This window comes from Thalia democratica, chromosome 3 (assembly GCF_965202585.1).
Source record: "Thalia democratica chromosome 3, ktThaDemo2.hap1.1, whole genome shotgun sequence".
NCBI lineage: Eukaryota > Metazoa > Chordata > Thaliacea > Salpida > Salpidae > Thalia > Thalia democratica.
Genome location: NC_139167.1, coordinates 45741964 through 45800856, shown reverse-complemented (window position 1 = coordinate 45800856; position 58893 = coordinate 45741964). Strand labels below are relative to the sequence as shown.

At 25.5% G+C, this 58893-nt stretch overlaps 1 protein-coding gene across 3 annotated transcripts; it reads left to right on the top strand.

The window, feature by feature from the left end:
* Positions 1–6824: 6824 nt before the first annotated feature.
* On the top strand, positions 6825–50961 carry LOC145831352 (uncharacterized). Of its 3 annotated transcripts, none has more exons than XM_082938581.1 (17): positions 6825–6838; positions 11849–11974; positions 15613–15737; positions 19693–19819; positions 24683–24724; positions 25018–25112; positions 25175–25221; positions 28560–28687; positions 30013–30092; positions 33358–33418; positions 38712–38769; positions 41068–41117; positions 46497–46642; positions 46831–46935; positions 49418–49463; positions 49548–49609; positions 49697–50961. In XM_082938581.1, the coding sequence occupies exons 2-17, from the start codon at positions 11861–11863 to the stop codon at positions 49962–49964; spliced, it is 1554 nt and encodes a 517-aa protein (XP_082794707.1). In that variant the 5' UTR covers positions 6825–6838; positions 11849–11860; the 3' UTR covers positions 49965–50961. The 3 variants fall into 3 exon arrangements, with proteins under 3 accessions (XP_082794707.1, XP_082794706.1, XP_082794709.1); XM_082938580.1 differs by lacking the exon at positions 6825–6838 and adding an exon at positions 7091–7503; XM_082938583.1 differs by lacking the exon at positions 6825–6838 and adding an exon at positions 7091–7503 and having other exon boundaries at positions 49552–49609; positions 49697–49833.
* Positions 50962–58893: the final 7932 nt, after the last annotated feature.

Sequence of the window (58893 nt, the reverse complement as noted above, 5' to 3'; positions counted from 1 at the left end):
GTTTGAACTCAGTGTGTTTTTAGCCGAATATCAAGCTGAAAATTATGTCCAGTCGGATTTTGTCCAGCGAAAAAACGACCACATTTATTATACATATTTAGTTTTGAAATTAAAATTAAGTTGTTTGTTTATTTATTCTAAAAAAAAAGGTCTGTATAAAAGACTTAAAAAGTTATTATAATTTTTTCAAGTTTGATAAATGTTAGAGTTTCATTTTAATTGACATAGTTGCATTCTTACTTCTCTATCTACTGATAAATATAAATGTTTTTTTATTCAAAACAGTTCTTATACAAGTTTAATTACACTTTTGTTTAACTAAACTTACTTTAAATATAATAATAATTTTTGTTTTAGTTATTTTTTTCAGAAAATAAAAATTATTTATCTGACAATAAAGTTTTGACTTGATATAGTAAAAATTTAGTTGAAATGTCATTAGATTTCTATCTTTGCTTCATTTGATAACACCTGTAAAAAGTTTATAAATATTTAATTATAAATAAAAAGATGGTGCGTACTCTACGTGGGAGTGTACCTCTCAAAGTGCGTACCTTACCTATGTCTTTACTTTTTAAAAAGCACTCTGAAGAAATTTGGACTTGTTAGTAAATATATATTAGGTATCATTAAAAATGGTAAAAGTTACGGCAAATAATTTTGAATATTGTGTGCCCGATTTGTGCCTACAACCCTCATCCTAAAAAGAATGTTTAAAAAACTTTTGAAAAAAAAATATTTTTTGATAAAAGCTTGTATAAATAAAATATAAGAAAAAAACACAAAAACAAACATTTAAATGGGCCTCACTCAAAAAGTCAAACCCCAATTCAATGGATTTTTTTTTTATTAAAGACAAAGGACCATTCTTTAGAAAAAAAAGTTTTGGTTATAAGTTTTAATTAGCTATTATGATAAGGAAAACAATTGGGTTTTAAATTTAAACATTTTTACAAAATTCCTAAAAAACGCTCTCAAGCTAAGTTCACACTCATAAAAAAGTACGTTGCAGCATATAGTGTAGTATTCGCCAAGTATTCGCAAAGTATTCAAAGTTTTTTTAAAAAGATAATTTATCATATAAAAGCTAAGTATATACCAAAAAAAAAGTACCTTGATGTTTTAGAAGGTCTGAAGTTTCAGAAAACAGTTTTTTTTTGTTTAAAGTATACAAGTTTTAAATTACCTTAAATTACGTCACAATAGTAGTTTTTTTTTCTATATTTGACATCCTAAAAAAACTTTGTTTCGGAGAATTCTTCTATAAAGAGTAAAAGTTAATCTTTAAAAGAGGTATTGGCGTCTTCCTTAAGGTCTGTAGTTTTGCTATTCAGTCTTAGATTTTTAATTTTTGACGTATTTTTTTTCAAAAATGACGTCACAAAGAAAAAAAAAACAATTGCTATAGTCTAAAAGTTTCGGAGAATTCTCATATAAAGTGACAAAAGTGGTCTTTAAAAATGGTATAGGCGTCTTTCCTAAGGTATGTAGTTTTGCAATTCAGTCTTTGATTTTTAATTTTTGACGTATTTTGTTCAAAAATGACGTCACAAAAAAAAGTTATTTTTCGTCGATAAAAAATGGTTTCGAAGAGTTCCCCTTTAAAAAGTCAAAAATGGTCTTTAAAAATGGTATTGGCGTCTTCACCAAGGTCTGTAGTTTTGCAACTCTGTCTTTGATTTTTAATTTTTGACGTATTTTTATCGAAAATGACGTCACAAAAAGTCATTTTTCGTCATAAAAAATAGTTTGGGAGAATTCTCATATAAAAAGTAAAAGTTGGTCTTTGAAAGAGGTATTGGCGTCTTCCTTAAGGTCTGTAGTTTTGCAATTCAGTTTTTGATATTTAATTTTTGACGTATTTTTTTTCAAAAATGAAGTCACAAAAAAAAAGTCATTTTTCGCCCTAAACAACTTGTTTCGGAAATACTCTTTTAAATAGGCAATATTGTTAATTTATTATAGTATGGGGAATTTGCATCTATTTAAAATTTTTATTTTTGAATTTTTTTTTGACTTTCTTTTTTTTAAATTAATTCAAGTAAAAGTAATCGTTTTGAAAACACTTCTTAAAAGTATTTCCTAATAATGAAGATAAAGTAATAAAAAAACTTAAGAATCTTTTTCAAGTTTTGTAGTTTTGCAAATCAGTTTCTGATTGTTTTAAAAACGTTTCAAAAATGACGTCACAAAAAAAAGTCATTTTTTGCTTTAAAAAACTTGTTTCGAAGATTTCTCCTAAAAATATTAAAATTAATTATTCACAATAGAATAGGCTCCTTCTTTAAGATTTTTTATTTTGAAATTTCACTTTTGTTTATCGATTCTATTAAAATTAATTCATAGAAGAATAATCGTTTTTAATTATTTCTTAAGTGTATTTTAATTCCTCATAACGAATATTAAGTGATAGGAAAAGATTAAGAGTCTTTATCAAGTTTTGTAATTTTGAAAATCAGTTTTTCATTGTTTTAATGACGTTTTAGATTTAAAAACTTTAAATTTATTTCTTAAAAAAAGTATTTCCGTCCTCTTTTAGCTCTTTAGTTTTTCAAACTAATTTTAAAGTTTTAAATTAGTTTGTCTAACCTAAATTGATTATAAATATAACTAAATATTATAAATATCACTTATAAAGTTTTTTAAATTAAATAATTTTTAATGCTTAAATAACAATTTCCAAAAAGATTGTTAAAGTTTTAATTCTCTAAATAATTTATAACAATATTAATTTAATCTATTCAATAAAATATAGTTTAATTACAAAAATTTTCAAAAAAAAAGTAGAAAACTAGTTAAAAAAACAATCAACAATAAACATCGGCGAAAGTCTGCAGAACAGAAGTCCGGACTTTCGTTTGCCGTGAGACAAGCTCAAATTTAACCTAATCATTGCCAGCAAATGGTTGCTTCATGTGAAAGCATGATAAACCGTTTGTAGATTGACGACTACGAGTTTTTCGGTTGTGACTGATTAATGAGTCCTAATAAGGACGAAACTGGTCTCAGTCTACCGAAACTTGTGGTCTGATGATCGAATTTCATGATCAACCCTTTTGTTATAAAAACAAGTTAATAAAATATGTATTTATCAAAGTTAAAATAGTTTTTAAAACACTAGTACAATATGTAGTAAAATTAAAAATTGATTTTAAAAATAAAAGTATAGTTAATAGAGTAACTGACTAATTTAATCAATTTAGATTAAAGTTAACTAAAACAAGTTACTTGGTTTTTGTAAATAGCTATTAACTGATAGCCGTTTGAAATGATATTTATAGTTTGTAAAACAAACTAGATAAATTGTGGTTTAGTTTGTATTAAAGCTTTCAGTAATCAAATTTTTTTTAAAACAAATTTTTGATTATCATGTTTTTTTTTATGCAACATTAAAATAAGAAGTATAGTTTTCCTTTTTTTGTTGTTCTTTAAAAACGACAAAAATAAAAACTATAATGTCAGAGGAGTTTTTACTAACGACGCTATATTTATATGTTAACTTTTTTTGATAATTTATTCATAAATAACTTTTCTAATTAATCAGCGATAAGTTATTAAAGCTTTTTTAAATGTTATATCACTATAACCTTCTTATACTATCAAAACTTTTACATTTCTGCTTTGAATACAAAAACATATTTTTTAAAGTCCATAGTTTTACGGTTCTTGGTTGCCACAGCAAAACAAACTCTAACTAAACTTTGTGTAAACATTTTTTGTAAACAATCTAACCTTTCTTTATTAAATTGAATTTATAAGTATTTTTAAATTCTAAAAGTATATTTTTCAAGTATTTTTCATGGGACTTGTCAGTTGCAGAAATATCATCACTTTTTGATTGGAATCAGAAAACAGTACTATTAGGGTACACAAACCTGATAGTAAAAACTACTTTTCAAAAATTAACCCATACTGTGTACTGAAGTTTGATAGCAAATGGTTTAAAAAATTTAATTCAAGGAAAAGAAACTCTGCTAACTTTGTTTCAAAAGCTCATTGCACACATTCTTTGTGTAATACAAAGCATTGTTTTAAAATCTATTTAGTGTAAGTTATTTTTATATAACTATTTTGTAACTTTTCTTGTTAAAACTAAAAATTTAGATTTGAGAGTTTAGAAACTAATCCAGTTGGTGGAGTTTCAAAATATAGTCGTGAAGGAAACATCATACATAAAGAACTTGAACGAAAGAAAAGACGTCTTGCATTTGGTCACAGAGACAAGATGTTTTCAGCCATTTACCTATCATACAAACAAGAAATAAATTACTACAAAACACTATTACAAAATCTATATTTTAAAAAATTAAATAACTTTTAAAACTTTTATAAATCATTTAGCAGAAAAAAAGCTAAATTATAAACCAAGCTTAGTGCAGTAAACTATAACACAATTTAAAAACTAATAACTATTTAAATCTATTTTAAAAGACTTAAAACAAGTTAATAAAAATTAAAGAAAAACTTTTAGTGAACACATATAACGCTTAATAAACTGTTCAACATTTAAATTAAATTCGAATAATTTAAAGCAATTAAAGTGAATTTAAAAATGTTAACTCTGTATTTAAACAATAACTACAATTAAAAAATACAAACAAGTTCAAGATAAGTTCAGTAGATTCTGCTAACAGCTACACAACAATAACACTGTCTGATACATAAATCTATTTTTTTAATTTTGATCAGATGTTACATCAGTGATTTTAACTGCATTGATGAAATGTTGCATCAATTATTTGAAGCCTAATTACTCGTAATTACAGCAAGCTCTAAATTTTCTCTTAAGTTTAGAGAGTTCAAAAATGATTAATTTAAATAACTACAGCTGTTCATTACAGCTTTAATTAAACATTTTTTTTTCTCTAGCTAACAGGATTTCCGAAAAGTACACAAAAATAAGATGAATTAAAAAATCAGCTTAATAAACAAATATGTAAATTCCTCCAATCTTGGACATATATTTCTCACTTTAAATGATACACTATCTATAAATTCTAATTGTACGCTGAAATTTTTTTTTTCTACATTTCCGTGGTAAATAAGCAAGATTGTTATATTCACCAAAATTGGTTCACTAGCAAAAATAAAAAACTGTAGTGATAAACTAAAAGTATGATAAAAAAGTCAGAGCGGTTATGCAAAAAGCTGAGATTAATTGATTACTTAAATTTAGTTACGGTGTAAGTTTATATTAGTTTCTATATTGTGTACAAAACTCTGTTTTTGGAAGGCGTTTACGGACTTATAAAATTAGAATTATCAGCATTGCCAAAAAGAACTAAGAAAATCATGAACTAGTCTTTTCCCGCAAAAATGTACCGGTAATTTAAGAAATTAAAAAAAAAAAATTTTAAGCATAAATTACGGAAAAACCTTAAAAAAAATTTAGTTTTAAACAACTTTTACGTATAAAATGCCGATTCGAAACTAAATTCTATTGTAGAAATGAAGTTTTTTTTTTTTCCAATTTTTTTTTTGTTATAAACTTAGTTAAAGAAACTATCTGATATCTTTTAAATATTGTTAATTTTTTTACTTTCGTTTTTTACCTTTAATTTTAATTTTAAACAAAAATAGACCCTAAAACGTGTAAATTGAGAAAAACCTGTAAGAAATTGTTAAAACATGGAAAAAAATATGCTAAAACCATTTAGAAACCCTGCAATAAGCTAAAACGGGGTAAATAAATACGATTAATTAGTGTTTATACGAGTATTTGGTTTGTAAAACCGATTATGACGTCAATATGTTCTCAATCGTAAAAAGGAGGTGTTTAAATTGTATGTACAAAATATTAAAAGGATTTTTAAGGAGTAAAAGTAATAATGGAAGGGTCTTTCCATTAATTCGGTGTTTTTACGAGTATTTGGTTTATACAGTCGATTATGACGTCAATAATCGTCATTTTTTCTCGATATGTTCTAATTCCTAAAGAAAAGATGTTTTAAATTGTATGTACGAAATATTAAAAGGATATTTATGGAGTAAAAGTAATAATGTAAGGGTCTTTCCAATAATTCATTGGTTTTACGAGTATTTGGTTTATACAGTCGATTATGACGTTAATAATCGTCATTTTTTCTCGATATGTTCTATTTCCTAAAGAAGAGATGTTCTAAATTGTATTCACGAAATATTAAAAGGATGTTTATGGAGTAAACGGAGTAATGGGAGGGTTTTTCCGATAATTCGGTGTTTTTACGAGAATTTGGTTTATACAGTCGATTATGACGTCAATAATCGTCATTTTTTCTCGATATGTTCTATTTCCTAAAGAGGAGATGTTGTAAATTGTATGTACGAAATATTAAAAGGATATTTATGGAGTAAACGGAGTAATGGGAGGGTTTTTCCGATAATTCGGTGTTTTTACGAGTATTTGGTTTGTACAGTCGATTATGACGTCAACAATCGTCATTTCTTATCGATATGTTCTATTTCCTAAATAAAAGATTTTCTAAATTGTATGTACGAAATATTAAAAGGATATTTAAGGATTAAACGGAGTAATGGGAGGGTTTTTCCGATAATTCGGTGTTTTTACGAGTATTTGGTTTATACAGTCGATTATGACGTCAATAATCGTCATTTTTTTTCGATATGTTCTAGTTCCTTAAGAAAAGATGTTTTAAGTTGTATGTACAAAATATTAAAAGGATATTTAAAGATTAAAGTGAGTAATTGAGGGGAAAGTCGAATATAGAACTTGTATTCGAATGTGTGTCTAACTTGAGTAACTTCTCAAGCTCAGGCAATTTTTTCTATTTATATTTCAAGATAGTTTTTCTGACTGAAACATTGTATTTTTTATTCTAAAAATTCGTGTATTATTTAGGTAGTATTATTTATATTATTTATATTTTTTATTTGTTTATTTATTATGTTTAGTGTGAAACAAAATTTGCCCTTTTGATTTTAAATTAAATTTTAGTTTGTGGCCATTTTTTTAATTTGTTGGCTGGTTAATGTTTTTATTGTTAAAAAAGTAGTTGATCTAAGCAGTTTTACAAGTGTTAGTTAATAGACAATTTGGTTATGGTCAACTTTAGGTGAGCACCAATATCAATCTGAAAATATAATACATTCGATGTCTTTTTAACCATAATTTTAGGTTAAAAAAAAACAATACTTTATTTTAAACAAGCTATATAAATACATAGAAAAAACTAAATTAATATACTATAAATTAAAAAATTTAATCAATTTTTTTTACAATATCATAATCAATATAAATTATTGTAGTGATATAGTCACTTTTGTATCGTAAATTAGAATCAATTAAGTATATAAGTTTATTAGTTATGATATATAAGTCTAATTTTATTTATGTATTTATAAAAAATAAATTTTTAGCCTAAAGTTATGATTAAATAAGACATCAAATGTATAATAATTTCAGCTTGATATTGGTGCTCACCTAAAGTTAACCATAACCGACAATTTTTTTAAAGTTTTAATCTTATTACTTTTTTTTCAATTTTCTGATGAATGCAGTTTCATGTAAGTCAAGCAAGTTTTTTTGGCTTTTTTTATGATTTTCAAATGGTGAAAACTTTGTTTTTTTTTTCAATTTAAGGCCATAGGGTGGGGGGGTAGGCCATGTTTTTTACAAGTTGACTTATTTTATAGAGTTTTTACCAAGCTTCAAGTTGCTTTTTACCGTTTTTAAAAATTCGAATTAGTTTTTGAGATATGACCGGCGGCCAAAGTCGGGCCGCATAACAGGTTCCTTATGGGGAAGGAAAAACTAAAACGGCGAAAAAAGACTAATGCATTCAAAATCTATCTCCTCCTTCATTTTTTAAGCAATCTTCTTCAAACTTTAAAGTCTATTCTTTATACAATAACAAAAAAACGTTATTTGTGACTTTAAAAAATTTCAAGTAAAAATACCTTTTTTTAAAAAAAAAAAATTTTTTTTGATAAAAAATCACTTTTTTTTATTTATTTTTGTGATTAAATTTTTATTTTTTAAAATTATTAAAATTCACAAATAATGTTTTTTTTCTCATAATGTAAGGAACATTTCCTGAAAATTTGAAGAAGATTGCATGAAAAAAGAAGGAGAAGATAGATTTTAAAGCCTGTTTTTAAAAACTTGAGAAAAACGGCTTTAAAGTTTTGTTAAATTTTTTTATGATTTTTTTTTGTAAAATTTTGGCATAAGTTTATGTAATCAACATCAATATATTTAAATGTTTTTTATTCAAATTTTTTTAATGTTAAAATTTTATTAAAATTTTATTAGAGTTTTATTTAAATAAAGTAGAATAATTAGATGTTATGTTTTAAAAAAAAAAAAAACTGATTTTCTCTGCTTCGGTTGCTTCCAAAAAGATGTTCCGACAAATCATAACCGGTCATAAAAAAAAAGTTACTTAATCAGGGTTGCCACTCGGTCAGGAAAAGTCAGGAAATCAGGAAAAGTCAGGAAAAATTTAAAAAAATGACAAAAGTCAGGAAAAGTCAGGAAAAAATGGGGGGTTTTGAAAAAATGTCAGGAAAAGTCAGGAAATTTGATAAAAAAAAAAAAATCAGTTTAAATTTACAAAATTCCTTGTTTTCCAAAGCCTTCAAATGGTTAAAATTAATCAAAAGTCCTTTAAAGTCAGAAAAAAATTCCAAAATTTTCCTATAAATTTACAAAAATATTTATTTTTATTTCCAATGCCTTCACCTGGTATAAACTAGTAAAATATCCTTTATAAAACTGCAAAAATTTTCTATTAATTTATTGAACAAGTACCCTACTTCAACAAGCAGATTTTGTAAGCTTTTTAGTATTGATGATCTGTAGCAAGGACACTTCCATAGTGAAACAGTGATATATACACAAAAGTTTATCAAGCATAATTTTAGAATCAAAGTGTTTTTTGTTTAAATAATTGAGTTCTTTATAACTAATCAGTTAGTTTAGTATTTTATGTGACAAGTTAATGTGTATACTTTACCTCTTTATAATTTTTTCAAAGTTATCTAAATTTATAAATTTAGTTATAAGAGAGGTATATGCCAAGATTAAATTTACTTATTATGTGTATTTTTGTAGAGTAACTTAAGTTTTTAAAGTAAATAAGAGTATATTTATTTGTTACAAATTTTATACTAAATGATAAGAGGAAATATTTTATACAACAGAAAAATAGTTTATAGCTAAAGGTGTTTACATGATTTTATCTACCAATTAATTGCTATTAACAGTTTTTTTTCATTTAAACGGTTTATTGAGCAATTCTTTCAAAAATTAAGTAATTTCCTTGTCAAAACATAATAAATACTCACAAAAATTAATTAATCAAACAAAATACGAGTAAACTAAAGAAGCAATCAATATAAAACTAATCAGATTAATCATAAAATCTAAAATAGATAATTAGAACAAAAATGGACTATTTAAAAATGTTAAGTGTAATTCTAGATCCTTTATCAGGACCTAGTTATTGGTTAAGTTTAGGTTTAAATTTTTTAATCATAATAGCCTTTACTGCAAGTAAAACATTTCTATTTTTACAAAATTAAATTACCTCAAAACAATTAAAAATATCATTATGATTCTGACAGATTCTACATTGTTCTATATGTGAAAAAACTGCACTATTTGTACGTTTTGTATGTTCTTTAATTCTGACGAACAGCTGTTGCTCCGTTTCTCCAATATATTGGGTATCCAGGTCACCAGGACATTGAAACTTATAAACGATGCAATTTCTGTAGAGTTTGTTGATCTTTTATTTCAATGAAAAATAGTTTCCAACTTTAGATGTTCTGAAAGCTACTTTGATATTAATTCCAATTGTTTCCAAATTTTTTCTTATATTTCTGCTGAATTTTTTTGAAATCTTTTTTATATAAGGAACTGTTAAATTCTGTTGTTTAGGAATTTGTGGCTTATCTTCTAATTTTTGAAGTTTTTCTATTTCATTGTTTATGAAATTAATCGGATAACCGTTTCTCAAAAGAAGATTCTTTATTCTATTTGTTTCTAGGTTCTGTAGTTCTTCTGACACTAATCTTTTGTGTCTGATGAACAATTGTCTAATCAAGTTTTTCTTCCATGATTGCGGGGTACAAGAGTAAAAATTTAATAGAACATCTGTGTTTGATGGTTTCTTGTAAATCGAGGTAGTAAATCTGTTCTCTTCCAGCTTAACACTTATGTTAAGAAAAGGAAGTTTATTTGATGTACTTGTTTCCGTTGTGAAAACAAGATCATGATGTAGAGTACTTAATTTTTGATTGAATTCATTTGCCATTTCTTCATTTGAGAAGATAGTAAAAATGTCGTCCACATATCTCGTGTACATTTTAGGTTGAATTTCATTTAGAAGACCTGTTTCTAATTTGCTAACGAACCAATTGGCCAAAAAGGGGGGCCAATGGCAATCCAATAGATAGTCCATCTATTTGTTTGAATACTTGATTATTAAAACAGAAGATGCTCTGAGAGCAAGTTTTCAATATATTCTTGAATACCTTTTTTTGTTATTTTGATTTTGTGAATACTGAAAGATTTTCTTTTGAGTATACATCGTTTGCTACCATGTTTATCGTTTCCTCTAATGGAACACATGTGTATAGACTTTTTATTTCAAAGTAAAATCAACTTTTCTAAATCAGTAAATTCTAAATCAGTATTTTCTAAATCAGTTTTCTAAATCATCTTTACAAAGTAAAACTTTTTTAAATCAGTTTTACTTATATAAATTGTTCACTTAGTTTGATAAAATACTACCCAAAATATATAGTTTACTTTTTATGTCTTTTTTTACAGTTACTTAATTATATTCTTTTTTAATTGATTTTTAATTTAAGGATTTTATATTAAATAGTTGAGGTAGTATTTTATTAAACTAAGTAAACAATTTAAATAAGTAAAACTGATTTAGAAAAGTCAGGAAAAATTTGGTAAAAAGTCAGGAAAAAGTCAGGAAATTTTTCTCAGCTTGATGAGTGGCAACCATGCTTAATATTTTTAAAATCTAAAAAAAGCATCTAAAAGATTATGAAATTTACTATAATATAAGTCTATATGTTATTTTTGGTCAAAAAATGGCTTCTACTCCCCCCTATGGCCTTAATATAAATATTCATATTTTAAACTTTTTTGGTGTTTTAATATCATGTATTTAAAGTAAATGTATAGTTTTAACTGGTAGCAATGCGTTATGATGTCCAAGGGTTGCAAATCAATTTAAATTGCCTTATATACAGTTGAATCTTTAATTAAATGATCAATTTTATTTTTATATTATAGTTTGTTTAACTACAAAAAAAAAGCTCAATATACTTGATCCTGTGACTTGGTGCATACAAAACGGTTACATGACAATTCAAATTTGGACAATTCAAGTTCTAACAATTCAAATTCCAACAATTCAAATTCTTAAAAAAATATTTAAAATACTATTTCTCAAAAAGTAATAAAAATTTGAAAAATATAAAAAATATATATGTTGATCTTATAATGTATTTGACAAATATACATTACTTCTTTATTTGTGGCCCTTTCAAATTTTTAAAGAATTTGAATTGTTTGAATTTGAATAGTCATGCACCCACAAAGAACCTTTTGGTTATTCAGTTGCACATCATAGACATCTTTTAAGGTCTGTTCTTATGGCTGAATATTTTAATATAAATTCAATAGCATTCATTCAAATATATAATGCAACTCAATTGATGTCATTATGTTTTGCTCTTGGTAAAAACCAAATTTTTATTAGTTACTATAAAAGTACTTTTTTCTTTAAAATACATAATTGAAGTACAATATATTTTTTACTCTTCTAAATACTAAATTAATGCAAATATATACTAATTTACAAAACTATAATAATATTTTCAGCCATTTAGAAAGATGTCTAATTTGATGCTAAGTGAATCTTTAATCACTGGAACAGCAGCAAAAATTAAAAAGATTGGCAAGTTTGATGAAATGAGAAAAATAGGAATGCTTAATATTGATAAAAATGTGAGTTGAAACTTTTCAAACTGTTTTGTCAAAACATAAAAAGGTAATTTTTATATAATTAATTACCTAGGATGATGTCACACTAATATCAAGCTAAAACTATCTTAAATTCAATGTTGTTTTTAACCATATTTATAGGCTTTGAAAATATATTTTGTAAATACATAAATAAAACTTATTTATCATAAACCAATTAAACTTATTGTTTAAATGCTTTTTTTTTTAAATAAAGCAAATAATACAATAACTTATATACATTCCTATACTGTAAAATAAAATAAATTAAGGCCATAGGGGGGTAAGACATGTTTTTTACAAGTTGATCTTATATTAAAGAGTTTTTTCTAAGCTTGATAATGCTTTTTATTGTTTAAAAAAATTCAAATTATTTTATGAGATATGACTAGTCAATGTCGGGCCACATAATAGGTTCCCTATGGAAAGGGAAAACTAAAACAGCAAAAAAAGACTTTTTTATTTAAAATCTATCTCCTCCTACATTTTTCAATCAATCTTTTTCAAACTTTCACAGTCTAATCTTTATACAATAACAAAAAAACGTTACTTTGGAATTAAAAAAAAAAATTTTAAAAATATTCTTTTTTTGGAACAAAAACCCTTTTTTTTTTTAATTTTTGTGATAAAATTTTTATTTCTTTACACTATAAAAATTCTAAAGTAAAGTTTTTTCCTTTTAATATAAGAAACATTTCTTGAAAATTTGAAGAAGATTGCTTGAAAAATAAAGGAGGAGTAAGATTTTTAGTGAATTTTAAAATTTCCGAGAAAATTGACTTAAAAAATATGCGGTCCATACGTTTGTATCAGAAACCTTTTACAAAAGATAAAATATCTCAAAAGTTAAATGATATTTTTAAATTCTTTTTAAATTCTAAAAAACAGGCTTGTAGTTTGTATTTAAAGCTTTCATATAAAAGCCAAAGTCAATTTTTGTAAAAAAAAATGTCGGACCCCCTATGGCCTTAAGTGTTTTAGTTTATAACAAATGAATTTAATTCTAACTATGTATTTGTATAGCTTGTTTAAAACAAAGAATATTTTTAGATCAATCATATAAGGCTTAAAATCAATATTCAAAAGTTCAAAAAAAGATATTAAACACAATATAATTTTAGCTTGATATTGATGCAACATCATCCTAGATAATTACCCATAAAAAATTATATTGCATTAGTCTATCTACTTATTTGGGAAACTGAAGTTTTTATTAAGTTGAGGTTTTATTACTTATTGTTAACTTTAAAGATTTATAGTATTAATGGTCCTGCTATTTTTGTATTAAGGGCATAGGGGGGGGGGGGGGGGTAAACACCCTTTTTTGGTTTTTGATCTTATTTTATATAGTTTTTGCTAAGCTACAAAATGCTTTTTAAAAATTTAAAAAAATCAAAATAATTTTTGAGATATAGCTGGTCAAAGTCGGAGGTAACAATAGGTTCCCTTATGGGAGGCGCTAACTAAAACGGCAAAAAACTAGAAATCACTAAAAATCTATCTTCTCCTACGTTTTTTGAGATAACTACCTCAAATTTTCAGGACATGTTCCTTGATATATTTAAAAAAATCTGTCTGAAGGAATTTAAAAAAAAAAATAAATAAAAATTTTATATAATAATTAATAAAAAAAAATTGTGAATTCTCCTACAAATATTACAAGTCTATTACAAATATTTCTATGTAATTCTACTAAAGGAAACTTTCCAATTGAATGAAATTAAAAACTACCATATTTTAAACTTTTTTAATCCTAAGCATAATCTTTCATAAACTCATTAAGATTTTTTTTCCAAAAAAAAGAGATGTCATGCTGTTGCATTAGAAAATGTTACTTTTTTATTGAATTAAAAAGTTTCTAGAAATTCGGTAATGAAAAGAAAAATTAGTCATTTGTATTGTGTTTTTAAAAGTTTAAATAACTAACTTAGTTTCAAAAAATTTTTCAAATTTTTAGAGTTTATAAGAACTGAGATATAAAGATGAATTGAAACAATAGCTTCGTAGATTTTTAATGTTTATTTTTAAATATATTTTCTAAATGAGAAATGCATTAAATCACAAAGAACGATTTAAAAACCAGAAAAGTTTAAGAAACTTAAATAGTAAAAATGTTATAATATTGTTACTAGGATAAGATATCGTAGATCTTCTGAGTGATTTTATAAGACTAGTTTTTAAGTCAATAGAAAATTTATAAAAATATCATCATAAACAATTGTCTAATTAAACTTAGCCAAGCAGTGTAAAAAAAGTAAAATCTAGGGAAAATTATAAACAAACTGCTAGTATCAAAAAATACAAGCAAAATAGTTTAACTGCTTTACAGATAATTGTATAAGGAAAATTTCCATTTTTTTTAATGTTTTTCAAAAATTTTGGTTATACTTGAAAGATTATAGTAATGCGTTCAAGTTAAAGTTTGACAACATCAGTTTTTTTATTTTTGTGACTTTATTTTTAGGTTCAAACTAAAAGCCAACAATAAGCTTAACAATTTTTAATGATTTCTTAAGTTTTTTCTTTTTAATACATTGCTGGAACTTATCTTCTACATTAAAACATAGCTTTTTCTGATGTTGAAAAAAAGAGACCGCTGATACAGTACAAGAGTTCTCTTCTGCATATCTTCCAATTTCCTTGCTTTTGGTTAACAAAATTGTATCAAACAATGACCTAACAAGATATCTTAAGTGTTAAGCATCACATCTTTTATTGCTATTTCCGTATAACTTGTCACAATCCTTTCCACATTCACTTTCAATTACTGTTGTGAAATTACAAGTTTCTGCTTTGCTGCAAGTGTTCTAAATGACTAATTGTTGTCTTGATGCAAGCTCATAACTACTGTTCTTTTGATACTTTAATGACTGCTACTGACTCGATTAATTTAGCCACATAATACCATTCTGACTATATTTTATCATATCTTTGGATCATTTGCTAATGTTATAAAATCGCTAAGTCTGTCATGTGCGCATTGAAATTGTTGTATACTCACATTTTGGTTGCTTGTGTTTGACCTAGTTTAGAATTATTCCCTCCTGCAAATGCTGATCCTGGTCAACTCTTGGCCGAATCAGTTGAGTGGCATTTGGTGACCAATAATTTTTCCGATGTTCCACTTTGTGCAGGTCAAAAACCCTGCAAACTTAACCACATGGTTGACTTGGTGTCTGGTAGTTGCATCCATGAATTGCGAACTTTATTACAACCATTCTCATATGAATTTTTTTTCTCTGTAAAGTTAACTCCTTTTTTGTTTAAATATTTTAATATCAATGAAAAATCCAAAACAAAAACAAGTATAAATATAAACACAATAAATTGAGCTACAGGTAAACAATTCTACAACATAATACTGTTTTCTTTTATAATTTGCTTTATTCTGCAGAGAAAAAGAGAACAACAAGTAATACTAAATAGTATTTTAAAGATTATATATGCGCTTAAAGTTACTTGGTAAACTGTTAGATAAAATGTATCATTAAACTATGTATGCATTCAAAATTTTAGCTTGTTATGTTGTGTAAACTGTTAGATAAAATGTATCATTAAACTATGTATGCATTCAAAATTTTAGCTTGTTATGTTGTGTAAACTTGAAATGTGTAAATTTTCAGCCAGCCTACCTTAATTTGGAACAAATAGTCAACACTCATGTTTCAAACTATTTAGAAGAAATCGATTGGTGCAAAGACTTAAACAAAAACAATCTTCGTTCTCAAATTAAATCATCAATTATTAGGTAGCTAAATAGTATATTTTGTACACTAGGTAGTTAATTATTGACTAAGTATTAAATTTACAGTTTTTGTTTTTACAACAAATAGTTAAATAACTGATATACACGAAAAACTAACAAAACCTAGTGATTAAAAAGTATGTGTCATCTTGTTAGGGGATGCAGCAGGTTGATGAGTAACTGTAATTTAATTGAGTGTACAACTATTCAAATTTGACAATTAGAATTATAACAGTTAAAATTTTAACAGCTCTTTTAGTATTGTTAATTATCTTTTTTAATAAATTTTAAAAATATAACAATATTAATCATCATAATCTTATTAATGATCTACTTGAGCATTTTTTTGATGGTATAAAATTTAAAACAATTTTTTGAGATATGGCTAATATAAGTTTTAAAACTTACTAAAATATAGTAATTTTTGGTATTTATTTATTTTCTGCTTTTCTAATTTTATAACTTTCAGAATCTTATTATTTACATACTCATATACATTAAAAAAGGTTATTACTTTTTGAGATGTTGCCTCAATCATTTTTTTAAGAATTTGAATAGTCAGAATTTGAATTGACTGCAACAAACTGAATTCCCCTGATTTAACAGAATCAACTATTAAAGGCATATAGGGCGTAAAGAAATTAATAAAGTATTGGAACCCAAATATAAGCTCGAAGTATAAATAATTAGTCAGTTTTAAAGATTATAAAAATCTTTATTAATTTTAGAAATTCATTTTTTTAATAAATATCTTATACAAAGGTATAGCTTGTAACTTTTCATTACCAGTTTTATATTAATTTTAAATTTTGTTTTAAGTCAGAATACTCTATACTTTTTAAACTTAAGTTTTGAAAAAAAAATAAAAAAAAGGTTTTAAAGAAATGACAAATTGGAATAAAAAAATATCAGGAAATTCAAGTTTTAGTTAAAAAAAGAAAAAGGTGGTTTTCAATAAAAAGTATTTAGGGTCAGTTTTTTATTATTAGTAATGGATTAACTGTGATAATTTGTAGAAGATTGGTTAAGAGTGTAAAAGAAAAAAAAAAAAAATTAGTGAGATAGTTTTTTGTGGTTTGGTTTGAGCTTTCCTTTAGGAACCCGTTGAATTCATTCACTTGGACTGCTTATAACTCTAAGTTTACTATGATTTTGGTATAGTTGTAAAATAAAGTCTGCTGGTTAATTTAAAATAGACTACGAAATAAGATAAATTTGTAAAAGACAAGGCGAAAATTCTACGAAATAAGATAAACTTGTTTATATTACATACAAAACTTTTAAAAAAATTAAAAAATCATTGCTTATTTTCTAGGAATTTTTATAAATTCACTAAAAATAAATCTCTTCCTTCATTGTTAAAGTAATTTACTTTAGGTTTTAGGAAATAATCTTTTCAAAATTGAGAAAAAATTATAAAAAGCAAATTTTTGATGAAAAAAAAACAACTTTAAAAAATAGAAAATAAAATATCAAAAATTATGTTTTCTTTAACTTGTTAAGAAGTTTATTAAAAATTACTTTGAAAAAATTAAAACGGTAGCTTAGAAATAAAGGAGGAGATGAATTTCTAATGGGTTGCCACAAGGTCAGGAAAAACTAAAAACATGACAAAAGGCAGGAAAAGTCGGGTAGAAATGGGAGTTTTTGAAAAAAATTCCGGAAGTTTGACAAAATTTAAAAAATGTCAGATATTTTTCGTTTGAATAAAAAAAAATCCTTGAGATGGTAAAAAATTAATAAAAAACCCATTAATGTCAGGCTAAAATTGCAAAATTTTCCTAGAAATTTTTAAAATTGCTTATTTTCTAATGCCTTCATGTGGTAAATTTTGTAAAATATCCTTTATAAAACTGCAAAGATTTTCTATTAATGTATTGACAGATACCCTAATTGAACAAGCAGTTTTTGTATTCATTTCAGTATTGATGATCTGTGGCAAGGACACTTTCACAGTGAAATTGTGATATATACCTTGCAAAAGTTTATTAAATTTTCTAGTGTTTACTCCTTGGTTTTATTTTAAACATTATTACAACATTAATTATAGGAACTAAGTGCTTAATATTATTAATTTACTACTCCATAATTTCTAACTCTGTAATGGTTTTGTCTTTTAAAATCCATTAGATATCAATACCCCACTGTATACCATGGTTTAATTGTATTTGTTTATGGACTATAATTTAATAGTTGTTAAATTAAAGGTTTTTTAGTATCAATATAATTTTTAATTTATTTATTTACTTTTTTATATTTTTTTTTTGTAAAAAAACTTAGTTCAAACCAATTTTTAATTATTTGTCATTTTTACAATTATTATTTTACTACAGATTTACATTTTGAAATCCGCTCTGCAGTGAAACTTGGTAATTATTTTATCAAAAGTAATAAATTATTAATATTTAATTATACTAAGCCTTAAGTCTTTAAGATGAAATTTAAACTCCAAGGTCTTTAGTCTAATATTATCCCAATACCAAATTTTTTCACAATTATATTTTATGGCTTGTTGAATATAATTGCTTTGAGTGTCGTGTGGGGTATTCTTATTAATGTTGTGTTTGTATTTTCATTCAAAATAGTTGTAGTTTAGAATCTACATGAGTGGTGTATAGCCTATTATCATTACTAATGGTATGTAGCTTACTTTTATCTATTTTTGTTTAATTTAACATTTTTTTTTTAAATTGGATGTTCTCACTTTTAAAGACGCCATTTTAAGCAAGTGGAGATTGATGGTTAGTTAATATATAAAAACTACTAGTCATAATTAATAACTAACTTATTTAATTACTGGGTGCTAATATAATTTACTTTATACAAACCAGACAAACAGTTTGACCAAATGTTAATTATAAAAAATAACCACAAAACACTATTAAAACAACTCAAAAAATATAAGTTACTTCTAAAAGCAACATTTTACTTTTAAAAGTAACTTGGAATATATAAAACTTTATCAAACTTTAAGCTATAGTTAAAAATACTTTAAAACTTAAACTAACATGAACTATAAAATGTTGAAAGAATTCTAAGTAAATTGAATTTTGTTTAAATTATTATTTTTATATTTGGGCCTGAAAATACATTAATAAATTTACATGCAGTTTTTAATATATAGTATAGGTCTTATTCGCAGTCTCTAGGTCTCATCAACAAGAACTACAATAATAAATGTAACTAAAAGCGGTTATTCAATATTGTGCTTGACTGCACAAATCCATATATGGTTATTTTGTTTACTAAAACTACAATTTCAGTATTCAAAATAATGAAATGCGAGTAAACGCAGCAGGTTTATTACAAAGTAAGACCCTCCTCTGCCCTTGAACTCTATTTTTAGTCAGATATATAATTATTTAATGCATATATATAATTTCTAAAAATATTTTTTTTAACTTACAATTGTTATTAAGACTGTTATTTTATTCTAACGAAGTATCTAGCAATTATTACTAGCGATGCTTTCACAGTTAAACTTAAGTTATCAATACTTTTGTCTAAATGGTTAGTTACATCAGGTTAGTTTACATTTTCTTGTTGTAGGGGAATGTATGAATATTTATATGAAATTTTACGGTTCAATGTGTATAAGTTTTAAATAAATGTTGATAGGAAATGTGTTAATATTCATATGACAATGTGATTTACATGAGTAATAAGTTTTATTCATGTTTTTTTTTTCTGAAAATCTATTGCACCTGCAATGCTTTTGGTAGCACTCAGTGAAAAAAAATTGAAATAAAAAGGAAATTAAGTAGGGAAATTTAAAACCTAAATGAAAAAGCTGGAATTTCATATAAACATTTTTGTTTCTTATTTAAATAAATCAATTTCTTTAGTGCTCCATCCCATGATTCGCCTCTAGTACAAATTATTAAAAATTCGCACTTCTTAAAACTAGTCATTTTTATATTTAATGCTTACATTAATAGCATTATTTTATACCATTTAGATCAAGTTTGCTTGAAACTGGAATTGAAACTATTATACACCAAATTCTAAACAGTAATTCAGAAGAAAATTCCCCATCTTATATTGTAAAAAATTTTGTAAATAAATCTTATCTTGACCTAAAAAAGGTTAGTAATTTGTTTCTAGTAAAAAAATCGATACTGTTTATCTTTTCTATTTCAAAGTTTACTTGCAAAACCATTATAACTACAGATAAATATTATTTTAAATAAGTTTAAAAAATATATTTATCTTCATATTAAATTTATTTTATTGTAAATCTGTTTTATTCAAGTATTTAAGCAACTAGTTGCTATAAACTAAGATTTTCTAATACTAGCGATTTCGTATGCTGATGAGTTTTTTTGAAGTTCCATATTCATGTGTCTTGGTGCACTACTATTCAAATTCCAACAATTCAAGTATTTAATTTTTTTTGAAGGCCTACATCTCAATAAGTAATGTACATAAAAAATAATTTGTTGGTCTAATACTAATTGATACTTACAAACACTTTTTTTTTATCTTTGGAAGTTTTTAATATTTTTTTGATATGGGTAAAATAATTTTTTAAATATAGTAATTTTTAGTAATTTTTGTGTTTCTTTTTTAATAAATACCTTTTTCTAAAAACAAAAAAATCATTGTAGGTATCACTTAGACGTACATACGCTTTTTTTTTTTGTTTTTTCAAATATATTTAACTTTTTGGTCCTCTGAATTTTTTAAAAATAATTTAAATTGTCCGAATTTGAATTGCCATGTAACCCATGTGTCTAGTTTTTACATATTTAAAAAAAATAGAACTACTAGATCTAAAGTTACTTGAATAATAAAGACTCTGCTTTGAAAAACGTCCAAGTGGTTATCCAAATGGAGTTCACGTCGGCAATAAACTTATCTAAATTGAAAATCAATTTTTTAATACTTCGTTCAAAAATTCATTAGTGTATTATGTTTTATTCTTTCATTACTTTATTATGCAAACTCAGTTTCGGTCAAAGACCTTGTCAGTGCTTAAATAAAGAGAAATCTAGAAAAATATGTAAAAGTCATGGAAAATAGTGCTTAAACAAACAAATAAAAACAAGTTTTTACTTAAAAAACTAAACAAATTCAATATTAATCTTAAGATTAAATGTACATTTAAGTTTTAATTTTGATTGATATTCAAAATCAAAATAACAAAAAAAAATTAGAAAATATAAATAAGAACCTAGATGTACGTTTCTTTTTTTCTTCTTGTGAGTTTTCTAAATAAACATTGTTAATAAAATTGTGGTTATTGGTAGTAAAAGAGCTTTAAGTTAAAATAACTTCTAATGTGGCTCATTTGAATTATGACGTAGCTATCGAAAGTTTAAAGAAATATATGCTTGTAATGACTATGAAAATTTGAAATTTTGCTTGAACTATATAAAGACTTATAGTTGCTGAAAATAGTAGCTACATAAAAACTTTTAAGAGCGTAGATAAAACCAATATTCCTGACAACTTATAGCTTAAGTTTTGAAGAGTAGTTTTTTGACGTGCGGGCAGAAGTAGAAGAGTTCGTATCGTTTATTTAAATTATCCCTTCTATTGGAATTAAAATCGCGACTTTTTCTAGTATGCAAGTACTTTGTGAATTTTTGGCTTTGCCAATCTAAAGAATTATTTCTCAGTTAATTTTATAATCAATGCTTTTATTTTTAAGGTTCTATATATATTTTGTTATTTCTGTGCCGTTTTTTTTTAGTTTTTTAAGTAACTGTTATGGTTGTACTATTTTTTTTGAAAAAGCCACCCATTGAGTAAAAATATATTAATTCTCTTCTAGAAGTTGAGATCTTTTTATTTATTTTCAAAAAATCAAAACATTATATTAGGTATTTTATTCGTACTTTTAGATATAATTGAAATAACTTAGTTCAACTATAATGATTTTATATCAAAGAATGAAAATTAATTGGAATTTAAATGACTACTTTTTGAGTTTTAATTTGTAATTTATGTTTTTATGAATTAAATAATTGACTGACGAATTAGTCTATCTAATAGGGGTTAGGTGTCATAATTGCACAACGACACTTAAGCATGGTGTCACTTTAGCATGGTTACATGATAATTCAAATTCGGACAACTCAAATTCCGACAATTCAAATTCTTAAGAAAATATTTAAAAGACTATACCTCAAAAAGTATTATGATTTTGAATAAAGTAAAAAAATACATATGTAAATCTTATTATTATTATTATTATCTACAAGCAATTTTTTCTTTTTTGCAAAATCTAAAATATTTTTTAAATATATTTTAAAATTGCTAAAGTAACTACAGGGTTGCCACACACTCAGGGAACTCAGGGAGTCTCAGGGAATTTTCAAACTGTAGAAAATCTCAGGGAAACTCAGGGAATTTTGGCATTTTTCTTTTAACTCAGGGAAACTCAGGGAAGTTTTGATTTTTTCTCTAAATTTCAGGGAGGTTTTTGAAAATATCAGGGAAATTTTTTTCTAGATCTAGAATGAGGTTTAGTTAATCCAGTTTCAATGTTTTGTTCAAAAGTAGTAATTTTTATTATTTAAGTGGTTATTTAGAATTTTTTTAGCCTTGCGGCTAGTTCTTTGATATTCTTAGTATTAACATTGTAGTTTTTTTAAATTTTAAATTTATATTTACTTAAGTAAAATCAAACAGTTTAGAGAAATGAAAGTAGTTGTTAAATATTCATTGAAAAGTTCTAATAAACTTTTTATTTTTAGTTACTTATGTAGTTTAAAAAACACTATGTTGTACTATTAGTTCTTATTTTTTAAATAATAAAGTTATTTGTTATTTGTTTACAACTACTTGTTTTCAGTAAAAGAAATTAAAATTAATACAGATTAGTGTTGTATTACTTTTGTTAGAAAAATAGAGGTTAAATTTTTGAATGTTTGTTTATAAATAATAATTTCAATCATAATGATTTGTTAAGTTCTTCTAACACTTAAATACTTTTTGAAAATTTTCTTAAAAAAAGTCACATTTTAGACACCTTTTATTTTGACACACTGGATATCCCAAGCAAGTATAAAGATTTAACAAGAGTCCTTGAGGCTGTTTTTGTGCTTCACAATGGCCAGGCAAGTGTTGAACGGGGCTTTAGCTTAAATAAGGAAGTAATATAAACTAATATGGGAGAGATGACAATAAGGTCCCGATGAATGATCAAAGATCATCTATATGCAAACAGTCTAGAACCAAGCACAGTTGAACTAAGTTCTGAATTGTTAAAATTTGTAAAATCTTCTAGGGCCCAATATTTGGCATATCTTGAGCAACAGCGCTTTGCTAAAAATGTTCCAAATAAAGGTGATGCTTTGAGCAAGTTAGGATAACAAAAAAGTAAACTTACAAAGCAACTCAAATATTTGAATGAAGACTATGACAAATATACTACAGATGCCAACAAACAGTCTGATTTAGAAGCAATGAAAGAATTATAAGCAAGAGGAATAGCTGCTAAGGACAACGCAAATAAACTTGAAAATAAAATTAAAACTATTGATTTAGAAATTGCATACTTAAAAAAACAGTATTAAGATTTTTTTATTAGGTAATGTGAAATTGTTTTAAAATCAAAATTATGTTTTCAGTTATTTAAAATAGATTGTGTATGAACATCTAAAAGACAAAAAAAAAAAATAATTTTAGATTATTTTGTATCAGTTGTTAGGTATTAAGTTGTACTTTGATATGAGATATTTCTTTAGCTATTTCTTTAAACTTTTTTTTGCAGGTTTTTTTACAATAATGTTAAGCTTTTAAGTTTTATTTACTGCATTCAGAACAGTTGCTAGGAAAGACATACAAGTCATAATGAAGTTGTTATGTATGCATTTAAGTGAGTTCTTCATGTGAAATTATTATTATAGTATAATTAAATTTTGTCAATTAAAATGTCAAACAAATTAAACTTTATTCTTTCATGTAGAAAGTTAACTAACAAGTTTACACAAAGTTGTGCAAAAATTTAGTTTTTAATTTTTAATTGGTTTAAACCTTTTAAGATTGAGTTTTTGAAAACAGTTTTATTCATAAATTCAATGCAGAAGCCTACACATACAACCTTCCTTTTATTATTAAAGAAGAAAAATGAGAATGAGATATTAATAATTTGTGTTAGAAGAAAAAATTTTTTTTTCAAGATTTGAAAAATACTCAGGGAAACTCAGGAAAATTTAAGGTTACTCAGGGAAATTTTTGGTCACTCAGGTAAGATTTTTTGGTTCAAAGAGTGGCAACCCTGTAACTATGTTTTTCATTTTATTTTAGTCATATCTCAAAAATGATTTAATGTTTTAAAAAATTAAAAATGGCTTGTAGATATTAATAGGACTTACATATATATAATTTATTTTTGACAAATGTACATTACTATTTTAGTTGTGGTCCTTTCAATTTCATTTTAAGAATTTAAATTGTCCGAATTTGAATAATCCTGCAACCCTTTAGCATAGAGTTACACTTTAGCACGGAGTGTCTTTTTAGTCTAAAGTGTCATTTGAGAACGGCAGAATTTTAGCCCGTTCACTCTTGAAAATAAAGCTAATTTTTATTTATTAAGCTTATTAAACAAAGTAAAAAAAAAACTATGAAATTAATGGAAGAAATTTTATTTAAAAAAAATAAAAATTAATATCTAAATGCCTTCGTTAAACTTTTATAGTGAAACTTTTAGAAAAATATTTAAAATAATCTTACTTTTATCTTATAAGTAAAAAGTTAATGTTGTTTTAAAATAAGTAGTAGTGCAATAAAAATATAAAAAAGTTTTTGTTTAAGCTAAAACTTGAAACATATTTAAAGCTTATTAACTTTTAGTTTAGTATTTTACATAGCTCGTTTTTAGATTTTTAAAGTTAAACAATTTCAACATCAGCGTTGAACTCCTTTATGGCGTTAATAATAGCTATTGATACACAATATTAGGTTTTTTAAATACTAATATTAATTATATTTTTTAGGAATTTGAACCACATTATCAGAGTGAATTCTTAGTTTCAAAAGTAAGTTATATGAAATCTATAAACATTAAATTGTAATTAGCATAAAATAACTTATTTTAATGATTCTTTATAAAATCTTTAAACGTATGCTTTAAAAACTTTGATTTTAAAAACTTTATTAATTCATTTTAATTTTTTAATTTTAATTTTGTGTCACAATTAGCATTTTTAAATATAGTTGTGCTACGACTTTATAATTTATAAATATTTTTTGCTAATTTTAGAACACAATTTTTCAAACTTTACATAAATAAATAGTATTTAAAAATATGAAACATTTTTTTTATGTCAAGGTCAACAAGTTTTCCTCCTGTGATAATAGTTTTTCACTCGAACCAAATAAAATCGTATCCGCATTGATTGTAAAAGAGCCTATTATTCATGATAAGTTTGTTTTCATTATGTACTTCTTACTTTTAATTTATAATGCTACCAATGTATTTTTTCTAGAGGTGAAACAAAAAATGATGATAAACAAATAAAAGACAATTACAAAGGTAAAATATTAGCTCATTAATTATTTAATATTGTATACAGGGTTGCCACTTTACCTGGAAATCTGGAAAACCCCGGAATTCCACAATTTAGGCAAAAATAACCTTGAAAAACGTGGAATTTCAGAAATTTTGGAAAAAACCTGGAATTTTAATCTAAAAACCTGGAAAAACCTGGAATTTTAAATAATACACACATTTTCAGTTATAAAATTTCGATTTGACACAAGAAAACTATCATATAGGAGAGATTTTTTGTCATCATCAAAATTTTTTTTATTAAAAAACACAATTAAAGTAATTCTAAAATATCTTTTCAATGTTTTTATACTATTTAACACAGTTTATTTTAAAGAAATAAACTTAAAACTAAAAATAGACCCAAAAATGTGTACTTTTAAAAACCTGGAAGAAATTTGGAAAACCTGGAAAAATTTTTGAAATAAACGAGTGGCAACCCTGTGTATATTTTAGTTGTATTAAAACAACAACAAGTTGCATTGAATTTGTTTAAAAAAATTATGGGAAAATAACCCTAAGCAAAATTTTACAGGGTTACCACGGGTCAGGCTAAATCAGTTTTTTTTTTTGAAAAAATGGAAAAAGTCAGTTAGGTCAGACTTTTTAGGGTCAAAATGGCTTAAGTCAGTTTTTTTTATTTAAAATAGCAAAATCACTTTTTTGGGTCAAAATAAAAAAATGTCAGACTTTTTCGGTTCAAGTTTACAAAATTCCTTAATTTCCAAAGACTTCAAATGGTAAAAATAAATAAAAAATTCCTAAAAAAGTCAGACTAAAATTGCAAAGTTTTCCTAAAAAATGTTTAACAATTAACAAGCAGTTTTTGTATCTTTTTAGTATTGATGATCTGTGGCTAGGACATTTCAATAGTGAAACTGAGATATATAGACAAAAGTTTATTTTGCAGAATTTTAGAATCAAACTAGTAAATTATTAAGTTCTTTATAATTCAGATCTTAGTTAAGTATTTTATGTAACAAGTTTATGTGTATGGATACATTTTATATATTTTTTCATAGTTGTTTAAATTTGAAAAATAAGTAAAAGTAGGTTATGTTATTCATTTCTGTATTTTAAAGGTTTGAAAATAAATAAAGGAGGAAGTATTTTATAAAAGAGATGTATGGTTTGCTTGTTTATAAATATTATTAAGTTTATAAAATAAGTAAGAAAAGAAAAATATTTATTTGTTTTTAAGTTAATGTTATATTTTAAATGATACAAGAAAGTATTTATATTGCAGAATATAGTTCAGTTAACTTTTTTGTAATATTTTGTAGAATTACTGAAGCATAAGTAAATATACTATTAAATACTTATTTTTATTTTAAAAGTTTTATAATTAGTGATGAGAGAAAGTAGTTTATATAAGAAATATGTGATAAAGTTTACTTATTTGTTATATTTTAGTAGCATTACTTAAGTTTTTAAAATAAATAAGAGTATTTTCTTTGTTACAAATTTACAAAATCAAAGATTTTATATCGAAAGATATGAGGGAAGTATTTTATATAACAGAAATATAGTTTACTTTTTTATGTATTTTTTACAGTTACGTAATTTTGTAAAATTTATTAATAGAAAAGTACACCTAGTTTAGTGCAAAAAGTTTTATAATTAAGTTAAAAGTATTTATTCTTACATGCCAATAAGTACTTATTACAGCTATCTTCCGCATAAATACACATTCTGAGCACAGCTGCTAATCAAGAGAAAGTTTGTAGCTTAAAATTATTAGTCTAAAAAAAATAAACCTGACAGAAAGTTTTTATTTTAGTTTATAAAAGTGAACTTAAGTTAAGTGCGTACTTGTCAAAATATGCGTACTCAAAATGCGTACTTATCAAAGTATGTGTAAACAAAATTCATACTTGAGAAAAGTCAAGCTACATCGGTCAAAATCTTGAAAAGTGAGGCTAAACTTTTAAAACTTTGCTTGGCAGCCCTGAAAACATCTTAACTTTAACAAATTCTTTAACATAACACAGGTTCTTGTATTATACGTTCTGTTGTCAGATATACATGTTTATTAAGAATTAGTTAATCTCATATCCCTTGTTTTTTTAAAATTACAATTTCACTATTTATTACGAATTTAGTCATTTAAAATAACCTTAAGATAATTATTAGATTTTGTTTTATTTATGAAGTAATGTTTTATTTTTGTTTACATACCAATACTTTAAGTAATTTCTTAAGTAATAACTATGACTTTAAAACATATTTTTTTTTGAATTTTAGTTTTAGCACTGCGATTTCTTCAGCAAAACACTGTTTGCATAACAAAATTTAGAAAAAAAAATAGTGTACAAGTTATTGTATGAAAGTTTAAAAAATATTGTTTACATTACTTTGAACGTGCTCATGCTAGTTTGTTTTATCGTTTAATATTTTTAAGCATAAGGTTTGACTATACCACTATGATCATAAGACTACAAGCTTGTATTTCGGCATAAGGAAGCTTGTAGTTCGGCTCTGTAGACTTCCGCTGATTTTTCTTAGAGTAATATTTTCTATCATCAAATAATTTGCTACTACTACTTATCGCTTTAACGGGCTTTTCATCCTAAGACTATTTTTTTAATAAGCGGCAAGCTTGATGTTTTTACTGATAACCCAAGTAAAGTAAGATTAAATTTCTATTGGTTTTCGGTATATTTCTATTTGTTTCCAGTAAAAAGTTTTGTTTTAATTTCTAATATTGACGACTAGAAGATGAATTGACTAAAACCATAGTTTTGTTTTGGTCGCCAGACGCTACTACACTACTCTTAGGTGGCGTCGGCGGATGTGAACTAATACTTAAGTCTGCGGGATCCGGAAACGCGCCGGATCCTGATCGGGTGGTCATCTTAGTGACCACCTTGTTTAAAGTCTTACTGTTCATGGTACGCGCTACTTATCTATAATAATATAAGCGAATGAACGGTTAAGTATTAACTAAATCAAAATAAGGAAATGCAACGAACTATTTATTAAATGAACTGAATAAAATAGAATATAAAACGAACGACTAAAACTTAAGTAACACGTAATAACTAAATGAAGCAGGTATAAAAAGTAAGACTAAAACAGAAATAACTCAAAAAATGACTTAAAATTTGTAACTCGACAATAAACCACGTAATCGCTCATGCGTAGTATATTTAGTGCTTTAACAACCCTTTTTTTGCTATTTCTCTCAAATCTAATCACAGAGCAGATCTGTTAGACTGCTACTGTATAAAGTTTTCTACAATTTAAAAGAACCTACACACTTGTTTGTTTATTTAACGTATAACTTTTTATTCTACATTTATTTTTATTATAGTTTTTTTTAGAAACACACTCTAGCGAAGTTTTAATAGTTGAATCTGATGGTGGCGGAATATCAGAAGGTAGTGTTTACGACATTAACGATTGTGCCGAAGTTTTATCTGATCAATGGACTATAGAAAACCCCAACAAAGTCTAGTTTTTTAATATAAATCTAAATAAGTAGATAAAATTTTATTTTTATGATTTTTTAATAAGAAGAACAAGATTTAAAACTGAACACAATGCTTTAATCAGTCAATTTTTAGTTTATAACTTTTATACAGCATCAATAATTAAAAAAAAAACAAATGATTAGTTTATTGAAAGTTTATTGAGGACGGATTATAAATCTGAAAACGTTTTAAACTATATATTGTGGATTAAAAAATTGTAGTTTTTTAAAAACTTTCATTTTGTTTCTAAATTAAACAAGAGGTAGCATATATACCTACTATATTTTCAAAAAATGTACCTTTCATTGTTTAGGACAGTGGTCGTCAAGGTGTACACTGGTGCACACTAAAGTACACGAAACATTTTTGCGGTAAACGAAAATCATTTAGGGGTGCACAAAATTTTGAGATTACTCAAAATATACATAGAGTTAGATTAAGTATGTAGTTAATATTTTTTAAAGTTTTTAAATATTACTGAAATGGGGATTTTGTAGTAATTGCGGAGAAGTGTTCAACTAATAAGTATGTAAGACAAAGCCATATAACTAAAATATCATTGTGAAAATAAGGTAAAACAAATAAAGAGGTCAATTAAAAAGAGGATCAAATAAAAAAGTTTCAGCTTCAGTTGTTAAGTGGTTTACATGTAAGAACAAAACTGAATTATGACTTTTAAGGATAAATATACTAAAAAAAGTGTTAACGTAGTCCCACCACTAGCGGTGGTGGGACTTGATTAGATCTTGGGGTGCACCTTTTTTATTTTTTGCAGCTTGGTGTACACATAATATGATTAGCTTGACGACCACCGGTTTAGGAAATAACTGTTTAGGAAATAACTTAAAACGTATGTAAGTATTTCATTAATTTTTTTTTAAAGTAAGTTGTTTTTTAATATAGTTTAATATTTTATAAGTTTATTTGTGTTTTGTAAGAGTTTAAAAATGCGTAATTAAGTGAGGATGCGTAACCAAACGAGTGTGTAGAAATAAACAATGTTTTGGAATATCAATAGAAAAAAGTTTAACCATTCGAAATTAATTTAACTAATGTAGTTTACATGCGTACATATTGAATTTGATTAAAGATGTTGAAATGTTTTCCGTCCATTCAACTTTTATATATTTAATTAAGGTTTTGAAGAGTTATACAGGGTTCGTGCGCGTCAGGCTAAATCAGGCTAAGTCATTCTAAATCAGTTTTTTAATTACAATCGTGCGTTATATACAGACTAAAGAAATGCTATAATAAATGTGGTTATACTCTATAATAGACATAACCAAGTTAAACTTTTATATAGGTATCAAACGTGTCAGCTTACAAAAAAATTGATGATAAAGATTCGATTATTAATCAAGCCACTGTTTTTCCAAAGACTCAGTTAGTTATTAAAAAAAAAATACATATGTTTTCAAAATCTTTTTTTAAACCACGTCCTTGTGTTAACTGTATTTTATTGTAATATTTAAATTTAGAACTATTATTATTTTAACAATATTCTAGGTATTCATTTTTTAATACACAAACATTGATTTGACATATATTTCGAGCTTGATGCTTTATTCATCCAATCTTCCTCATAAACACTAAACAGTATTTTTTATCCGAAATTATTATTTACCTAAAAACTTTGAGTAATAAGACTTCATAATCTATAAATCGAGTTTCATGACATACTGTACTATACATTTATGTTGCTTTTTCAGTAGAATGTTATAGAAACATTCAATTTTTAAGTTAGCTGTTTAGTGAAGTCTGACAAAAGTTCGTGAAAAGCTAATAGAAGTTTATATAAAAATAACAATAAAACTTTAAAAAACCGAGTAGAAAGTGTATCTGCGGCTTAGGTTTGTGGTTAAGTTTGAGACTGGTTGTTTTAGATTTTACAAAAATGAATTTTTTGTAATTGATGTATTTGTATATGTTTTGTGTTTCTAATACTTTACTAAAAGCTTTAAATTTTTCAACTTTTTAAGTTTCTATTTTTCTACTGTGCACAATTTACAGCTGTTTTTTTAATTAAATTTTGCCTTTGTTTTCCTTAAATTCTATTTTGTGTTGTAATTTATATTTTATCTTTTAAATTCTATATACAGTTGATAACTCTCGGGTGGTTTTGTTTGTTGATTTATGATTTCTGTACCTTCCTTAAAATGTATTTTCTGTCGATCCTGTGTTATAAAATTATGTTGTGTTTTGAGTGGCTATATAGATAAGGTTTAATTCTAGGTATTGGATGTTATTGGAAATATTTATTTTTGTAGTACTTAATTAAACATGTAAATAGTTTAACTTAAATACTTTGTTTTACCTAAGGATTTATTTTTTTCTAGCTTTTAAATGAAGCCTAGTTTCTCAGTCAATTTGTGTAATTAATCAAAAATCAGTTCATTGTAATGAAATACACGGGTTTTATTTTACTTTAAATTACACAAATTTGAGCTAGCTTTCATGATTCTTTTATCAAAAACAACTCACTTAATAATTGAGACAAGTATAAGTCAGAGTAAAACTAAATACGTAATCAAAATATAAAAGTCGTAATCATAAAAGGTAATTAAAACAAAATAAATTAATTAAACACAAAAAAGTAAAATAAATGATTATTTTAAATGTTAATATTCTTTTTTGATTCTTAATCAGGACAAAATTGATTATTTAATTTTGGTTGATATTTTTAAATTAGTAAAGCTTCTGCAGATCATAAACTATTATAATAATCATATATATATATACCTTAAGAATTTTAAACCAGTTGTTTATGTTATCACAATTTCTACACCGATTACAATTTTAATTTGTTTGAGTTATATAATTTTTTATTCTCACAAATATTTGTTGTTCAGTCTCACCAATTTACTGGTTGTTCAAATCATCGGACATGTTCATTTGTAGACTAGGGAGCTTTCATATAATTTTTTGATAGTATCTTTTAAAAAGAAATATTTTCCTTCTTTCACTCTTTTGTACGTAATATCTATCTTTACGCCAACATCTTGAAACATTTTAGTGATGTTTTTAGTAAAATTTTCTGTTACTTTTTTCCTATAAGATATTGTTAAGAAATTTTTGTTCTGTGAGGTATCTTTATGTATTCTATATATATATATAGAAACATTCAATTTTTAAGTTAGCCGTCTAAGAAGGGACGATGGTCTAGCTGTACTGCCCAATTCTTCTGGCTTTATAGTTGAAAGGCTAAAAAAACAAACGCACGCCTTCTTCAAGTCTATGGGGTTAAGAGTCACTATTGAATCACCAATGTTGACGACTGACTACCTGGATGTGAAGCTCAACTTGCATGATCTCTCCTATATGCCTTATAAAAAGCAAAACGCAAAAATTATGTATATAAATAAATATTCTAGCCACCCAAAAAATATTATAAACCAAATACCAAAAATAATTAATAAACGTTTAAATAAAAGATCAAGCAACGAAGAAAACTTTTTAAAGACAAAACAAGATTACGAACTAATAATGAAAAAATGCGGTTACAATGATAAACTTAATTTTGAAACAACGGAGCAAAAAAACAAAACGACCAATAAAAGTAAAAGAAAGCGAAATATAATTTGGTATAATCCCCCATTCTGTACTTCAGTTAAAACAAACATCGGCAGAGAATTTATAAATCTAGTAAAAAAACATTTCAACAAAAATAACCCATTATCAAAGATATTTAACAAACATAATATGCGAATCAGTTATTCATGTATGGCGAATTTGGAGAGATTAATTAAGTCACATAATCAAAGGATTTTAAACAAAAGTAATTCAATCAAAAATCAGTGTAATTGCGCCGGTGGCTGTAAATACAATTTGAAGGGGGGCAATTGCCGGTCAGAGAACATTATTTACAAGGCAACAGTTAACTCTGACCTTGAAAAGAAGTTCTACATCGGCTTATGCTCCACTCAGTTCAGATTTCGGTATGCCAACCATAAAAAATCCTTTAAAGGTGGTGTATACGAAAATGAAACTGAGCTTTCGAAGTATGTTTGCGGCCTTAAGCGCAAAAACATTGATTTTAAATTAACTTGGGAGGTGATAAAAAGAGCACAGCCAATAGCAGATGGTAACAACCGTGTTTGTAGGCTGTGCTTAAAAGAATCAACAGCCGTTATATATGCGTTAAAAAAGGAAGGTTGTTTAAATAAGAGGAGCGAATTTATATCGTCTTGTCGACATATAAAAAAGCTTCTCTTAAAACACAACAAATTTTGAAGCATTTTATAGTCAATTAACTGTTGTTTTCGTTAATTTTAGTTGTTTGATTAGTTAGAAGGTAGATCGATTTTTGTACTGATTATTTGTAATGTACAATATTACGTCATACTGTTTTTTGTTTTTTTGCATAACTTTTGTATCTTTGTTTAGTACAGTGCTTTTTATTTTGAATTTAACTGGCTGATGATTAAAGCTTTATGAAAAATTAAAGCTTTATGAAACATATGTTCCAGAATTCTTAAAATCGCCATTTCAATAAATTATATATATATATATATATACTTACCATATTAAGCCTTGGAACACCTTATATGAATATTTTTCACAAGTTTTCAGCTAATATTATCTGTATATTGATATAAAAACTTGTTATCAAAGCATTTTTTAAGATGTGTGATTTAAAATTTTAATGCAGAATGAGCGACATAATAACTGAACCTTCAAGTGACTTCAAAAGAACTTTTCAAGAACAAAAGGTAAGTTTAAAACACATCGTTGAATTTTGTTAGAGTTTTTTGTTATATACTAACAGTAATTTCAATTTTTAACCTTCATAGCAGAACCAAAATATCTAGTGTAAGATTCTAATTTCCCGTAAATTTTACTTATGACTGTTTTTTTATTTTCACATCAAACCTCAGAGGATATAATGTAAGTTATAAGAATTTTATTTTGTGGGCCAAATTGCATGCTCGCAGGCCGCAGTTTGCCGACCCCTGCTATAGAATAATGTAATAAATCTTAAGTAGACTAAACTGAAAATGAACTGGTTGACTTTAGTTTAAAAACGTCTACAACTTTTATTAATAAAAGATTAAATTGAGCAATAAAAAACTTAACATAATTAGTACTAACACCACATTTGAAAATAAAACTGAGTTTGTATTACTAAAAGCAGCTATGTTGATTTGACTTTCACTTACTTAATTATAAGTAATGAACTCCATTTTTAGTCTATTTTATTTAGTTCATTTTCGTAGATCCATTTTGTTCAACTCGACATTCAACTAAACAGGATTGCCACAAGGTCAGGAAAATCAGGAAAAACTAAAAAAAGTGACAAAAGTCGAAAAAAATCAGAAAAAATGGGGGTTTTTTAAAAAAATCAGGAAGTTCGACAAAGTTTGGAAAAACGTCAGATTTTGTCTGTTTAAATTTACAAAATTTCTGTTTTCTAAAGTCTTCAAATGATAAACACTTTATTAAAAATCACCTGAAGTCAGACTATAATTACAAAATTTTTCTAGAAATCTATAAAATTACTTATTTTCCAACGCCTTCATCTGGTAAAAATTAATAAAATATTCTTTATAAAACTGTAAAGTTTTTTATTAATATATTGAACAGATACCCTAATTGAACAAGCAGTTTTTGTATGCTTTTTAATATTGATGATCTGAGGCAAGGACACTTCCGTAGTGAAATTGTGATTTATACACAAAAGTTTATTTTGCGAAGTTTAGAATAGTTAGAAAAGTGTTTTAGTTTAAGTAAATAATTAAGTTCTTTATAATTAAGCACTAAGTTTAGTATTTTATGTAAGAAGTTTTGTGTATACTTAACCTCTTTATAATTTTTTCAAAGTTGTTTAAATTTGTAAAATAAGTTATAAGAGAGATATATGCTGAGGATAAGTTTACTTATTTGTAAATTTTTTAGAATAACTAAAGTTTTTAAGATAAATAAGAGTAGATTTATTTGTTACAAACTTTATACTAAATGATGAGAGGAAATATAAGATTGAAAGCTTTATATGGTTTAAAGTGTTTAATTATGTAATTTAAGTTTAAATAAAGAATTTGCTTAAAAAAGTCGGAAATTTCTAATAAAAAGCTATAAAAAGTCGGGAAATATCAGGAAATTTTTATCAGCTTGATCTGTGGCAACCCTGACTAAATAAAATACACTTGCACATAAGGGAATCAAAATTATTTAAATTACAAAAAATATTTTCTATATATATTTATTCTTTCAAAAATTTATTTTACAGACTAAGTTTCGGTGCAATCGTCAGTGCTTAAATAGATCTAAAAAAAGATATGTGACAGTCATGGAAAATAGCATGTTAAACAATTAAATTAAAATAAAACCAAATTATTACTGAAAATTTTTACTTAAGAAACTAAACAAATCAAATTTTAATATTAAGACTGAGTTTTAGTAGTAGTTTGAATTTTTAGCTAATTTTTAAAATCAATATAACAACAATAATAATAATAATCAAAGCTGTATGTAGCTTTCTTTTTTCTTCTAGATAATTTACAGAGTAAACATTGCTTAAGCAAAAGTGTAATTAATGAAGTGAGCTTAAAATTTAATTGAATTTGGTGTAGCTTATTTTAATTGTGACGTTATTATTGAAAATTTGAACAATCTTGTGCTTTTAATCGCTATTAAAATTTAAAATCCCGCTCAAATGCTTTATATGAAATCTTATAGTTGAAATAACTTTTTACCTAAAAACAAAACAAGTTAAATTATGGTACTAAGTTTGAATTTTTGGCAAAGTTTAAATTCTAGTTAAATTAAAAAATCAAAGAACAACACAAATAATAATAGTAAAAAAAGAATTTTTGTAGCTTTCTATTTTCTTCTAGTTGATTTTCAAAGTAAACATTGCTTAAATAAGAATAATGTTAATAGTAATAAAAGGTTAATAGTAATAAGTGGGCTTAAGTTAAGATGCATTTTAATCAAGTTAAATATTATTGTGACTTGAATATTGTAAATTTAAGTAATTTTGTGCTTGTAATATTTACGAAAATTTGAAAATTTTGCTTGAATAATTTAGGAAAAAAAAAACTTTAACTTTAAGAAAATTATAGTTACAAAAATTAAAAAGCATGCACAAAACCTGTATTACGAGTAACTTAAATTTTGAAGTGGAGTTTTCGGAAGTGCGGGCAGGAATAAAAGAGTTTGTACCGTTTGTTTAGATTATCCTTTCTGTCTGCTATAGCGATCGCTACCTTTTCTAATATGCAAGTACTGCAAATGCTTTGTGGGTTTTTTGCTTTGCCAATATGGTGGATAATTTCCCAATCTATTTTGTATTCAATGTTCTTATTTTTAAGCATCCATATATACTTCGATATTTCTGTTCCGTTCTCTTAATAGTTTTTGAAGTCACTAATATGGTTGTACCATCTTTTTTTAAAAGTTCCACCCGTTGAGCCCAAATAGTTTTTTGTTTCGTTTTCCGATTTGATTGTCGCTTTATATACCACATTTTCAACTAAGCATTTATTCTTAAGGGGACATTTGTTTTTTGTTCGGCAGTTGCAAAGTGTTTCGTTTGGATCATCGTTTCTTGTTTTTAAGTGTTTTCAATTGTGTTTTTGGATTAGTTTCTTAATATTGCTCATGCAGCTATATGAAATTTTACAATTATTTCTGTTTATTATTTTGTTTAATTTGTGGTCTTCTTTGAAATGTTTATCTATTAGTTGCAGAAAAGCTTAACCTATATTGGTTCTTACTGACTGACAGTAGGGTGGGTTGAAGTAGATTGTTTTTCTTGTTCGTGCTGGTTTCTTTTTGCTTTGGTTGTTTTGGTGGTTGGAGTATATGAGTTTGTGTTTGAAATTTGAGTTGGTTAAAGCATTCTGGTATCCAGTTATTGATTCACTGAAAATTTCTTTGGTTTTTGAGAGTCTATTGAGTCTTTTTTCGATCATTTTTAGTAGATTCTTTTTGATAATGGACGGGTGGTTCGAATACTTGTTAATTTAATTGGTACTTGAGTTTTCTTTTTGGTATGGTTTGAATGTGTTATTAGCAGTGTCTAGAGATATATCTAGGAAATTGCATTTAGTCGTGCCTATGTCAATCGTTATTTTAAAACCGAGATCATTAAAAAATTTTATTGTGTTCTTTTTTAGTCTTTCTAGCTCTTGGTTACTTTTTCTGCTTATTATTGCGAGAACGTCGTCTCTATAGAGTCCGATATCTTTATAGTTGTATAAGTGCCTAAGTGTGCTTAAGGCGTACAGGCCTACCAAGTCGCACAGTTCCGCGTCGAAGAACGAACCCATTGGTACATCAAATTGGCTGTTACTGTCTTTTTTTACCCAAACGGTACGAACTCTTTTATTCCTGCCCGCACATCCGAAAACTCCACTTCAAAACTTAAGTTACTCGTAATACAGGTTTTGTGCATGCTTTTTAATTTTTGTAACTATAATTTTCTTAAAGTTTAAAGTTTTTTTTTCTAAAACCAAGCAAAATTTTCAAATTTTCGTAACTATTACAAGCACAAAATTACTTAAATTTACAATATTCAAGTCACAATAATATTTAGCTTGATTAAAATGCATCTTAACTTAAGCCCACTTATTACTATTAACCTTATTCTTATTTAAGCAATGTTTACTTTGAAAATCAACTAGAAGAAAAAAGAAAGCTATGACAATTTTTTTTTACTATTATTATTTGTGTTGTTCTTTATTTTTTTAATTTAACTAGAATTTAAACTTTGCCAAAAATTCAAACTTAGTACCATAATTTAACTTGTTTTGTTTTTAGGTAAAAAGTTATTTCAACTATAAGGTTTCATATAAAGCATTTGAGCGGGATTTTAAATTTTAATAGCGATTAAAAGCACAAGATTGTTCAAATTTTCAATAATAACGTCACAATTAAAATAAGCTACACCAAATTCAATTAAATTTTAAGCTCACTTCATTAATTACACTTTTGCTTAAGCAATGTTTACTTTGTAAATTATCTAGAAGAAAAAAGAAAGCTACATACAGCTTTGATTATTATTATTATTGTTGTTATATTGATTTTAAAACTTAGCTAAAAATTTAAACTACTACTAAAACTCAGTCTTAATATTAAAATTTGATTTGTTTAGTTTCTTAAGTAAAAATTTTCAGTAATAATTTGGTTTTATTTTAATTTAATTGTTTAAATGCTATTTTCCATGACTGTCACATATCCTTTTTTAGATTTATTTAAGCACTGACGAGGTCTTTGACCAAAACTTAGTTTGTAAAATAAATTTTTGAAAGAATAAATATATTATTTCTCCTCCAGCAGTTGAGATCTCTCTATTTGTTTTCTTAAAACCGAAACATATAATATATTCCTATATATTGTAGGAAGAAATAGAACTATATTGTTCGCTCTTTTAATTTGCATCTTTCATAGAAAACCAATAAAGTTTTCTAGCTTGTAACTTATAATTTAGATAAAGTTCTAAAAACAAAACTGAATTCTAAGAAAAACCCTCTATTAAACTTATAAAATTATCGTTAAAAACAAAATTACCAAATATCATTCAACTCAAGTTTGGTAAAAGCTAAGAAGTTATTTTTTTGTGCTGATTTTTTACATGATTTGTAAAGCTGATATATTTTTTTATCGGGGAACACCAGATGGACCCTAATATTTATGATACAAGATATTATAGTGGTCTATGCTTTTTTTAATCTGATACTTTAATATTAAAAAAGATTTTTTATGATCAGTAACTTAAAATGGTAAACAACCAAAATTTCTTCAGAAATGATGGTGTTAATGAATAAAAAGAATTAATATAATGTTTGTGTCTTTTAAAATAATAACTGTTGAGGTATTTAGCTAATTATAGTATTTTTTTATTATATATTATATGTTTTATTTCATTAAAAAAACTTTTAATTTTAAATTCCTTTTAAGTGTTTTTAAAGTATTTGAAATCTTTGCATTAGTTTTATTTTAAGTCTTTTTGTAATTATTACTTATCTTCGAAAACTGATTTATTCATTTAAAATTAATTTGTAGGTTGAAGAACCTATAGCAAACAACGTAATTACTTCTAACAATGATGAATTTTCCCTTGGTTTGTTTTGTTTAGGTTTTTAAATTAATTAATTTTTAATATATTAATTAACAGCATTGTAATTATACAGCGTTTTTTAACCTTTTTGATGCCCCGCACCCATAAAATATTTAATTTGTTTTCGCACCTCTTGCAGTACATGCAACGATTTATTTATGAATAATATGAAAGAGAACCATGAAGATTGGTATATCTTTTTTTTTTATAGTGTACTATATTAACAAAACTAAATATATGGAAACTAAAAAACACAACAAACTGCATTCAAACAAGTTTTTGTTTAAAAGCAGTAAACATTAGCATTCACTCTCCCATCAGCAACGATAATCGTTTTCTGAAGTTAAAGCAAAGATTTGGCACCAACTAAATGGAAAAGAGCTCTAATACTGTGGTTTGTAAACAGAGCAAGAATTATAGCTTTTACGCATAACATTTACAAACAAGAAATCACAAACCTAAAAGAAAAATTCTTTAAAAATGGTTATCCAAAGAAATTTGTTGATGACATAATCGAAAGATCTATTAACATTAATAAAGACTGCACTAAGAAAAAACTAAGTAGCTCAGACTTCAAAAATATCGTAAAGGTACCTTTTATTGGAAAACCTAGTAATGTGTATAAAATAAAACTAGAAAAGCTTTAAAACAATTACATCGAAGACTTCAAAGTGATTTTTACCACAACAAAAGTAAGCAATTACTTCAGTAATAAAGATAGGACACCCTATGAATTAAAATCCAACGTGGTCTATGAGTATAAATGCTCTTATGATAAGAGTATCCAGTATATTGAATTCACTTCACGACCACTAGTAGAATGAATTAAAGAACATTTAAAAGGCAAAACAGCAGTACCTGACTACATTAGCAATTGTAATGTTTGTAAAAATGAAAAAATAACTGTTAATAATTTTGAAATTTGAAAGAATGTAGAAATAACTTTGAGACCCTGATAAGTGAAGCTCTGCTAATTAAAAGTTATAATCCAATTTTAAATAAACGATTAACTAAACCGGGTATTACCCATACACTAAGAATTTTTGATTAGTTTGATATATATATGTTTAATGATTTGTAAGTATTTATGTAACATATTATTTTATTGTAGTTTATAATTTTAATTTATAAATTTTTATATACTGTATTACTTAAAAAGTTTGTATACTTAGTTGTTTAACACTAATTTTTAGTTGTTTTGCACAGTATTTTGTTGATAATGACTAATGGAAAGTCGAAACGTCGTCATGCGAATAAATTTTAAACTTAATAGTGTTTCTTATTGAATTAGTATTTAAAAACTCCAGTATCCCTCCTGTTTTTTACTAAAAATAGACCCAAAAAACGTGTTATTTAAAAAACCTGGAAGAAATTCGAAAAACCTTGAAAAAATTTCTCAAAAACCAGTGGCAACACTGTAATATTATATAGAATATGTAATTATACTTATTGTATGTAACTGTTTATGAAACTCTTTGGTAAAACTAAGCAAATAGGTATAGCTTATGTGAAATTTGAAAAAAATTCGTCTAATGTTTGGGCAGATATCGAAAAGCTATAGAAAGTTATTATCAAAATAATAAGCTTACTATTTAAAACAATTAAAAAAGTTAACCTAAAAAAATCTCAAAAAAAGTTCCATTGAAACTAAACATATAATTTATACCAGCGTTTATTACAGTAAGAATATGTACATAAAAATGTTTACGATGCACAGAAAATTTGACTAATAATGAAATTTATTTCCAACTTTTTATTCTATTTTTTGTGTGGCGATTACAATTTTAAACATTTTATTTAATATCAAATGCTAATAAACCATCATAAAAAAAATACTCGATAAAATTGTTATTGACAAAGTTACTAACATTTTTTAAATTAAAATTATAAATTTAAATCTATTATAGGCATCAAATCTAGTGCATCTTTAAAATAACTATAACTTAATATTTTTTAATCAATAGTACTATAGATTTGATGGGTGAAAAAACAATTAGAGGTCTCTTCTTTGTAAAAGGATAACAAAATAATCTTTATTTTGCCAATAAGTTTTTGAAAAACTTGAAAATATAAAGTATTTTTTGCAAATAATGTTATATATTTTGTTCTAACGCAAACAATTATATCTGTCAACTTGTAATTTAAGTATATTAAATAGTCTTTAAATAAAAAAAACTTTTTTATTAACAATTTGTAAGCTGTTTTTTTCAAATAAATTTACTTAAACTAATTGATGACTATTTTAATTTTCAACAAACTAGAAAAGTTATGTACTAAAACTAAGACTTTGTTATTTTACAGAAGAACACATGCCAAATGTCTTCACCAACCTTACACAATATACAGAAGAGGTTGCTTAATTTATTTAGTGTTGCAATTAACAAGTATTTTAGTTAAATTGATTTGTTTTATACTTTTTATTTTTGGAAGTAGTATTTCAGTAGAGAATCTGATAAGATACTCACGTTAGAGGAACATACGCGTAAGGTACAAACTAAATCTCAAAAATGAGTTGATAATTTTTTTGTTCAAAGGTATTTATTTTACGAGCTTTTAAGCACGTAGGGTACGCGCTTCTGATTGGGATCAAAGTGCGTACATTATCGGGGACTCTACTATATACTTAAATATTATTATATAATTTTTTATTGTTTATTTCATTTTTCTAAGTAGTATAAATGTAACTTAGCTATCAACAAAAGCATGATAATAAAAAATGTTTTTTAAATTAGTGATATACCGGAGCAGGCCAGAAAATGCTTTTTTAGATCCAGATCCGGTAGGTCACTAAACTTACTTAACTCGTTTTAGCTACTTCCAGTTATTTTTATATTGCTTAAATTGTTCTAGAGCAGTGGTATTCACGGTTTGCTTGGAAAAAATGTCTTATGCAGATTTAAAGGGAGTTTTGATACTTACTCTAGCTAGGTATTACGGAAAGTTTTAGAGAATTACACTTATATATTATGGAAAAATTTGTAACTTACGCTACATATTAAGGAGCTTACAAGAAAAAGTCTTAAGCGTATTTGAGGAGAGTTTTAAAACCTGCACTAGGTATTACGGGTAACTTGAAAAATTTACATTTGATCTAGATCCTATTTAAAACAAATATGGATCCAGTAGATCACTGTTTTAAATATTTTTTTATTATTTAGTTTGATTTGTAAATGTGACTTTGTTGCAAGTAAACTCTTAAGTAAAAATTGCATTCTTGAATAAGGTTTCCCAAATGAAGGGTTATTTTGGCTATCACAGGGATACTATAAGTGAGCCATTATTATTTATTGATGGCGAGAAAAATCTCAACTTTGTTGATGATAACCATAATAAATACTGTTTATTTTTATTTTTTAATAGTTATTATTATCATTTTTAAATTATCACTGTTACTCCTAACCCTTACTTACCTCTCCCGCGGTAATTTTTTCTCATCTTACTATTATTTTACTTTTTTTTAAAACAATTTTACCCCTAACCCTTACCTTAGTTGTTTTTTTATTTTTAAAAATAATTTTTATTTTTCTACTATCGCACCTACCCCTTACCCTATGTAGGTATTTTTTTAATTTCTTTGAGTTTTTTTTAGTTTTATTTATTTTTAACTTCTTTTTTGTACTTTCGTGCAAAATTGACCCTTTGTGCAAAAGTGACCCCTCGTCCAAAATAACCCCTCCGTGCATATTTGACCTGTCCCTATCTGAAGTAAATTATTTAAAAACTAGTCTGCTTTTTATTGTTTCTATAAGTTACTAAAAATTTCTATTTTATGCTATGTTACAGGGTGGCCACTAAACTTGGGATCCTGAAAAAATCTCGAAATTGACAATATAGGCTTTAAAAATTATGAATTTGAGAAATTAAAAAAAACTAGAATTTTGATCAAAAACCACCAAAAATCTGGTTTATAAGACACTTTTTTCGTGTTTAGTAGAGAAATTTCGACTTGACACAAAAAGTCCATCATGTAGATAAACATTTTTAGTCATTATCAAATTTGTTTTACTAAGAAACACATTTTAAGTAGCTTTACAAAATCTTTGCAATGTTGTTATACCATTTAACATAGTTTATTACATTAAACTTAGTTTTTTATTTAAAATAGACCTAAAAACGTGTACTTTCAAAAACTTGGAAGAAATTCAGAAAACCTGGAAGAAATTTCTTAAAAATCAGTGGCCACCCTGCATGTTGATGAAAATCTATAGTTGTTAACATAATTAATTATTTAAGTTATTACTTTGATTATAACTAGTTTTTGATGTTAAGTTATTTTCTTAATTAATTTGTTGCGAAATGAAATGTCAGATAGTTTTGCATACAAAAATAAACAGAAAAAGAATGAAAGTACTTAGATTTTCTATAAGTTATTTCATTTTAATTTTTTTGAAATTTTTTATAGATCTTTAAATACTTTTTTAATAAAAATAATCAATGAAAAATTTGCTAAATCCAGTCATTGTGAAATAAATTATTCTTAAAACGAACTTAAATACATTAAAAACGTTTTACTTATATTTAACTTGAAATGTAATATAATCTAAGTAGTTTTTAAGAAGTTTTAGCATGTAAGTTGTATCAAAAGAACTATTAAAATTTTACATATAATTTTTTTTTCGGAAAATGGACACACAACTTCTTTATATTTATAATTTTCACTGATTTTTTAAACCTTTGCTTATGTTTCTCATTACACATGTTAGTTTTCTAACCTTATACAGTACACTACCGCTTAAGTACGCAAATTGAACCCGACCAAAAAGTGCGTACTTAGCACGGGAAGTACGTACTTTTTGATGACATAGTATAATATGAACTCAAGTTGTTTGTTTTCTTTCTTACAACTAGCCATTAAATAATTAAACCAAATAAACAAGTCTTTTTATTTTAAATAACATTTAATACATAATTCTAATCTGCAAAACTTTTTATTAGATTTTAAAATGATTTATTTTGTCTATAAAACGTTTCTACATAATTAATACATACCATTAAAATAGAAAGTCAATGTCAGTCAATGGTATAGAAAAGAATATTAAGCCATATTTTGTTTTTTTATAGGTAAAGTACCAAACTACATTATGTTTACCAAACATTTTGAAAACATCAATGTGTGTACATCTAAATTAAGTTATGACTTAACTATGTTGTATTTGTAGGTTTTTAGTTTTGTCATGTAGATTTATTTATTTGTTAGCATTACAGCTCAAATATCATTATTCTTTTCACTTTTCTGCAACCACTACATAAGTATTTAGTTTATTAACATTTAATAATAGGACTGTCACAATTTCATGCCACTTAGACTACTAAGGATTACTCACCCTAGTTTAAAATTTGTGAAAGTGTTAGGCTAACTCAGCAGGTTGGACATTCTACCTTTCTTGATAAGTGCGTACTTAAGCGGTAGTCTACTGTAATTTGTTTTCACTGATTAGACTTACACAATTTTCATCTAACTACTTCAAAATAATATCATAACTATTTTAATTTATTTTATTTAGAAAACTTAGCTAATCAAAATTTTTCTTCATATATTTTTATTTATTTACAGTAACCTCTCGCATCTTTACGCACTCGTGACGTTACGCACTCTCGTTTATTTACGCGTTTTAGAATTCTAAAAAATTCAAACAATTAAATTTTAGTTTTCTTTATAATTGCAAGAATTAGGTTTATTGTATATTTTTAATGTAAAATATGTTTTTAAGTACTAACTCACCTCTCTATATCTTTATACTTTGTAAATTTTGTTCTTTGACTAATTGATAAACATTTAGTTATACCTCAGTATATCAGAAATTTTGTTAGCAATAAGAGATTAAATTAAAATTCTGAGATATATATGACTGTCTTAAATAATGAAACAATGAGAGTTTGTTTTACAAATAAATAATACATTACTCTTGCCCTATATATAAATAAACATCTAAAAAATAAATTTAATGAAACTTCTTAGCAAAAAGTAGCAGTGATACTTAATAATTTAGAGCTGATACTTCGAAGAAATCTCAATTATTTTTTTTAGGCAACATATCACTAATTTTCATTTGACGTTTTTTTAGTTTAAGTACTTCTTCTGTAACACTTTCTTTGCACAGCAATTTGCTAAGTAAAATAGAATATAAATGTTAAGTATCCAATAAGTTAGATATAAGTAAAGATCAAGACAAAATCTACTTTTTATTTAAATGTATAGTTTTATCTTTTGTTTTCATATTTATAAATTAAGTAAACAAATTGTTAAAAGTATGAAAGATCTCAGTCTGCTTTTAACTAGAAACAATATCAAAAACAGCCATTATATTAAGTATACTTGATACCTCTCATATCTTTACGATTTCTCATATCTGTACGCACTTTTTCTGTGGACACAATGTGCGTAAATAAGCGAGAGATTACTGTACTGCCACTTTTTTTAAATAATTTTTTTTTGTTAATCGAACTGGAAAATAATACAGCTGTAAATAGTTTAAGTTGCAGGATTATGTTTAGACTATAGGAGTAGAAGAAGATGATACAAATTTGGTTGTTCCTGCTTGTTTATGTACTTTAATCTTAATTTAAAACGATTGACATATTTTATTTCTTTTTTAATACTTTTTATTAATACAAAGGCTAAGTAGTTGCAGATTATAACACTTTAAGTGAGCACTATACATCAAAAAAGTTAAACAATAAGTTTATACTATAAATTTTACATATAATCATTTATTAACAATAATAAAAGAGAACTTAAAAACTGAAGTCGTTTTTACACTGAAAGCTTTCGAACAGTTCAATTTTTAAACAGTTAATATCTGTTTTAAATTACTATGTACAGACTTAATTTAAGTTTAACATAAGCTTGTTTCATTTACTAACTTGAAAGTTGTCCATTTACATATATGCTTATTTTTACTACATAGCACTTCATTTTTTTAAGGCTATGGTTTTGCATAGGCTTGAATTATATGAAGTACAATTTTTTACGTAAAGTCTATAAGTAAAGGATTTTTTTTTTTTGATTTTAAAATTATTAAACTTTAAATATAAAAAAATGAGTTTTGTTAAAGGATTCCTATTTAAACTTACAATACATTTTTTGATCATAAAATTTCTCGATAATTTTAAAAGCTTACTGTAATCTAACTCTTGCAGGGTTTTTTGAGATTTTTATCATATTAGATTTTGCAGAAATTTGAAAGTTTGTACACAATTTTAATTATTTCTTTCTTCTAAAGAATAAGTTTACTTTTTAGCACTTAAAATTTTATTTCTATTTTAAAAAGGTCAAATTTGTTTTCAGTAAACTCAGTATCATTTGCTTTTTATGAAGTATAGGTTTTGAGAAATACTCTGTTTTTGATACAAACTTACAGTGGTAAATTCATAAACATTTTTTTGACTCAATGTTTTTTGAGTTTAGAAATTTACCAAAAATATTTGTTATTATTATTTCTAAGCTAGATGCCTCAAATTTTCAAGTAATGTTTCTATCATGGTGTTAAATAATTGTATGTGCGATATAAAAGGAAATACTGTGACCAAAATCGTGTTTATTTTTTATGTAGATATTTTTGCGTTTTTTATATAAACTTATTTTTAATGAGATTAGAACAATTCTTTGATGAATAAGATTTAATTTATTTCTATACATTGAAATGCCTAAGTAAACATTTTAGAAAATGTTTATGACACTTTGAAAATTATTTGTTATCTTTATTTATTAAATTAGTATATATCGATAGGTTACAAGTAAAGAGGTTAGTAAAGAAGACAACCAAAGTAAAAGATATAAAAAGCACAAAAACAGAAAAAGAAAAAGGAATTTACAAAAAGGTACATCTTCGAGCGAGCTAAATAACTCTGACAATGAAAGTTCTTCTAAGCATAGGTAAGAAAATTTTGCCTAACTTTTATTTTTTTAATCATTCATATTTTATCATTTAGTCAAGTTTTATATCATTTTAAAATTTATAAAAATTTATGTTTTACTTTTATTATTATATATGTTATTTATCTATAGAAGTTACTTATATTTATGTTTGTTTGAATCGATATATGTTTAATATTTTTCTGTAGAAAAAGAAAAAAATACAAAAAAAAAAGTAAGAAAAAATCTCGTCACAATCATAAAGACAAAAAGGCAAGCTCTATGTCAGACCTCAACGAAACTAATATATTTAGGTTTGTAACATAATATAAACAATTTTCTAACTGCTTGAGTTACAACAATTAAAAGTTTTAAGTGTATTTTTAACTAAAACTAACAGTACTGTTTTAAATCTTTTAGTTTGTTAAAAGTTTTTATAACAGAGTGGCAACAAAATCTTGTATTCTAGAAAAACCTGGAAATTGACAATTTAAGACTGAAAAAATTTGGAATTTGAAAAATTAATAAAAAAAATTAAAACAACCTGGAATTATGAACAAAAATCACTAAAAGCCTGGAACTTCAAACAATTTTTACATGTTAAGTATTGAAATTTTTATACGCCACAAAAAATATATCATATTTAGAAAAAATAATGTAATCATGAAAATTTGTTTTTTTTAAATGATTTATAGCAGCTTTACAGTATTTTTTAAATGTTTTTATACTATTTAACACAGTTTTTTACCTTAAACTTACTTTTAAACTAAAAATAGAACCAAAAACTAGTGGCCACCCTGTTTTTACAAAATAACAACTTAAATTTCTATGTTAAACTTATAAATTAGTTTGACAGAGTCTAAATACATGTAATTACTTTAATGAAAATAAGATATAAGTTATAAGTAAGTATGTGTGTTTTAGTTATGGAATACAAATTAATTAAAAATTACCTAAAATCTTTCCTATAGTTATGAAAACGAACATACTAATTTTATGTATGTTTATTTATAAAACACTGCTTTATCTTCCTAAAACAATTGTTTCACTGTATTGGTTAAAGAGCAGGGTTGCCACTGGGTCAGGAAAAGTCAGGAAAAATTAAAAGAAATGACAAAAGTCAGGTAAAAAGGGGGGTTTTGAAAAAAAGTCAGGAAAAGTCAGGAAATTTGATAAATTAAAAAAAAATTCAGATTTTGTCAGTTTAAATTTACAAAATTCCTTGTTTTCCAAAGCCTTCAAATGGTAAAAATTGATTAAAAGTCCTTTAAAGTCAGAAAAAAAATCCAAAAATTTCCTAGAAATTTAAAAAAATATTTAATTTTATTTTTAATGCCTTCACCTGGTATGAATTAGTAAAATATCTTTTATAAAACTGCAAAAATTTTCTATTAACATATTGAACAAGTACCCTACTTGAACAAGCAGATTTTGTAAGCTTTTTAGTATTGATGATCTGTAGCAAGTACACTTCCATAGTGAAACTGTGATATATAAACAAAAATTGTAAAAGTTCCTTATATGTCATTGTTTATCTAGATACATTTATGCTAGGAAATGCTAAAAAATTGTGTCTTTTATCAGACAAGCTGTGTTTATAAGGTGGTAATACAAGTATTTTGCTGATAGAGCTGTCTATTACAAACATGAATCATGCACAGATGTTTTAAGTGATGTACTGGAAGTTTGATAGAATTCAGCAAAAAACTGTTGTTTTTAACCTGTATTATAATTAGATTGAAAGCTTTATATAGTTTCAAGTGTTAGATTATGTATTTTAGAATAAGTTTAATTTAAGAGTATGATTTAGAAAAGTCGGGAAAATTTTGGTAAAAAGTCAGGAAAAGTCAGGAATTTTTTTTCAGCTTGATCAGTGGCAACTATGCATAACTGTTTTATAAGTTTTATTCACAATGGTTATACAATGTATATGAAAATTATGATTTTAAACTAAATAAAACATAAGTCTTTAGATCGCCTAATGTTTGTTTAAATTAAGTTATCAAAATAGATCTGTGCAAGTTGTTAAACTGAAACCAGAAACTAACCAACTATAAAGTAGTAATATATTAGTCAACAACTGTTTAACGTTTGCGCTAGACTTACAGCGTAGCTTATAGACTGTAATATGAAAATCGTTCTACCTAAATATTACATTTTTAACGGTTTTACTTTTAAAATTTACTTGTGGTAAAAATATTATAGCTACATGAATGACAAAAATATCTAACTTAAATATAGTTATAAAAGCTCACTTTAAGAATCTTATAAGGCAGAACTTAAAAAATTTTCATATAATTTAGTAATTCTTATGTAATCTAAAAAATCCATTGAAATAGAAATGATATTGAGATAAAAGTTTTAATTAGGAAAATAGTTTGTAATTAAAACAGATTTAATTTAAATAAATATTAGTAAATATGTTTTAAGTATAACTATATTTTATTATAAGATTGTTAAAAATATTTTGCATCAAAAAAAAACCTGATTAAAATGATTTAAAAAATAAACGAAATTTTATTGATTGAGTTTAAAAGAATTATTTAGAAAAGATCGGGTTAGAAATTATAGTAATGTGTAAATCAGCAATGTATTTTTTAATCTCTCTTATAAATTTAGTTTATTACAGCAGATAAAACTTTTCTCGACGAGATACTTTTATTAACTTGCTAAGTTACAAACGTATTCAGGAGCTCTGTTCATAAGTTAGTATTATAGCTTTAAATTAAGTGTACCTAAAGCATTTAGACAATAAAACTTATTTTTTTAGTAATTGTACAAATACTTACGTTCCAGGTCATACACTCCACAACCTCAATCATTTTATCCAAAGGAAAAAAAGGTAATATTGTTTATTATTTTACGTTTTCAGTTTTTATTCTTAGTTTTAGCTTTAGCTTTTATTTTAGAATTTCTTTTAAAACAGCTAGACATTGATAATCGACAACATTTAACTCACCAGCTTCATGATCAACACCAATATAACAGGTGAGTTTTATTATTTTAATAACTAGTAACTGCTAATATTTTTTTACAATTTAGTTATTAATCAACTTTTGAACTTTACTTTCACAGAAATTCATACATTCGTTCATCGGGGGTTTATCCCCAAGAAGATAGAGGGAGATACCACCAATCTCAACACTACCAAGGTAAATACCCATCACGTTACTCTACTTATTCCTACCATTCACGCAACAATACAGATAAAAATTACACTCCTTCTCAACAACCAGCTGGTCACAAGTATTTGACGACATCTGCTGAAAATCGTCATTATGCGCCACCACCAACAAGGAAATTGACTTTGGGAAGAACTACCAGTTATGAAAACAAAAGTTAAAAACGCTACTTTAACATTTATTTTTCCACTATCTTTACTACATAAGTTGCTAGTTTGTTTTAGATTTAATCTGTTCACATCTTACCAAAATATACCTTATAACTTATTCTTATCATAGCTGACTTTTCAAAGTTATAATGAGCTTCAAGATTCCAGTGTTTTCATAAATTAAACATGTATTGTAAAAAATATGTACATGGTCAAATTTGAGATAAAAATTGAACAACTATAATTAGTTTACTGCGATAAACAAACGTCTAATTTCAATGATTTTTTTTAACATGTACCTGGACCTAAACACTCTTTTTTTGTATAAATATAAATTTTAAAAGTGATTTCAAAATATACATTAATAAAGTTCAGTGTTAAGTTTAGTCATAATCTAAGTTTAGTATTTTTTGTAACAAGTATATGTGTATACTTTACCTCTTTATAACTTCAAAGTTTTTTTAAGTTTGAAAAATAAGTTATAAGAGAGATATATGCTATGGTTAAGTATACTTATTTCTATTTTTTGTAGAATAACTGAAGTTTTTAAAATGAATAAGAGTAGATTTATTTGTTACAAATTTTATACTAAATGACAAGAGAAAAATAAGATTTAAAGCTTTATATAGTTTCAAGTGTTTGGTTATGTAATTTAGAATAAGTTTGAATTAATAATTTGATTTAGAAATATCAGGAAAGTTTTAGTAAAAAGTCGGAAATAATTCTCAGCTTGATATGTGGCAACCCTAAGGATGACTACATGAAGTTTAGAATTCCAAAACAAAACAAAATTTAAGCAGCAAACACGAATATTTTATAACATTTTTCCAACTGTCCAAAAAAAATTTTCTAAAGTAACCTTTCTAAACTTTCCTAAAATGCATAAATTAACAACTTCTGCGTATTATTTTCAAATTCAGCTAACTGTACAATAAACTGTATCATTACTGCGTCACAATTATTATAAAAAATTTCAAAATCTAAATTTATGTTTACTATTATAATAGACTGTAGCTTACTGAGTAGTACATGAAACTTTATGTTTCATGTATGAAACAGCTGTATAAATTATAGTTTTTATATAATTAGATAAATTCTTTTATTATTATATATATGCTTTGGTATGTCAATAAAGAGCGTGTAGAAAGTTTATCTTTGTTTTTTTATCAGATGTTTTTGTTTCATAGCAGCAAGAAAACACTGACTAATACTTATAAATCTACAATATATATCAACAACAATTTTCAAAAGTAATGATACTGTGATTTTGTTAACGCTCCAAAGTTTACTTAAATTTTTTTGTGGAACTTTTTGTTATGAATTTAAGTGTGATTGTTACTTGATATAAAAAATTTTTTAATTGTTGTTTTAGACAATTGTGTCCCGATCTAATTTTGAATAACATATGCCAAAACTAATGATCTACTGGATATATGAAATTAGAGAGATTTTTTTTTTTGAGATCCGATCGAATCCATTTCAAAATAAGGATCCCGATAGTAGTGAAAAATATCCTGATAGTAGATCCGGTAAATCACTAATTTTTATCTTTACAACGAACAGTCTAAAGATATGTTATCAAATTATTAAAAAAAAATCTAACTTTCTACAAAGTTATAAATTAATTTTTAAGTGAGATTTCAACTTTTTTTTTACTATATTGTATTTGAAATTTATTTTTTTACAAACTCAAAACATTTAATGCTAATAACATCCTTTAAGTAAGCACTTTATCTGAAATCTCTTTGTGTCGATAAAGTTTTAACAAGGTTGCTAAAAGACCTGGAATTTAAAATTGAAAAAGACTTAAATTTTGAACGACAATTACTAGAAAAACTGAATTATTAAAAAAAATTATGTGTTAAGTAATGAAATTTTGATTAAAAACAAAAGTCTATCTTTCTAAAAAAAAAACTATCCTTAATTTTTTTAAGGCTTTAAAGTAGCTTAACAGTATCTTTTCAATGTTGTTATACTATTATTATTATAGTTTGTTAAACGATAAATAAAACGCTTAAAATAATTGGTCTTAAAGCCTGCTGCACAAGAACCTTTCGGTTATCGAGTCGTACGCCACGGTCATCTTTTAACGTCTTGTCAAGGACATATCTTAAATTTATACTAAAAATGGACCATAGGACTTCGAAAGTATTTTTTTAAGGCATTGGCAACCCTGTGTTAAGTATAATAAGATAAATTTTTAACTTCTCGGTTATGATTTGTTATACAAAGTTAAAAGATTTTTGTAAGTTCCAATCAGTTTGATAAAAGAGTTTTAATGATTAGAGTAGATAATGACTTAACAAACTTTTATATACTCATACGATTATCCGTATGATTGTTTTTTATTTAAAAGTAGAAAAAGGTATTTTGCGAAACAATAAAAACTAAGTGACGATTTTTACTATTAACAGTAAAAAGGTAATGAGGAATCTTAACTATCATAAACTAACTTTCATAAAGATAAAACTACAGGTAATGCATAGTTGTCATAATTTAAGTTTTTGTGAGAGCTATAGTTTTTACACTTAGATCGTTATGCGTTACATTACACAAATCCATAGCTAAATTATAGATATGCCAACAATTAGTTAAGAATCTATAAAAATGTAATTTAAAATTTAACTGAGTAATTTTTTTTAGCTTGGCAAACTATACAAAAAAGCTTTAACCAAATTTAAGCTAATGATATCGGAACTTTAGAAGTTTAAGAGGGGCGGTATTATTTGTTTAATACAAGTTAGTTTTATTTTATAGAATTGTAGCCAAGCTACAAGTTGCTTGAAACAGTTACTTTATAATAATCACATTTTTTAAGATATAAAAAATCAAAGTTAAAATTTTTTATTAGTTTCTTTAGGAAGAAGAAAACTAAATACACAAAAAAACTTTTTCTAAAAGATATTAAAAAAAAATTATGTATTGAAATGTATGCAAGTGTATTTTGTTGAGTTGAATATTAATTTAAACTTAATTGGTCAATGAAAATGAGGTGACGAAAATAGACTTAACAAAAAATTATTTAATTTTTATTCAGTAAGTGCAATTCAAATAAGCAGCAATATAGCTGCTTTTTGAAAAAATTCCAGTTTTATTTTAAGTTGTAGTGTATATATTTTGTATACTCTTTTTATTGTTTAACATAAACTTATTTTTAGCACAAAATTATTTTTTATAGATGTTTTTCATCTAAGTCTTATTAATTGTTTTTAATTTCAGCCAATTTCAGATTTTATGTTATATTTTTATAAGGTACTAGTAATTTCTTGTAATTCTATAAAGATTAGTTTTATATAGGATTCATACTAACGTTTGCACGGTTATTCAACAGGTACATTCTATTTAAGTATAACTAGTAGCAGCCTACCAACTTACCTAGAAGAAATCCTTTGTTATCAATCAAATAGGTAAAAAACTAGTTGCTGTAAAATAAAAGCAGTTTTCAAAAAATATTAATATTTGTTATCTAGAAGTGATTCCAATCACTGTTGTGCTTCATCCTCTTTCCTTTTGTACTCGTTGCTGTTGTACTCCAGACTCCCTTACATTACCTTACCAGACCAATAATGCAAAGATGTTAATTGGGGTTTTGTTACTGATAAAGCTGCTCTTATATAAGATTTTTAATAAGGTTACTTAAAGTATTACAGACGTTCTGATGGAACACTGGCTTAATTTAATATACTAGTACTTACTAAAAAATAATGTTATAAGACTGGTTATTAGTGCACGTGGTTTATGTATATATACAAGATTATAAAAAAAACACACTGTAAAATAAGTGAAATAAATGAAAATACAATTAAATAAAATACCAATGACTTTTAAAGAGCCCAATAGGCAAATAAATTAATTACTAATCATTTTCTTGACATGGACAGAAAGTAGACTCGACGATAAAGTCTTCTATCTACACTCGAAAACAACAAGTTCATTTGCGATTTTTCTCCATACGCTTCGCAGTACTATCGTCAAGACGTTGTTGTTTGCATTCTCTCCGTCTCGCGTCTACCTCATCAATAATCCGACTCGCGTCTGCAAGCCAAGTTTTAAACTCTTCCTCTTAAATTTACTTCACGCTTGTTTTTCTCATTTTCTATTCTCAATACGAATCATGACATTACTTAAAATATTGCAATTCTAAACTTCAACTCTTCTGAAATGATAAATAAAACGAAACATTAAATGTAATGAGTGGTTCGTTACATTCGCTGTGATATAGTAGGTTTAGTAATTTTTGTTTAATGATGGTGGTAGGGGATTTTTTCATATGATTTTGATTTCAAAAATTTAGTTATGAAGAGATCCCAACTTATATAATTATTTTGATATATAAGTATTTTGATAAAAATAACTTATTAAAATCAAATATTTCAATTAACTATATAAGCTCCTGATTTTGGCATATGAGTAAGAAATAAAATTATAAAGTTTTTACAAACTTGTAAGTTTAAAATAAAACCTAACCATGCCTGTTACAGCTTTTCAATAAGAAACCTATGCAACATAGAAAGTGATCCTGAAATGCCTTTATTTCAAAAATTAAATGATAAATTGTTCTTCAACAGGGTTTGATGTGGATCAAAATAAGTTTTGAATTGCTAGTTCTGTACATTCACACAATCCAGGATTTTTTTTAAGGTAGAAAAACATCAGAATTAACTCACTCTCCCCTCTACAACGATAGACGTTTTCTGAAGGTCATGCAAGTGAGTTTGAGCTCATCACGTGTTATTCCATCTGCCTTATCTTTAAATTAACTAAGAAAAAATTTTACCATTTAATTAAAAAATAAAACTAAATCTATAAACAAAAAAAAGTAGAACTTTTAACTAACCAAAATAAAAATAAAAAAACTAATCCTAACCCTTTGTTGAAAAAACCCTGGTGACACGTCATTTGGCAAACACTCACAAGGTTAAAATCTCAACACTAAAAACCACCAAGTGTGGGAAAATCCTGAAGCTCAAATCCCCAAGCAAGTGCTGCCGACATTCTGAACAAAACAACAATAGCAACAATCCAATTATGATATCACTGCCACCAAGTGATTCCACAATTAGCCGTTGAAAATTTAAGCAGCAATATACCATTAAGCAGTGTAATTTAAAACCAGTAGCTACAAAGCAACAAACTCTAAAAAAAATCTTATGTAATTTATTGCTAGTATTAAGTTAACACAAATCTTGATCAATATTTAAAAACTTGACAAATAATTTCTCTCTTAACAAACTTGTATTAGGAAAAGTAAAAAATCTCAACAGAAATGTTCCTTTATATATTAACAATAAGTTAAATAACATAAAATATTTGAACTTAAATTTATACAGATATCAACGAAAAAACATAACATATAATCAATCTAGTTTATACACAAGTGCACAAAAAAATAAGACAATAAAACAATATACTCAGGCATGTGATTATAAGCACTCAAGTTTCACTTCTTGTAACAAGTTAATAGAAAATTTTTATAACCACATTTAAACTTATATTTTTTTATTTTTTTAAAATTTTCTGGGACACTAGACCAAAATCTTGGACCCAAATACCTAATGGAGTTTAGGCCAAGTCTTGTTCTAGGTCTTTCAGTTATGAAATTTAATTTTTTTGAAAATCTTGTATTATGTGAGTGAAGAGAACTAGCAAGAGTAAAACTTTTATGCTCAACATCAAATCCAGTCATACTATCTGCATCAATTTACAAACTTGCAATTTAAACACATCATTCAATTTCAGCAGACCAGTTTTCACAAACAGTGGGTTTGTTGGAGTCAAAGCAGGCACACGGCAAACATACCTCTCTATCCTTTTTTGCATAGTAACAATTTGTTTTAAATAACATTCAGCAGCACCACCCCAAGCAGATATACAATATTGAATATGCCGATAAAACAAGCTATAATACACCATTTTAAGTGTACTCACATCCAAATAGTACCTCAATTTTGACAACACAAAACAACTTTTAGACAGCTTTGATTTGAGAGATCTTAAGTGAGCCCTCCAATTCAGTTTTTCATCCAAAACTACACCTAAATATTTTATTTTTTTAGTCTGTTCAAGAGCAAATCCATTTATATTTACTATAAAATCACATTTTAAGAAGTATTGTTAAAAAGCAAGAATTTAGTTTTAGAATAGTTAATAAAAAGTTTATTATCACGCAACGATGCATCAACTTTTCTCAGTTCTTCATTAATAACACTGTTCACACAAGCAGGATCACTATGTTGGTAGCTTGAGCAGGCATCATCAGCAAACAACCTCATATTAATCTCAGTAGAAGAAAAAATATCATTTATATACACAAGAAACAACAAAGGACCCAAACAAGAACCTTGAGGTATACCAACATTCACAATTTCAGGCTCAGACACAACATTATTGATAACAGTCAATTGGCTTCTATCATATAAGTAGCTTTGTAGTAAATTTAACATACATCCTTTAACTTTATAACATTTTAATTTTGACAAGAGTATTTCATGATTTACCGTATTGAATGCTTTTGCTAAATCTAAAAAACAGAACAATTAACTAACTTTTTCTCACCAGCCTCAATCAACTCATCCACAATCTGAATAACAGCAAGCTCAGTTGTACTATTTTTCCTAAAACCATACTGATTTTTATGCAAAACATCATTAGACAAAAAAAAATTATTCAACCTCTCACACACTAAGGACTCAAAAATTTTTGAAAAAGGAGACAAAAGAGAAATAGGTCTATAGTTATTAACATCACTTTTTTTTCCAGACTTGTAAATTGGTACCACTTCAGCATATTTAAGTTACTCAGGAAACACACCATACTCTACACATTTGTTAAACAATTTACATAAATAAGGAGCAATAACTTTTGCACTTAGTTTTACAAATTGTATACTTGGCACATCAGATCGCACACTTTTATTTGATCTCATATTCCTAATGTACATCTCAATTTCACTATTAGTAAATTCTTTGAATACAAAATCATTACATACTGAACTAATACAAAACTCAAGATTATTATGAAAATCATTCTTTCTCTCAATTAACAACTTGTCAGCTATATTAACAAAACTTTTATTTATTAAATCAGTTACTCTTTCAGGTCACTCACAATCTTACCACTCTCGTCAAGTACACCATTTATTTTACAGCTTGAAGTAGATTTAGTGGAGACAATATTATTTACAACTTTCCATAACTTTTTACTATTACCTTTATTATGCTTAACTATTTGTTTAAAGTAAAGTCTTTTGGCTAATTTTATAACTCTATTAAGTAAATTTTTATATTTTTTAAATGAAACAGAATTTTTTTTTTGTTTGTCTTTTATTGCAAATTTAAACATTAAGTTTTTATTATTAACTGAATTAATTATACCCTTTGTTAACCACGGTTTGGCTTTTAATTTTTGTTCTTTTTTATTTAATACTTTAATTGGAGCATGATGATAAACTGTTCCACTAAAAATAGCTTCAAACTCATCCCAGCATTTATTCACACCTTCACAACATTCTGCATACAACCTCATATTTTGCAATTTCATTCTAAGGCTATTTAAAAACACCCAAACATCAAATGAACTAAAATCTTGAACATATTTCTGATTAAAAGTTACAGTTTTAGGCTTCTCACAAACAATTTCACACACAACAGGCATATGATCGGAGACATTATAGTTCACCACACCAACATTCAGAATTTTGCAATCAAAGTTAGAGTACACATGGTCAATTAATGAATAAGAAGAAAAATCAGCAGAATACCTTGTTGGAGAGTTAACAAATTGTTTTACACCTACACTAAAAATACAGTTTAAATAGTTAACAATACGCCGGTCACATTTTAGCAAATTAATATTTACATCACCACCAATAACATAATACTTTTTTCTTTCACAAAATCAAGTCTGTGAAACATTAAACCTTATTCTATAATAAATGTAAACTTAATAACTTGATGACAAAAATATAGTAATATAATCATGTAAATTGATATTAAAATTAAATTAAAGAAGAGTATGAAGAATAGTTTAATATAGTTGTTCTCTAACACTATCTATTAAGAATTTTTTTTTTGATTTTTTTCCTACAAATTTGCTAAATTTATGGATTTCCCTATAAATTTTTTTGAAATTTTTTTTTGGACCCTGTTTCTACATGCTGTTTAAATATATTAAAGATTAGACTGAGAAATTAAAAAGTAAACGCTCAAAAACTGAAAGAGAAAAAGAATTTTTCTGAAATAGTCTTTTTTTGCCTTTTTAATTGAGTCTCTCATAAAATTCAGTTGAACTCTCTATCTTTGATCACTTATATCTCCTAAGTTTCTTTGAATATTTTAAAACGGTAAAAACAACTGGTAGCTTAGCTTTTTTATGTAAAAGTAAGACTGTGTTTATAAAAAATTGATTTACTCTTCATTGCCTTAACTAGAATTATCTTTATAAATTGTTCATTACTTAAAAGCTAAATAAACCCAACATTTAAAATAAAAGTTTTATTTTTTCAAAAAGTATTAAAACTAAACCGATTAGCTTTTAAGGTATTAAATTGTTTAGAGACTTAGTTATAATTGATTTAACTTACAAACAAGGCTGTTATTACAAAAGACTTTTTAACTCATCTATGTTTTATTTAGCATACAGTTAAGAATTTATTTTTTTTATAAGATTTTTATAAATACAGTACAAATAAAGAAAATTAAGTCTTATTAAATTATTATACTATTATAAATTAGACATTTTTAAAGGTTTTCTAAAAGCTCTGCTTAACTATGAAAAATAAATCATAACTACATTTAATATTATTAATAAAAGTATTAAGTTAAATCAGCTGTGTACTTCAAAAAATAACTTAATGTAAATTTTGTACAACACTGCAATAATTTTTTCTTTAAAATAAAAGTAAACTGCGAAATTTTATACAAAATTACTTTAATAAATTTCA

Coding starts and splice junctions, on each gene's coding strand:
- LOC145831352 (XM_082938580.1), top strand. Junction 11,975..15,612: donor TGCTTAATATTGATAAAAAT/GTGAGTTGAAAC, acceptor GTAAATTTTCAG/CCAGCCTACCTTAATTTGGA. Junction 46,936..49,417: donor AACGAAACTAATATATTTAG/GTTTGTAACATA, acceptor CTTACGTTCCAG/GTCATACACTCCACAACCTC.